Source organism: Nannobrachium achirus (assembly GCF_963921795.1).
Source record: "Nannobrachium achirus genome assembly, chromosome: 4".
NCBI lineage: Eukaryota > Metazoa > Chordata > Actinopteri > Myctophiformes > Myctophidae > Nannobrachium > Nannobrachium achirus.
The window spans coordinates 75,137,903-75,209,991 of NC_137813.1; the positions used below are offsets into that span (position 1 = coordinate 75,137,903).

Below are 72,089 nucleotides of genomic sequence, written 5' to 3' on the forward strand. Positions count from 1 at the left end.
GCCATCTGGGACCAGTTACTCAGATATGGAGACCCCTTCATGATAGTTATGTTATGTCAAAACATACCCATATATGGACATTACCAAATATGGGCATTCCCATATATGTCCTTAATATTGATAACATAATATCCTTAATAATTCCTTAATAATGTCCTTAATATTGACAATATAGGAATCTCCATATATGGGCATAAAACGTACGTAAGTAATGCCAAGCAGGGCCTTGGTGAGTTAGGGCCTTGGTTTGATGCCTGGATTTATGGGCATAAGGGGGTACCCTAACATTCTCATTTTCGGCCTGGGATTTATGACATCAGAAATCTTCATGTATGGGCATAAAAGTTCTTTTTTTCTTTTTCTGAGAATGACCATATATGGACTTTATACCCTGAGAAATATCGTAGCTTGTCTGACTGTCAGTACAGGAAGTGATGTCATGTGACATCCTTTTTATGCCCATATATGAGTCCTTCTGTACCACATCACTGTGACTCACTGACATCACGTGACATCACTACCTGTACTGACAATACCCCTCAGTGTGCTAGCGTTTTATTTCTTTTTTTGTACTGACAATACAGACAGTCAGACAAGCTACGAGGTTTTTCAGGGTATAATGCGACCTTCGGTCGCAATAACTGATAGATATGAATTATGTGAGACATAATTGTATGATTGGTGTATGAGGCTCATATGATCATATAAGGTTATATTATGAACTCCTATCTGAACTTACAGTATAGGAGACCATGTTTTGGTTTTGGTTATACTGTATGTCACTAGTGGAAAGTTACCAACACTCTACGTGTCTGTCTTCTTGTTATGATCTGGGAACGAATCACTGAGTCCCACGATCTTATACTGTCATATATTGTACTCTTTATATACAGTATGTTAACTTCCTTCTTGGAAGAGAGAGAATTACAAGGCTGCCACTAGGATGGTTATGCTCACTGTTTGTCTTCCTTGTCTGACTCTCTTCAATACAGCAATTTATTGATAATCCTTTGGCTTGTCTCTGTCTTATTTTGGTTATGGATTTATTCATATCCATATTTATTTAACGTAATAATTTATTTATTCTATCAATAACAATAATAATAACAATAATAATAAATAAACCTCGTTATAAAAGGGGGCGTTGGTTCCCTCCTTGGCGCTGCTCTGTTTCTTCTCCTCTCCGATCTCCAAGACCACGCTGGGGTCGATGTTCTCTCCAACCAGCTGCCTAGCCTCTGTGACGTTGATGGACACCTGTCAGTCACACAGACACACAGAATGTAGTGCAGCGTAGTTCAGGGACGTGCTGGGCCCCTGATTCAGCCCGGGAAAAAGAGTTGCAGAGGCCCTCATTGCGCGCTATGGGGAGAGATCTCTCTCTATAGCACTGCTGCTGCTACTCAAAGATTTGCCATTTCAGATCATGACAAGTGACAAGCCAGTGGGCCAATTACACAAGTTATCTTTCGTCGTTGTCGGGTGGAAAACTTGAAATCATCATTTTAAAAATGATTTATACTATTGAAAACAGCAGATCTGTCTAGATATACCCCAAACCCCCCCCCCCCCCCTCTTCATTCGCTAACAGCTAATTAATTCATAAGCCCTCGTTCATTCTTACTCCATTCTCATTGGCTACAAGCTACTTCACACGCCCTCATTGCTCAGTGTAGTCCTTATGAGCAGCCTCTGCTCACTGCTCATTCTACATGTTCAGCTGTCAAAGCAGGTTGTGTGATGTGTGTTAGAAAAATCCTCCACCTCCCCAGCCTCCTCCCTGTGACATTTAGCTTCAGTTGTAATGGATGCTCTGTGAAAGGATAACATGTGGATTGTACCATGGTTATTCCATGATTGTGGTATGATGAAATGTTGGGTTGGGGGGGGGGGGGGGTACCTGGAAGGTCTGATGTCTGCTCTCGCTGGGTTGGATGCAAGGTTTCAGCCTCGACCTGAAAACCAACACACACTGTGAATACATCCATCCTACATCCATCATCCTTCCAACCATCCATCCTACATGCATCCTACATCCAACCATCCATCCTACATCCATCCTACATCCAACCATCCATCCTACATCCATCCTACATCCAACCATCCATCCTACATCCATCCAACCATCCATCCTACACCCAGCCTACATCCATCCAACCATCCATCCTACATCCATCCTACATCCAACCATCCATCCTACATCCATCCTACATCCAACCATCCAAATCCATCCTACATCCAACCATCCATCCTACATTCATCCTACATCCATCCTACATCCAACCATCCATCCTACATCCATCCTACATCCATCCAACCATCCATCCTACATCCATCCTACATCCAACCATCCGTCCTACATCCATCCTACATCCAACCATCCATCCTACATCCATCCTACATCCAACCATCCAAATCCATCCTACATCCAACCATCCATCCTACATCCAACCATCCATCCTACATCCATCCTAATCCATCCTACATCCAACCATCCATCCTACATCCATCCTACATCCATCCTACATCCAACCATCCATCCTACATCCATCCTACATCCACCCTACATCCACCCTACATCCATCCAACCATCCATCCTACATCCAACCATCCATCCTACATCCAACCATCCAAATCCATCCTACATCCAACCATCCCTCCTACATCCAACTTACATCCAACCTACATCCAACCATCCATCCTACATCCATCCTACATCCAACCATCCAAATCCATCCTACATCCAACCATCCAAATCCATCCTACATCCAACCATCCATCCTACATCCATCCAACCATCCATCCTACATCCATCCTACATCCAACCTACATCCAACCATCCATCCTACATCCATCCTACATCCAACCTACATCCATCCAACCATCCATCCTACATCCATCCTACATCCATCCTACATCCAATCATCCAAATCCATCCTACATCCAACCATCCATCCTACATCCAACCATCCATCCTACATCCATCCTACATCCAACCATCCAAATCCATCCTACATCCAACCATCCATCCTACATCCAACCATCCATCCTACATCCAACCTACATCCAACCATCCATCCTACATCCATCCTACATCCATCCTACATCCAACCATCCATCCTACATCCAAGCATCCATCCTACGTCCATCCTACATCCAACAATCCATCCTACATCCAACCATCCATCCTACATCCAACCATCCATCCTACATCCATCCTACATCCACCCTACATCCATCCAACCATCCATCCTACATCCAACCATCCATCCTACATCCAACCATCCAAATCCATCCTACATCCAACCATCCCTCCTACATCCAACTTACATCCAACCTACATCCAACCATCCATCCTACATCCATCCTACATCCAACCATCCAAATCCATCCTACATCCAACCATCCATCCTACATCCAACCATCCATCCTACATCCATCCTACATCCAACCTACATCCAACCATCCATCCTACATCCATCCTACATCCAACCTACATCCATCCAACCATCCATCCTACATCCATCCTACATCCATCCTACATCCAATCATCCAAATCCATCCTACATCCAACCATCCATCCTACATCCAACCATCCATCCTACATCCATCCTACATCCATCCTACATCCAACCATCCAAATCCATCCTACATCCAACCATCCATCCTACATCCAACCATCCATCCTACATCCAACCATCCATCCTACATCCAACCTACATCCAACCATCCATCCTACATCCATCCTACATCCATCCTACATCCAACCATCCATCCTACATCCAAGCATCCATCCTACGTCCATCCTACATCCAACAATCCATCGTACATCCAACCATCCATCCTACGTCCATCCTACATCCAACCATCCATCCTACATCCAACCATCCATCCTACATCCATCCTACATCCATCCTATATCCATCCTTACATCCATCCTACATCCAACCATCCATCCTACATCCAACCATCCATCCTACATCCATCCTACATCCATCCAACCTTCATCCAACCATCCATCCATCCATGAACTCTGACCTCTTTTTGTTGCTCCATGTTGACCTCTTGAGCCCAGAAGGTCGTGCTTGGGGGTCAGGGGTCGCGACCTCCAGCAGAGACGAACTTTCTTCAGGGAGCTCGGTGTCACTGTCTGTGCACGCACAAGCACACACACACACATAAACACACACACACACACACGCACGCGCACGCACGCGCACACATGTGCACACACACACGCGCACACGTACACACGCACACACGCAAACGCGCACACGCACACACACACACACACACACACACACACACACACACATGCACACACACAATTTAGGTCCACCACGTTGCCAACGCGTCAATCTCTTTGATGTGTCTGTTCGCCCGTTGACGCGTTGTACAGTAAACTATACTGTACTGTAGCGACTGTACCAGGCTATCACCGTGACCAATTTCCCGAAATGCAGCGCGAGATCACGTGACCAGGAAGTGTGGTTCCCTAGTCTGGGATCACTTCACTTTTCGGGTTTTGATCCGGTCTGGAGCGGAAAACAACAACACGTCATGTTGTAGTCCTCAAAGGATTACAGTTTGCCGGAAAGATCAAACCGGATTCAGTTTTAACCCACAATATTCCCCTGCGCTCAAGGACATACTTTTAGGGCCTACCTAATAAACAAACTCCTTGATGCGAAGTAGTTTTGCTTTTAGTCCAACTCGTAGCGACTGGCAAGACTACACTAGGTTACTCCAGCATTTTAATAGGGATTGGGGAATAAAACGGGGGAACCAAATCAAAGCGACACCGCTTCTTCTAATGGTTTCCGCGCTTTAGGTGGAAACCAAACGGCCTGTTGTGAACGAACACCAGGCTTTCCCCCAGAAAGCCTGGTAGGCGAGGTTTACAGGCGGCAGCCATTCGCAAATGGTAATAACAAACTTAGCCCAGCCTCCCCTGACCCTTCTCTGTATTTACCTACTGTATATATATTTTTTGCACTGTTTATTTTATTTTTTATTTTATTTTGTTTTACTATATCTACTGCATAGTACTGTGTTCTATCCGTCTGTCATTCAATGTTATATGAGCTACTTCAATGGTTTCCTATGGAAATAAGCTTAGTCTTTTCTAGGATCTGCTTTTAGTAGACCTTGTACCAGTGAACTGTACCGTCATGAAACTGTACCTTTTACTATGCAAACTGACAATAAAGTCTTCAATCAATCAATGAATCAATGAATGTGTGTGTGTGTGTGTGTGTGTGTGTGTGTGTGTGTGTGTGTGTGTGTGTGTGTGTGTGTGTGTGTGTGTGTGTGTGTGTGTGTGAGCGAGCATGTCGCATTGTGGATTTGACAGCAAAAGAACTGCGCCGTGCCACAGGACAACAAACAATATTCCATATTAACAAAACTGTTCAAATTAACTGGTTTGCCTCATTTCAACTCAACAATACATTTAACAACACCGTGGAAAGCTTTCCCAATACTCCGGACATTGTCATGATCAATGAATCACCAAGTCAGTTCTCATCTTAGAAGTTGGATGCTCTTTTGACATGTACATACATGGACACCTGCTTTAGCTATAAATGGTTAAAATACCAGCCCCTTGCAAATGCCATCTCTGCTTGTGGTTATAATTGTAAAATTATATTTTTGGAGCTGTGTGAAGCACAGGCTCCCTATACGTGGCCGTGTGGGTCTGTCTGTGTGTCTGTGTGTGTGTCTGTATGTAGCCTGAACTTCCTAAACAGTTTTGCCACCACACACTCGTGCCATATGTCAAATCGACCGGCTTACTCAGGAATCGTGGGCTAGTAACTTGCTAAGAGAAAGGTTCAATAGTTTAATTGATATTAATTTATTAGTGAATTAATTTTCCCCATTGACTTATAATGGGAATCGCAAAAACTCACATTCAATTATTTGTCTCTCGCAAACCATAGGGGCTAGAGTTTCAAGACTTGGAGAGGAGGTTCATAATGATTTCAAGGATTAAATAAAAAATAATTGTGTCATTTGGCCGCATGGTGGCGCCATAACACCCCACTTTATGTTTTGGCCTGTAACTCTTGAACCGTAGGTCGGAAAATTAAAAATATTTTTTCCCTGGATTCCTTGGGTCATGACGCATCTCCCCATATAGGCCACGCCCATTTGCGCCATGATAGATTTTCCGCCATCTTGAATTTTCTCCAAAACACACTTTTTGCTCCTTTTCCTACATATTTTCTTCAAATGTCACAAAAATCGGTACACATGATCCACACACACACACACACACACACACACACACACACACACACACACACACACACACACACACACACAGCTCCACTTCACACGGGTGTGATTTTTTTATATTTGGTAGCCTATAGGACATGTTCATACAATGTGTGTGAGAGTCGCCAACTTGCAGGACTGGCAAAAAAAAAAGCAGCAAAACAATTGTCTAAGTTCTGCTCTGTGTCTGCCATCGTTGGCAGTCACTTCATTTGGAAAAGACGGTGCCATCTATAATATCCATAGTTTATGTGTGTCATGTCATGATCTGCCCTGCTGTATAGTGTGTGCCAACGGTGACGCAATTGTAGTCCTTAGCGGCCATATTTTGGGTCAAAACACAGGTGTTTCAATTGTTTGATTGCATAGAACTAATGCTCTACTCCAATCAGAACACCTGTGTAAGGCTGTGTTGACCCAAGAAATGGCCGCTCTTAGAACTACATTTGGCACACCCTATAGCCTAGGGAATTAAGGACATTTGTGAAAATGATCTTTACTGCATTGCCTCGTATTACTATTGGATTTTGATGATTTATGTCTCTAATCGTAATCCAATTAAGGAATTAAAATGTGTGTGTGTGTGTGTGTGTGTGTGTGTGTGTGTGTGTGTGTGTGTGTGTGTGTGTGTGTGCGCGTGCGTGCGTGCGTGCGTGCGTGCGTGCGTGCGTGCGTGCGTGCGTGCGTGCGTGTGTGCGTGCGTGCGTGCGTGTGTCCTCACCCACAGCTCCTTTGTTCTCCAGCACCAGATCAACTTCCTGCTGCTTCTTCTTTTTCTTCCCTTTGAGGCCGAACATCACCTTGGCTTTCCTGACATCACAATGACATCACACTATCACCATGACGTCACCGTGACATCACAATATCACCATGACATCACACAAAGTATCAATAATCTGTCCTGTGAGAATATAAAGTATAAAAGCGTTAAAATACTTTACCAAAAGTAAAAAGCATGCTCATTATGACGGATGAACAGAATGTGTCTTTTTGAAAATAGCAGATCTACAAGGTCATGTCGCGTTGTGAGCCAGGGACGTGCAGCTTTGGAGGTCGCATATTATTCTTCCGGTGCTTGATACCACACTGAACCATAAGCATAATCAAGTGAATAATAAATAATAACCAGTGTTGGGTAAGTTAATTTGAAAGCGTAACTTGTACAGTTACAAGTAACTCACCATGGCAGTAACTTGATCAAGTTAAAGTTATACCCCTGGAGGAATGTAACTTATAAAGTTTCAAGTTACATAGAAAAAGTAACTTGAGTAACTTTAGTTATTTATTTTTTTTTCTTCCAGCGTTAAATTGAGAATGTACATTTGGTGTACATGAAACAAAAATATCCTACAAAAAAAGTCACATGCGAGCAGAAATATCATATGACACTCAACTGAGTTTTATGTTTTATTTAAAAAAGGTTGACATTTTCTTTAGTAATCATCTGTGTTCCTAAAATAAAGTAAAAAAAAAAAAAGAGTAATATGATCTGTTGAGGATATTTGATCGTCAATCTTAACAAAATTTAAACGTAAAATTATAACTTCACTTGTAACTTCTTGTAACTTGTAACTTGAGCCAAAAATGACCCAAAAAGTATCTCAGTTATTTGATGAGTTACAGAAATATGAATGTAACTCAGTTACCAGCAAGTTACAGCAAAATGTAACTTAGTTACGTAACTCAGTCACACATGTAACTTTAACTTCCCCAGCACTGGAATTTCTACACAGAGAGGGACATTCTTTCAACATAAGATGCTGCGTTCAAGTTCAGGCAATTCTCTTGAACGCTGCCTTCAGGTATGTGGGGTTATGGGGTGACAAGAAACTATGGGTCGACCGATATGGCATTTTCATGTTCGATTTCGATATCGATAAGTCATGATCAAAGAGGCCGATAACCGATATTATGAACCGATATGCATTTTAAGTAAAAATACAAAAAAAGAAAAAATGTATCCCCCAATTTGAAATAGTGGTTAATTCATTTATATATATTTTTCCCATCCTAAATGTCTAGAGGCTCACATCTAGTTGCCAAATACTAGAATAGCGTTAAAAACGTATTCCGCAGCAGGAAATCGGTGAAAATCAGTAACCAAGATGCAATAAATAAATAAATAAATATTTATATCTAAAAAAAATATTAACTTATTCTTTTCGATATTTCGATCTTTTGCGATATTAATAAATGTTATGTATATCGACTTAGATTATCGGCCATTTCGATAATCGGTCTATCCCGTGGGTCAGCAACCCGCGGCTCTAGAGCCGCATGCGGCTCTTAAGCGCCACCCTAGTGGCTCCCTGGAGCTTTTTCAAAAATGTATTAAGGGAAAAAGATAGGGGGAAAAATATATATTTGGTTTTTAATAAGGTTTCTGTAGGAGACAAAGATGACACAAACATTCTTAATGCTTTCCAATGCTGTAAAAATGTGTAGAATAAATATTAAATGTAATGCTCATTATGTATTTGTAGCCTACTTAGTCATTTTGACAGTAGGCTGATATAGCTAATATAGACTTTTTATATATTGTCACTGTCAGCCAGGCAGAAACCTTGTATCTCCAAGTTTCAAATTTGTATGTTTTTTTCTCGCAAAGTTCACCCTGTTTCATCATACAAGACTGACGCACAGAAGTAGTGAAAACTGCAGATCTACAAGCACACAACGCCTCGCAATGCGAGGCGTTGTGTGCTTGAAGATCGGCTGTTTTCACTAGTTTAGTTCATTTTGTAAATGATGAATACAAAACAAAGTTTTGGACATACAAGGTTTCCACCTGACAACGACGATATATAAGGCTTTTATCACAGACCAGACAGATTTGTTTTTAGTTTATTTGGTCCAATATGGCTCTTTCAACATTTTGGGTTGCCGACCCCTGGTCTATCCCTACAAGAAACCCCTCCATTCCCATTGAAAAGCAGAATCCACCTTCATACGTATGTGATAAGGTCTTGCTGCTTGGTCATTATGGCTTATATGGACACGGCAGGCTGATAATTCCCCGAGGCGGACCCGAGGAGAATTATATTAAACTATATAAATATCATATTAGTGATAACTCCTACTATACATAAACTATATAAATATCATAACAGTGACAATCTGTGTTTCCAGAAGTTCTTTGTCTCGCCACTAGGGGGGCGAGAAGAACCTCTCGGCCAAAACTATGATATTCCTGGCCAGGAAGTTGTCCCAGGCTCAGAATCTGAGCCTGGACAATACCGGTATCGGGTCCATATCTGCGCGGGGTCCATATCTGCGCGCCAAGTTGTTAATATAAAAAAGGAGAAAAAAAGTTTCTATCACACCGAGATTTGGAGGACCCCCTGTAGTAACTCTGAGGACCCCCTTGGGGTCCCGGACCCCCTGTTGAAGACCGCTGATATAAACAATATAAATATGATAATATTATAAAATCCTATACAGTTATATAAACTATATAAATATCATATTAGTGATAACTAAGTATATATAAACTATATAAATATCATATTAATGATAACTCCTACTATATATAAACTATATAAATATGGTATTTAAACTCCTCTCTGATACAGTGTATATATCAGAGGTTCCCAAACTTCTTTTGTCTCAGGGCACCCCATAAATATTGTTTTAATCCGAGGCACCCCTACATTATAATTTTCACTCCCAGCACCTATATTTATAGCATATCGTCGTTGTCGGGTGAAAACCTTGTACGTCCAAAACCGTTAGTTTTGTATTTATCATCTATAAAATTTACTAAACTAGTGAAAACAGCAGATCTACAAGCACACAACGTCTCGCATCGCGAGGCGTTGTGTGCTTGTAGATCGGCTGTTTTCACTAGTTTTGTGCGACAGTCTTGTATGATGAAGCAGGGCTTTGCTTTACCAAAAGACGTACACATTTGAAACTTGGAGATACGAGGTTTCTGCCCGACAGTGACGATATTTTTATTGCGAGGAAAACGTTGAGATACAGCCATTTTGCTTAGAACTGACTGAAAATTTTGTACTTCAAGTTTAAAATGATACTAAATATTTCTTCAAGTGTCCAAATGAATTCCAAATATTATCAAATGCGTACCTGAGACGAATAACAGTCTAAGTCCATATTTTAAATTTTATTTACCAGACTGTAAAACACAAACTAGAAGTTTTTTATCTCCTTTTAAAGTCTTAAAGTACTCCCCTCTCATTTTGTTGAATTAGAGATTTTTACTTAACTCATATATATTAGGAGTTATAAGACATAATACTTATGGAAAGTGGAAAAACAGTATATCTCCAGCAGTTTGTGGAACAACAGTCTAAGTCCGTACAAGCAATATTCAGCAGACAAAGAGAGCAGATAACATTAAAACAGACAATTAAACAAAATGAGGGGGGAATTGCATTAACAATTTAACAGATTACTGAGATTAGAAATGACTAGTTTGTGGTTTACAGTCTGGTAAATCCAAAAATACATATATGGACTTATACTGTTATTCGTCACAGGTACTCAAATGATCTCGCGGCACCCCTGGACTGCCGTCGCGGCACCCCAGGGTGCCCCGTCACCCACTTTGAAAAAACCCTGATATACTGTATATTAACTATATAAATATGATATCAATGATAACTCCTACCTGCTACAGAGCAGCGCAGCCTTGCTGTTCACCTGAACACCAACTGAACGCTACACTGTATCAGAATGCCTCAGACTCCGCCCCCAAGCTGACCCCACCCACACCACAGATCTTCAATAGTGGGTCTGGGACCCCTAGGCTAGGGGGTCCTCAAAGTTACTACAGTGTGTGTGTGTGTGTGTGTGTGTGTGTGTGTGTGTGTGTGTGTGTGTGTGTGTGTGTGTGTGTGTGTGTGTGTGTGTGTGTGTGTGTGCGTGCGCACATGTGTCATATTCTGAGGGATATTTTATCATCGTGTGCTCAGCAAACTGTTAGGATTTACAAGACATTGAAAATCAACCAATTAAAACTGGCATTTTAGATCGCACTAAAAAGCATGATTTTACACGTTGGCTGTGTAAGTGATAATGAATGGCTCCGCAGTGAATGACGATTCCCCGAGGCGCCAGCCGAGTTGAGTTATCAGGCCGAAGGGATGTTATATAATGATAATTGATGTAAATATCACCAAGGAGCCATTCATTATCGAGGTTATTACACGGCTACTGAATAAAATTAATAATTTGACTCAAAACTAAAAACAAAACAAAGTATTTCCTTGTTTACAGACGGCTGGAAGTGTTCCACAAGTGTTGCGCTGGGCGTCCCCCCCAGCGTCGCCTTGGAAAACAAGGAAGTGCTGATTAGACAGAATCCATTTTCTGACACTGCGTCGTCTATTTCTCGCTTTAAAATATTTTTTAAAACATTCTTGAGAGCAACGTTAAGTTGTAAATGTTGCTGTGTGTTTGTTTACATGGCTGACATGTTGGATACAGCAAAAGATTCACGCAGTGTAGCCTGACTGCAGCAGGTGTTCTGAGTCTTTGATTAGGCAGTGGTCTGTTATAGGGAATATCAGACCTCTGATTTCAGCAACTGACCAATCAGAATCAAGCATTCAAACAAGCCGGGTTCCCAAATGGCAGACTCCCTCGGGGTGTTGCATCAAGTTCTGGGTACCAGTAAGACTCCCTAATCGGGAGATAAGCGACCGTCAGGTCGCAGCGTGATTTTAGGGCAAAATGTGTAGAAGCAGTGTCCAAAAATGTGTTTAAAAAAATTGGCCTGATGGTGGCGCTATATGTGATAGATCCATGTTGATGACATGAGTGTAGACATACTGTGTACAGATTTGCGTGATTTTAGGGCAACAATTGTAGGAGCATTGTCCATAAATGTGTTTTGCAAGAATCGGCCTCATGGTGGCGCTAGAAGAGGGTCATGTGAGAAGTGATGGGTTGTGGTTTGGCAGGCAAGGAGTGTGTGTGCAAAATTTGGCATGGATCGGGGCAACGGTTGCGGAGATATGAGCAGAGCAAAAGTGTGACGTGTGACGTGTGACAGACGGGACTGACGGACTGACGGACTGACTGACAGACGGACAGCTGGTCGAGGTTTTGATAGTAAGGGCGACCTGATGGTTGCAACCAGGATTCACTCACATGTTGTGCTTTAACTATTGAAAAATCACAAACGTTTGTGCAAGTCTTTGAATATTTCAAATCCTTCAAAGGTTTTTTTTTTTTGTAAAACCTATGTTTCTATGTCAGTGGTGCTCAAACCTTTTCATGTGAAGGACCCCCAAAATGATATGTATTTGGCCACGGACGCCCATCTCAAAATATCTAGTTCCAGGGACCCCACCAGAGATAAAATCTGAGTTACAAATGTTCGCTTAAAAAAATACATATACATTCAAAGATTTGCACACATTTTCATGCAGATCTACAAGCTCGCAGGCACGACTGTGCTGTGAGCTTGTAGATCTGCTACGTTTCAATAGCTAAAGTAGAAAATAATTCCAGGCTCCTCCACCACCTTGGGCCGTAGAAACTCAGATATCCTAACAGTTACTATCAAAACCTCCACCGGCTGTCAGTCAGTCGGTCACGTCACGTCACGTCACACTTTTCAACAAAGTTATGAGGAATCCCCTCATCTGACAACATGACCATCTTGTGTCTGATTGATAGCCTAGTGAAGTAAATACAAGGTCCCATTCTGCTTGCATTCATTCTGCAGGAGTCTGCTTTGTGGCCGTGTACAATAAAAGCAGCAGAATAAACATGCTTCTGTCTTACCGTTTTAGAGGTAGAGTTGCTGCATAATTCCATAGCATTTATAGATGCACAGCCACAGAAAATCACGTGCACGCGCGTCCAAGTAAAACAATTGCGGGGGGACGGACTTCGCTCAGGGCCCCGCATTTCTCCCAGTCGGCCCTGTCTACAGTCATGTCATCAACATGGATCTGTCCCATTTAGCGCCACCATCAGGCCACTTTTTACATGTGACCTGGCGGTCGCTTATCTCCCGATTAGGGAGTCTTTACTGTTTACTGGTATCCTGACAGTTTTTCCCACCAACAAACATCGGGTCACATTTCTCACCGTTGTGGTTTGGTCCCCTGCCGTTCCGTCGACGGTTCCATTCCCGCCTCGGCCAGTTCTCTGTACTCCATTTGCTCAAGGGTTCTGGAAGTGACAGGTGAGGAATAACATCTGGCTCAGCGATGATTCTGCAGTGATAACAGACTGACGGGTTGATACCAACCTGAAACGCTCTACTATCACTGATTCTCCAGTGATCACTGTGGGAGAGTGCAATCATTCACTGCTCCAAGCAACAAAGGTGAACACAAAAGAACAGTATTGCATGCCAGTCCATTTTGACCATTTTTGGAGGTGCGCTACCCACACGTTTGGCTGTGGTACTCATTCCACGAATGCCAGATCCTTACAAGCTGTACCTCGTTGTAAAGGTGACAAAACAACGATAACAACGATATACAAAAACAATACCATTTGGCATAATTAAAGGGGGGATACACGTAATGGACCGAATGTTGGCAAATTTTGGGTCGGCACTACCCAGACGTTTGGCTATGGTCATTCCACGAATGCCCGATGCTTACAAACTGTACCTCGTTGTAAAGGTGACGAATGAACGATAAAAATGACATTAAACACAATGCAATGTGTTATTATTAAAGGGGAAATATAATGCACCGAAGTCAAGTTTCCTTTCTTTTTGTGCTGAGTTTATTGCGACCGTCAGGTCACAGTTACTATCACCAATAGGACTCCCTAATCGGGAGATACGCGACCGTCAGGTCGCAGAGTGATTTTAGGGCAAAATGTGTAGGAGCAGTGTCCAAAAATGAAGATGGTGCTAAATGGGACAGATCCATGTTGATGACATGAGTGTAGAGCAAGTGTGAACCAATTTGCAAAAATGTGTTTTGCAAGAATCGGCCTCATGGTGGCCATGTGAGAATTGATGTGTGTGCAAAATTTGGCATGGATCGGGGCAACGGTTGCGGAGATATGAGCAGGGCAAAAGTTTGACGTGTGACGTGTGACAAACAGACGGACTGACTGACGGACTGACGGACAGCTGGTCGAGGTTTTGATAGTAACTGCGACCTGACGGTCGCAAAAACCTCAACCAGCTTCCCGTCAGTCTGTCTGTCCCACTTTTGCCCTGCTCATATCTCCACAACCGTTGCCCCGATCCATGCCAAATTTTGTACACATACTCCTTGCCTGCCAACCCACAACCTCCACCCATCATTTCTCAAATGGCCCTCTTCTAGCGCCACCGTGAGGCCGATTCTTGCAAAACACATTTTTGGACACTGCTCCTACAAATGTTGCCCTAAAATCACGCAAATCGTTACACACTTGGTCTATACTCAAGTCATCAACATGGATCTGTCCCATTTAGCGCCACCATCACGACGATTTTTTTAAACACATTTTTGGACACTACTCCTACACATTTTGCCCTAAAATCATACAAATCGGTACACAGTATGTCTAGAGTCATTTCATCAACATGGACCTGTCACATTTAGCACCACCATCAGGCTGATTTTTACATGCGACCTGACGGTTGCTTATCTCCCGATTAGGGAGTCTTACTGGTTCAATAGAATGATGTGTTAAGAATTTAACAGAATAAAAACTTCTAGTTTGTGCTTTACAGTCTGGTAAAAAAATAAAATGTGGATTTAGACTGTTATTCGTCTCAGGTACTCAATTAATTAATAAATATGGTAATAAATTAATGAATAAATGTGGTAATAAATTAATTAATAAATATGGTAATAAACTAATGAATAAATATGGTAATAAATTCATGAATAAATATGATAATAAATTAAGGAATCAATATGGCAATAAATTAATGAATAAATATGGTAATAAACTAATGAATAAATATGCTAATAAATTAATGAATAAATATGGTAATAAACTAATGAATAAATATCATAATAAACTAATACACAAATGACTTAATAAATTAATGAATAAATATGGTAATTCATTAATGAATAAATATGGTAATAAACTAATGAATAAATATGGTAATAAATTAATGAAAAAATATGGTAATAAATTAATGAATACATATGGTAATTCATTAATGAATAAATATGGTAATAAATTAATGAAAAAATATGGTAATAAATTAATGAATAAATATGGTAATAAATTAATGAATAAATATGGTAATAAACTAATGAATAAATATGGTAATTCATTAATGAATAAATATGGTAATTCATTAATGAATAAATATGGTAATTCATTAATGAATAAATATGGTAATAAACTTGCGTCTTTCTGACGATGCGTCTCCACTTCCTGTCCTCCGGAGATGTCCTGGCCGTGACCCCTCTGACCTCTGACCCTGAGAGCAACTGACTAATGAATGAATAAATTAATGAATAGAGTAATTAATGAATTAATTAATGTGAGAAGGAACGAAGGCTGTTTGAAGCAGCCAGTCTATAGCACTATCAGCTCAATGTCAAGTGTGTGTGTGTGTGTGTGTGTGTGTGTGTGTGTGTGTGTGTGTGTGTGTGTGTGTGTGTGTGTGTGTGTGTGTGTGTGTGTGTGTGTGTGCGTGCATGTGCGTGTGGTTTTATTGTTGACCATATGAGTCATGCCTAATGGACAGCTGCCAACGTGTCACATGACCACTAACAGCTCCATTAGTTCACTGGTTCTCAACCTGTGGGTCGGGACCCCCAAGGGGGGTCGCCAAATTATTTTGGGGGGGTCCCCCAGATGATTACCTTAATGTGAAACATTGTTTTCTCACTCAACTGTAAACAAAACAACATAAACGTTTAAGTGTATAGAGGGTATCTGCACATTTCTAAAGAACCAATTTAAGGACTTTTTAATACCTCTATGACAAATTAAACATCGGCCAAATTGTCAAATATTAGAGGCAGAAATTGTGAAAATAGCCGATCTACATGCTCAGGTGTTGTGAGCATGTAGATCTGATATTTTCACAATAGAACCGTGTTATACCAAATGTAATGACCCCCAAAATGACATGTATTTGGCCACGAACAAATATATCTCAAAATATTTAGTTCCAGGGACCCCCCACCCCCCACCAGACCTACAAGCTTGAGCTTGTAGATCTGCTATGTTTCAATAGCTAAAGCAGGGGTCTTCAACGTTTTCAGGTCAAGGACCCCTCAGCTGAGAGAGAGATGAAGCTGGGACCCCCACAACCTGCTCATAGATTCCAAAACACAAATTTACATGATTCCAAAATACTGTACACTGATGATTGTGCTGCCAAACAATGAAACTATATGGAATCTATGAACAGGTTGTGGGGGTCCCTGCTTCATCTCTCTCTCAACTAAGGGGTCCCTGCTTCATCTCTCTCTCTGCTAAGGGGTCCCTGCTTCATCTCTCTCTCAACTAAGGGGTCCCTGCTTCATCTCTCTCTCAACTAAGGGGTCCCTGCTTCATCTCTCTTTCAACTAAGGGGTCCCTGCTTCATCTCTCTCTCTCTCAGCTAAGGGGTCCCTGCTTGATCTCTCACAGCTAAGGGGTCCCTGCTTGATCTCTCACAGCTAAGGGGTCCCTGCTTCATCTCTCTCTCAATTAAGGGGTCCCTGCTTCATCTCTCACAGCTAAGGGGTCCCTGCTTCATCTCTCTCTCAACTAAGGGGTCCCTGCTTCATCTCTCTCTCTCAACTAAGGGGTCCCTGCTTCATCTCTCTCAACTAAGGGGTCCCTGCTTCATCTCTCACAGCTAAGGGGTCCCTGCTTCATCTCTCTCAGCTACGGGGTCCCTGCTTCATCTCTCTCAGCTAAGGGGTCCCTGCTTCATCTCTCTCTCAGCTAAGGGGTCCCTGCTTCATCTCTCTCTCAGCTAAGGGGTCCCTGCTTCATCTCTCTCTCAGCTAAGGGGTCCCTGCTTCATCTCTCTCAGCTAAGGGGTCCCTGCTTCATCTCTCTCTCAGCTAAGGGGTCCCTGCTTCATCTCTCTCTCAGCTAAGGGGTCCCTACAAGTAATATAATCACATTTCACCTGACATAATTAACCCATTATCACCTGGAACCATTTCATGCTTTAACTATTGAAAAGATAGCAGATCTACAAGCTCACAGTGTGAGCTTGTAGATCTCTGGGGTGTGGGAGGGTCTGGAGCCACATGTTGAGCAGTGCTCAGTCAGGTGAGACCATGTGACCAGGATGTGTGTTGTGTACATTTACACACACACACACACCCATGGTAAACACACACACACGCACCCACACACACACCCATGGTAAACACACGCACGCACGCACGCACGCACGCACGCACGCACGCACGCACCCGCACGCACGCACGCACCCGCACGCACGCACGCACGCACACACACACACACACACACACACACACACACACACACACACACACACACACACACACACACACACACACACACACACACACACACACACAGCTGACCTTAGTGTCTGTCTGTCTTGTTTTGTTTTTTTACAACAAGGGTTCATTTTTTAGAGAAGAGCATCCAGGATGTTAACATCAACTAAACCCGACGTGGGGTTTAAAGTCTCAACCTTCCAAATATGAGGCGGCACTAAGCTTGAATGAGAAGAGGGCGGGGCTGACATGTGTGTGTGTGTGTGTGTGTGTGTGTGTGTGTGTGTGTGTGTGTGTGTGTGTGTGTGTGTGTGTGTGTGTGTGTGTGCGCGTGCGCGTGTGCGTGTGCGTGTGTGTGTGTGCAAGAGAGAAGTTGGCATTGTTTAATTCCTGCAAGTTATGATATTGATACAGTATGTTACAATGCACACAGAAATGCTATAACACATCGATGCCAGAAATGTAGAAGGTAAAGTATGGGCTACATACTCTACATACAGTATCGAAAATGCCTGCCTGCCTGCCTGCCTGCCTGCCTGCCTGCCTACAACATCAGTCAACTGTTTCCCTTTGTTAAAATACTTCCACATTTGTCCTAGTCTAACCTATTTATATATTATTTATTTAGGGTTAGGGACTTTGGGCTTTTGTAAATATTGGCATTTGTGTTCATTTGGGCTTCCTTCCTAATGTTGTTTAACTTAGTGTCTCTCAAACATTAACTAGTGGCTCTCAAAAGTCTGTGTTCGGGTATTAAGAAACGACCAGAGCCTGTGTCCTGACTGTTTATATCTTATACAGGTTAGTAAAATGGAATATAACAATCTGAATAATAATGATATAAATGTTAAGCATCAATGTTGTAAAGGGTGTTGCGCAATACTGGTTTGTTCTGTGCTACTGTCTATAGCCAGTGGACGTACGTGCCCCATGCTTTCCTGTTAGCATGTTGTCACATGAAGGGACAAACACTAAAGCAGTGTTTCTCAACCTTTTTCCTGCATGGGCACACTTTTCATGTCACAAGAATCCATAGGCACACGAACATAATACAGGGGTGTAAATATTGTCACTGTCAGGAAGAAACCTTGTATCTCCAAGTTTCACATTTGTACGTTTCTTCGCAAAGTAAAGCCCTCCTTCATCATACAATGCTGCCGCAGAACAGTAGTGAAAACAGCAGATCTACAAGCACACAACGCCTCGCACCGCGAGGCGTTGTGTGCTTGTACATCGGCTGTTTTCACTAGTTTAAATCATTTTTAAAATGATAAATACAATACTGTCTTTCAAGCAATTTCAAGGGGCACACTTGACCCTTCTCAGGGGCACACCAAAGGTCCCCAGGCACAGTGGTTGAGATACACTGCACTAAAGCACATGTGATGAAACATCATTCTGGATGCAGTCAGAAACGTGTGAAATTCGTGGAGAATTCTGGGAGGAATAGCATTGATGTAATAGTTGGTGGAATGTAATTCTGACAAGTTAAGCTTACAGTATATCTTATACAGGTAACCCGACATCTGACCCCTATGGAGGCGGCTAGCATGCGACTTATTTTGTAGGATATTATATTTTGTTTCATGTACACCAAATGTACATTCTCAATTTATTTGATATAACAAATAGTAATGGTCATTTTGTACTTGTGAATACTTGAGTATATACACTTTGTCCAGCAGACTTCTTCACACTGGGAAGATGATGTGTGTCTGGATTCTGCTTCTGATCTGTCTGGATGGACAGACGGACGCAGGTAAGATACAGTTACCAGTAAGACGCCTAAGGGTGAAAAGCACCATCTGTCTTGGCCATATATAGATTCTGTTAGTGTGGTTCCCCTAACAGGGCATCCTCTGGGAATACCCATATATGGACTTTTATTTTATCCTTTATTAATATATATATATATATATATGTGTGTGTGTAACGGAAGTGATCCAAACCTCCCCACCCGGCTTCGAACCCGGGTCTCCCGCGTGAAAGTCCAATATCTTAACCATCACTCCAAAGGGACATCCCTATGGAATGAAAGCAGATACTAGACTTTTGAGGCTTCAGGCTGGGGCTGCGACTCTCTCCGCCACACGATCTGGGTGATGTAGAGTTGATGATGTCAGTGTTGGTCAGCTCCATATATGGAGGTCCATGGCATCATATGGGCAGGTCAGCCTCCATATATGGGCAGGTCAGCCACAGGCATTGAGGTCAGCTAATAGACATTGAGGTGTTACGGACCGACTGACAGGATGTGCCAGTTTACATACTTAACTGCGACCTTCGGTGGCAATACTCATTAGACCAGTGGTCTTCAACAGTCCAGGTGTTGGACATTTTCTTTTGAATTTAGACCTTTACATACCGTACATCATACATGGGCAACTGGCGGCCCGGGGGCCACATGCGGCCCCCACCTTCACTTAACGTGGCCAGCAGGTTAATTGCGACCGTTAGGTCGCAGTTTAGTATCAAAACCTCCACCGCCGTCCGTCCGTCCGTCGGTCGGTCACACGTCACACCTTTGCCCTGCTCATATCTCCGCATCAGTATGACATCACACTGCTGACATCAGTATGACATCACACCGTACACAAATGACCCTTATATAAGACCGGCATTATCTACCATTAGATTAGTAACAAGATGTCAAAATCGTTGAAGGTTGAATCTCCAGATATGGAGATAACCAACACATCCCTCCATATATGGAGATAACCGACGAATCTCACTAAGTCTGACCTCACAAGCCCCATATTTGGACACGAACAACATATAACTCCATATAGAGACATAGCTGCTGACATCAGTATGACATCACACTGCTGACATCAGTATGACATCACACCGTACACAAATGACCCTGAGGGCACACACCAATGTGGGACAGGAAACACACGACGAGCGACGCCGCCGCCTCGCCAGGGAGCGGCAGCAACGACACCGCCAACGTCTCAGGGAGGGACACGCCTCCGCGCAGCAGCAGCCTCTCCGGGAGGAAAATGAGCCCCACCAGAGTGCTGCAAAACGCCCTCGCCAACACGCCAGAGAACGGCAGCAGCATCATTGCCAGCCTCTCACGGAGGCACCCACCTCCACACAGCACCAGCCTCTTCGGGAGCAAACTGCAGTCGCCCAGACTGTCGCCCAGCACGACATGCCGTCTCGCAGGGTGGGAGACGCCACAGGTGGATGAAGGCAGCCGACGTCTGCACACGCACCCAAATCCCTCTTTGTCTGGCCTTCGCTGTCACCATTCACAAGAGCCAAGGTTGGACTCGCGACAAAGTGCGCCTTGACATCGGAACCTCTGAGCACTCCTTGGGTATCACTTACGTTGGCTGTTCCAGAGTTACCTCCCTGCAAGGCTTGTGCCTCTATCCAGCTGATTTTCACGCAAACGAGTGGGCGCGCTTCCAGAGGATCAACAACAACAAAAAGCAGCAAGAACGCAAAGCCATTGACAAGGCCCTGCAGAAAATGCATGACACGCTGCTGCGCCACACTCAGCACCCCTAAAAACCAGTACTTGGGATTTGTTGATGTAAATGTTCACATAGAGTGTAATAATTGGTAAAACAAACTTTTGGCCTATTTGTGGAGATAACGGTCGCTTATCTCCCGATTAGGGAGTCTTACTGGTATAGGAATACTGATATATTATTGATTTCAGCTGTTTCAAACATGCAAACATGACCCGCTTTAATTACTCACTTTCTATAATAGTGGCTTAATTGAGCCGAAGGTGAATGAAAAGCCTGGGCTCCCAAGGCTAGTAGCTTAATGACTAGAACTTTTTTTATGTCCAATGTATTTGTATTTAAGTTCATAAAGTTAACAGAATAACATAAAAGTTTTACTTTTCAGGATAAGTAAAAACAAATCAGGCTTCTAATTAAAAAATAGCAGATCTACAAGCTAAAAACGCGTCGCACTGCGATGCGTTTTGAGCTTGTAGATCGGCTATTTTTGCCTGCACGCATTGTGACCCTCTGGAGTGAGTGTGAAAATATAGTGGCCCTCGATCTCCATCATCAAAGTTGCCCACCCCTGCTGTATATGATCATGACTGATGGCGATAATGATGCGGATGATAATAATAATAATAAAACTAATAATTAGTCAATCCAGTGACAGTCCCACAACTGTAGATGGTCATATCCCAATTTTGAATCGTATGTTGAGGGTTGTGTACTCAATAAATCATGGTGTTGCTTTTAGGATGCTGTGCGGGGCAGGACCATCCCGACGGACAAGTTTACGCAACCTTTGGGGAGTCTTACACCTTCAAGCCCGCTGTGGAACCCGAGGAAGGATTGTTGTTCATAGACTGGTCGTTTAAGTCCGAAGACGAACTCATACGAATTGTTTCCGTGGTGGTCCCCAATCTGGAGATTATCGGCGATGATTACAAGGGACGTGTGACCGTCAATAAGACCAACGGCATCCTGACATTGGGCCCACTGAAGAGCACAGACAGTGGAGATTATGCAGTGTCTATGGTAAGCAAGAAAGGAGTCAAGCTGGCAGAAGAAACCCATCTGCGAGTTCTGGGTGAGTGTTCCTCAGACCCCTTTTATTTCAAGTTGAAAAGGCTTAGCTACATTTCATTTTAGATTTTGTGTTTATAAAAAATAAGAAAAAATGAAATTGCTATTTGTAGGAAGGTATCAAGAAAAATGCACATTTTTTTTTTAAACAATATGTTTATTTTATTTTATTTTTTTACATTCAAAACAACCACACACGAAAAATGCACATTTACAATTATACTGCGTAGTCATAGAAAACGGAAAGCAAATGAAAAATTAAATGTGTACTCAAAATGGACATAACCTACATTAAACAACATATTGAGCATTCAGGTAGGCAGATGCTCTTCATGGTGTGGCCCTATACAGTACCCCTGTAACCAGGCCTAGAATTTCGTCAGTTTAGGGGCAAGGCCAATTGGCCTTTAGTGTTGTCAAATTTTTGAGGGCACAAAGGCCAAGTGCCAGGGCAGGAAGGCCATCATTAAAACAATGATTTTAAGTCCACGCCACAGTCATAATTAATTTAGCTTAAACGTTAAGGTTTAATGTAATACCTTTCAATTAAATAAATATCAAGAACCTGTTTATTTCTGTTTTGCCATGTGCAGTGGTGTAAAGTAACTAAGTACATTTACTTAAGTATTGTACTTAATTGTTTATTGTAATGTTGAGTATTTCTAACACTTACTTCTACTCCACTACATCTCGGATCCAAATATTGTACTTTTACTCCACTACAATTATTTGAAATCTTTAGTTACCAGTTACTTTGCATATATAAATTATAATATTATTAAACATACATGAACCACTTTAGCCCTATTTAGCTTTAGCTTGATTATTTGAAAATAATCAAGCTTGTAGAAAAAATAGCAGATCTACAAGCTCAAGATGTGTCACATAACTATGCGTTGTGAGCTTGTAGATCTGCTATTTTCAAAAATGTTGTACTTTTACTTTTGGTACTTTAAGTACATTTTGATACCAATACTTTTGTACTTTTACTCAAGTATATTTTGAATTCGAGGACTTTACTTGCAACGGAAGTATTTCTACATTGCAGTAGGCTATTGATACTTAAGTATAAACATTTGAGTAGTTGTTCCACCACTGGCCATGTGCACGCACGCACACACGCACACAAACTCCTCCCTCCCGTTCGCGGAGTGATCCCTTTCTCAACAATAATTTACTTTCTGACAGCTCAGCCTCTTGGGGAAAGAATAGCTTTTGGTTCCCTTGTGCTGCATTTTGGTTGTTGTCCTGAGCTCAGCAGAGCTCCGTTTGAAGGCATTCGTTCGCACATTCGGATTTATTCAACAGGCTGCGTTAGATAAAACTCCCGTTTAGCCCGGTGATGTTTTTGTGTTGTAACTTGTAAAACACTGTGTCGCGGGACTCCGGCGGCTCCACTATGCGGCGGCTGCTATGCTGCTACTACGAGCGTAAATGGAATCTACTACTGGTCATGTGTGCAGCTCAACCAACCACGCACTGCTGTTACCGTAATGACTGGAAAATCGCGCAGAGGAAAAAACGGTAAAAAGCAGTTAATGGACTGCTGTGGGCGCCAGGGCACCGCGGCCACTGTGGCCGTTTGGGCATGTCATTTTTCGAGGGGCACACGGCCAAAGAGAGGGGCAACGACGGCCATGGCCGTCGTGGCCGCCGTGAATTTCCTGCCCTGCCTGTAACGATCAGATTTTGTGTGTGCGCATTGAATAGAGATTATGTTTTTGAATGAACGAGAGCCACCTTTGTCGCCAGGGTCAATATTATGGGCCCCGCCTGGGCCTGAGAACCCCCCCTTCCCCCCTCAACCTCATGCATGCCGGAGCCACAGTCAGAACCAGCCTACATAAACAATTATCCACCTGTTTCCGTGGGAATTTACTGTAGAATTATGTGTGTGGGACACACACATAATTGGGGAATGACGGTTGGGATTACGATTGCGTCACACTCAGCTCGGCCGGCTCGGCTCGCCTGTGACGTAGATGCGAGTCGGAACTGCTGCCCACCTATTGCGCAATGCACGTTGGGACGGTGGAAACTTAGAAAGTAATATTCTTAAATTATATAACTAATAATAGTTGAGTAGATAGCACCTCTTACAGGATTTAAAAAATCCATTCATGTCATCCACGCACCGTCCAATCATGCTCAGGTCCGTTGGTTTGAATGCGAACGAACCCCAACGAATCCTATCAGGGGAGCGTTGCAATGTGAATTAACCCATGAATGACCCTGGCTGCATATCAATGGTCCAGGTGTGTTACCGTACCTGTTTTGTAGGCTACTGAGCTACTACTATATTGTTCAACCAGAGTCGAGACATCAGCAGAATGTGAGTTTGAGTCAGAGCCACGCACAAGACCACACTCTGGCTTTACTTCCATGTTGTTTGCGCCTTATTATTGTCACGCCATAGCTGTTGGAGCCATTCTGAATGGTTAGTGAATGGATAGTGAGCACTCTGTCGAGGTGCCAACTTGCGCCTCACGCTCAAGCAGGTCACACATGGTCTACTTGTGCGCAAGCAGAGCACGCCACGAGGTGTGCCCTGCTGGCATCATGTCCCTAATGTCTTCACCTGTTAATGAAGACATTACCAAGAGCGCTCTTATATACCAAACTCTGCTGACATCATCACCAGGAAGGCTCGTCCCTCATTGGCTGTAGGTGTCACATACATACATACTACAACCAACCAGCTGTTACACTGAAGCTCTTTTTTTATGTTTCTCCTCAGCTCTCCAGGCTGAACCAACTCACAACATAACAGGTAAGTAAGTCTGTCTGTCTGTCTGTCTGTCTGTCTGTCTGTCTGTCTGTCTGTCTGTCTGTCTGTCTGTCTGTCTGAGGGAGAGAGAGAGAGAGAGATCTATTTGTCACACACTCATACATGTATGATATGAGGTGAAATATTCGAATGAGATAGTCTTGCTTTGCAGCGTATGTGGGTTTTTTACAAATCGACCAAAACACGAAATGTGGGAGGAAAATCCGAGATACATTCTTTTTTTTTCTAAATTTCAATACACTGAGTCAGACGGAAAGGGTGATTTTTTTACAGTTGCATCATGGGAATTGTAGTCCTTGGATCACTCGGTGCAGCCTGCACAGAGTGATCCAAGGACATCCCCCGCACCGTGGGGGATGTCCTTGGATCGGGGGATGTCCTTGGATCGGGGGATAGCGGAATCTATGTTAAACCATCGGAAAAGCCGTTTGACGTATTAACGTCCATGGCGGTGAAAGAATGTGTAAATGTAAACCAAATCAAATGTAATTCCTCACTTTCCCCAGAGGTGGAGCCCTTCCTCATCACTGCCTCCCACAACAACCTGATGAAGATCAACGTGGACGGCTCCAGTTCCACAGTGCTCAAAAAGGTGAAAACCATTGGACATCACATAACACATACTATGTAATCCTATACAATATTCTACACACACTGCTTTTGGCACGCTGGAATGTATTCCTGTCTGAGATTAACACAACTGCTGTGGTGTGACAGGACTTGAACACTGTGACGGCTCTGGATTTTGACTTTCATCAGAATACGATCTACTGGATAGAACGGCACCCAGACAGGATCAGACGCATGCACATCAGTGGCAGTGACGTCCAGGTCAGTGTTGTCACGATCTGAGTCAGAGGTGCAGGACCCAAGCACAGTACAGATACAGAGGATGAGGCAGACACTGGGCAGCTCACATGCAAAAACAGAAGAACAGGGAAATACAGGAACACAAATAGACTGGGAAAAACTACAGGACTAAATACACACCTATACAAACTGACAATCAACACTGGGATAGGCTGGGGGACTAAGTGGACACAGGTGGAGGAAACTAACAATCACAGAGAAGCGAGACAGGACAGGAAACAAATATTAGGCAAAGACAGGAAATACTAGGATTAATACAACAAAATAAGATCTAGGCAAGTAAAGCAAAACCCAACAAGGAAACAAGGAATGCAACATTACTTCAGAATAATAGTAACCAGGGCAGGAATTTCATGGAGGCCATGAAGGCCATGGCCGCCGTTGCCCCTCAGTTTGGCCATGTGCCCCTCAAACCAATGGCATGACCTGAGACTACAGTGGCCTTTATGCCCCAGCTGTACCACTTTCTCCTCTGACTCTGTCTTTTCAATATGTAGACTGTAGACACTGGTGGTCTCTTTCTTTTCATGTAGACACCAGTGTTTTTTGTTGAGATTCTGACATCTTAACTCCCCTGTGTCCTCATCTTTGAACCAATCCTGTGATTTTGATTGGTGCAGGGCTGAGCATGGATCAGATTATAGATACCATAATCTATCTATTTCACTGCATCCATTAGGTTATCATTGTTAACCCTTAAATTCCCTTAAAATACCCTAACCCTAACCCTAACCCTAACCCTGAAAGTAACACGACAGAAAGGCAGCTGTCTCAGAATATCTGTCAACAGAATCATATTCAATACACTCAATAGTGTAAGAATAAACTAAAGGAACACAACAGAAAGGCAGCTGGCTCAGACCATTATGTCAACAGAATCGTATTCCATACATTCAACAGTCTTATCAGAATACAGGACTACAGAAGTAATAGTAACAATAATACACAAGATAAAGTCCAAAAACCAATAAACACTGACAAAGTCACAGTCCTTAGGAGCGAACCGTGACAAGTGTGACAATGACAACAACAAGAATGAATGACAGGGAAGGGAAACCAAATGAACAATGCTTATAATATTTGTAATCTAAAGGCATTTGATATCAGTTAAATATCAAAACAATAGATCAGAGGGTACGTGGTCACTTAGTGCAGTGTTTCCCAAACAGTGGATCGAGACTAATTTGTGGGGTGCAGATCTAAAAAAAGATATACATTATAAATAATACATGTACAATACAATATGATATTCAGATTGCATATGTGGTTCATTGACAGGTCCTTCACAACACGTCACTCAGCAGTCCAGTAGGACTAGCTGTTGACTGGGTGGGAGGAAACCTGTACTGGAGTGACAGAGGCAGGGACACCATAGAGGTGTCCAAACTAAATGGGTCACACCGAACAGTGCTGGTCGACACCGGCCTGGACATGCCGGTCTCCATGGCTGTGGATGTACGCTATGGGTAAGAGCACTGTGGTGACATCATGAACCTCACACTGGATTTGAAACGACACCAATTTGACAGCAAAAGTTGATTGAGTTTAGTCATAGGGGTTTAGGGGTTTAGGGTTTAGCATGGACGAAAATAGGGCCCATTGTCTTTTGAATAAGTTGACATTTAGTTTTAGTCATATTTTAGTCATCTGAAAAGTTTTAGTTTTAGACTAAATATTGTCAGATCTTAGTCGACTGAATTACAGTTGTTTTTGGCGATAGATATGTATTTTTGGCAGGCCTTTATGGTGTCGGTAATGGCTGATTTAAAACTTAGGTCCAAGCTGAAAATAGAAGATATGCAAGCTTGTACATTTGCTATTTACACACAGTCTCAGTTGGTTATCATATTTGTAAATCTTTTTTCTTCTTTTTGAATCCTAGTTTTCGTTATTTCATTAGTTTTAGCTAACTATAACAACCCTTTGTATGAACTTGTAATCATACTGTCCACTAGTGCAGTACAGTACTGTACGTGCGTTGTGCGATTAGTTGTGAATAGTGACCCTGACACAGTGTCTCCCTGACAGATACTTGTACTGGTCAGACATAAGTAACAAAAAACCCCACATAGGGAGGATAGGGATGGATGGCACCAACAGGAGCATCATTGTGGATAAGATCATCAAGCCCTACGGCCTGACATTGGACTACGTCAATGATCACATCTACTGGACCAACGAGGGGAAATACATTGAGTTTGCAAACCTGGATGGAACCAACAGGCAAACAGGTGCACACACGCACGCATGCACGCACACACACACACACACACACACACACACGCACACACACACACACACACACACACACACACAAAAGCAGCTAGGACAGTATTTACTTATATACTATTTTATACTTATGCATTTCAACTTATGCAATAATATTCTTTATGTTTTGTCGATTCATTTTATAATATTGTGACTCTTTTGGTTTTGTGTGTCCATAGTTGTGAGTCAGGACAACATTGCGTTTCTCACTCTGTTTGAGGATCACATCTACTGGACAGACATGGAGACCAGCTCCATCTACAGAGCCAACAAGACTCAGGGAACCAACAAGATCAGACTCATCAGCAACCTGTATCCAAGTGACATCCACATGTACCACCCCTATCGACAGCCTATGGGTCTGTTATTTTATCTGTAACAATGCTATATAACGTTATACAGGTGTGCTGTGTTCTCTTTGTCATTACACGCATGTTTTCTCCACCCTGCAGTGTCTGGTCATCCATGTCAGACCAACAATGGAGGCTGCAGTCACCTGTGTCTGCTCTCACCTGGAGGAGGCTACAAGTGTGCCTGTCCCACCTACTTCTACTTAACAGCTGACAACAAGCAGTGCATTTCCAGCTGCACTGCCAGCCAGGTGATTCATCTCGGCTTCACTTACAGTATGTTACGTCTGATGTCTAATTTTGATACATTACTGATTCTAAACATAATCCTCTGTCTCCCCCATCAGTTTGCTTGTAAGAACTACAAGTGCATTCCATTTTCCTGGAAATGTGATACAGTAGATGACTGTGGGGACTGGTCAGATGAACCCAGAGATTGCTGTGAGTAGACTGAAAAATGTCCTCATTAGTCATGCTGTAGAAGTGTAGGGGGCGTAACAAACACAAGGTGGTATAACCCAAACACTAAGGACGACCTCACTAACCTGATTAATAAACCAGACCGCACAACACCACCCGTGGTGTAGTGTGGTCTGGAGCCTCACAATTGAGAATCCATTTCCACCAGCCACCAGAAAGGGTTAGCCAATCAGGGCTGTAGGCTGTGTGGACACAAAAACATTCCCCCCTCCCCCTTCCCTCTATGACACGCATCAAACAAGTAGTTGTCTTTGATGTTTCATTGATTAGAGAGAACACTAACGAGGTCACAGGCATCAAACAGGTAGTTGTCTTAAATGCTTTCATTGACACTAACGAGGTCTTGACACTTGTATGGCCCAATCAATTACCTTAGTGTGCAACCCCTTTGAAGTTCAAAAGGAGCAATTAAGAGCTCACCAGGCTTTAGCCCGACACCCAGAAATGGTCTACTCAGTCTGTGCCAACATTAAACGTAATCTTTGGTGCCGCACTATATTATGTTTTTCTTAAATTAACTTCTTTTTTACTTTAAATGTTTATCCCACAACGTTGTAACCCGTTGTTCACCCAGTGTCAATGATCAAATTAATCCTGGGCACTACACTCCTTCTGCTGTCTTACCCTTTAAAGTGGTCGCGGTGTGTCCATTGTGCACAATGGTGCACGGATGTGCAGTTCGTGGCCGATGACAAAAGACATCACTCGAATCGAAAGTATTTTATTTTTGCATATGTATTGTGCATTGTTATGTCAGTATTGTTGATGTTTGATGTTGGGGACTACGGACGAAAATGTGCCTCTTGCTATAGCTTATCCTGTGTATTTACATTGCTTAATGTAGTGTTCATTAATATGCATTGTCCCATCAAAATAAATTAAATTAAATTAAATTAAATTAATCCATCATACGGTTCCAGAGATACAAGCTAACTAGTTAACAATGAAGATGCCAGGCAGGATCAGGAAACAGAGAAATATGGGCGTTTTGCTTCTAAATGTAACGTGAGAGCATAGTTGTTTTTGATGTCCGGTTTGCAAACCGGATGCGCTAGCTTTTCGAGCAGAACGGCACCATTTACTAAAGCTCTTTTTTTTTTATGTTTCTCCTCAGCTGTCCAGGCTGAACAAACACACACCACAACAGGTAATTCTGTACAGCAGCTTCACTGTGTCAGAGGCGTGTTTGTCAACATACTCATACATGTATGAACTGCTAAACATTGTAATGAGATAGTCTTGCTTTGCAGGGTACCTGTATGTGGATTTGTTTTTGGGCTTTTTATGCCTTTATTGATAGGACAGTAGACTGACAGGAATTGGGGAGAGAAATGGGGAATGACATGTGGCAAAGGTCGTCCGGATCGGGAATCTAACCGGCGACGCCAGCAGGCATCATAGCCTAGTGTGTGGTATGCGCCTTGACCATCAGGCCAGCGGGCGCCCCCGTATGTGGATTTTTAAATGTAAACCAACTTTATTTGTCTCACTTTCCCCAGAGGTGGAGCCCTTCCTCATCGTAGCCACCCGCTACGACCTGATGAAGATCAACTTGAACGGCTCCAGCTCCACAGTGCTCAAACTGCACTTGAAGTACGCAGTGGCTCTGGACTTTGACTATCAGCACCAGATGATCTACTGGATAGAATGGAACCCCTCCACGATCAGTCGCATGCACATCAGTGGCAGTGACGTCCAGGTCAGTGTGACAATGACCATAAGGAGGATGAATGACAGGGAAGGGAAACCGAATGAACAATACTTAGACTATATTTCTAACGAAAATACTTATCAGTGTTAAATATCAAAAAAGAGAACAGGCTGCCTGGTGACTCAGTCACTTAGTGCATTGTTTCCCAAACAGTGGGTCAGGAACCCGTTTTTAGGTTCCTGACCTTTTTTTTAGAGGGCACGGTGGCATAGTCATTAGTGCTGTTGCCTCACAGCTAGAAGGTCCTTGGTTCGATTCCGCCAGGGACGCTGTGGGCTCTGGGGGCGTGTTCTCTCCTCCGCGTCATAGCCTAGGTGGGGTTGGCAAAAGGGCCTTTCTGTGTGGATTTTGCATGTTCTCCCCGTGTCTCCTCACAAAAACATGCAGTAATCCTGGTCTCCATAATGCCTCCCCCTGGCCGGCTGGGGCGCCTGATGGAGAGGAAAGGAATTGTTTGGAATAACGTGTTCCTTCCACGAGCTACGTCCAGCTGGGGAAACTAACCCCTTTCAGGTGAAAAGAAGCAACTTGGGCTCATGCATAGATGGAAGCATGAGGTCAGTCCGTTGTCTTCCCAGGTTGGCAGAGGGAGTGTAGCGCCCAGGATTACATTAGATAATTGACACCGGGTGAAAAATGGGTTACAAAATCGTGGGATAAAGATTTTCTAAAAAAGAAAAAAAAATGTTTTTGGTCCATTTTCATGGGTCATGTGTAAATAAATATATATATTTTTTTGTTTTGTTTACACAATGCAACACATTATGAAAAAATACAAATAAACCATGGGGATTATATTCAGAGTATGGTTCATTGACAGGTCCTTCACAACACTTCACTCAGCGGTCCAGTAGGGCTAGCTGTTGACTGGGTGGGAGGAAACCTGTACTGGTGTAACAGAGGCAGGGCCACCATAGAGGTGTCCAAACTAAACGGGTCACACCGAACAGTGCTGGTCGACACCGGTCTAGGCGAGCCACGCTCCATGGCTGTGGATGTACGCTACGGGTAAGAGCACTGTGGTATGATCATTGATTTTATTTTTTACACTGAATTTTCTCAATTATCCTGTGTAACACCACAGATACCTGATCTAAACATATAAACAAACAAAACTGGAGACATTGCATCATATGCTGCACCTCTTGCAGATCTAAGTTTAAGAAGTCACTAATAAGAATAAAATACGTAGTTTAAAGTGCACGAGACAACTTTGACATGACAACTAGTATCATGTAAGTTGTCAGTGACTCACTAAAAAGTGCACTAAATTGAGTGTACTTTCTAGTGATTGGCTGTGCTTTCCGGAGCTTGTAGATCTTTTTTCCCCCCTCAGTATTGTCTAAAGAAAACTATTGTCTAACAAAGATTAAAACTAAGAACATAATTTGATTTAGTTTATTAAACAAAAATACAGTTTCAGCTAGGTGTTATTTCATTAGTGACCGTGACACAGTGTCTTCCTGACAGATACTTGTACTGGTCAGACAACAGTGACAACAACCCCCACATAGGGAGGATAGGGATGGACGGCACCAGCAGGAGCATCATTGTGAAGGATAAGATCTCCAAGCCCAACGGCCTGACGTTGGACTACCTCAATGATCACATCTACTGGACCAATGAGAGGAAATACATTGAGTTTGCCAACCTGGATGGAACCAATAGATACACAAGTAACACACACACACACACACACACACACATACACACACACACACACACACACACACACACACACACACACACACACACACACACACACAAATGTGGAATCCTATCGATTATTCCTTCAGCAGAGCACTGGTTGTCTGTTATGAGCTGCTGTAGTACACTAAGCATGTGATACCACACACACACACACGCTGAGGACATTTTAACTTGTGCTATAATATATATGTTTTAATACTTTGTTGTACTGTGCACTGTGACTCTTTTGGTTTTGTGTGTCCATAGTTGTGAGTCAGTACAGCATTGGTTATATCACTCTGTTTGAGGATCACATCTACTGGACAGACATGGAGACCAGGTCCATCTACAGAGCCAACAAGACTCAGGGGACCAACAAGATCAGACTCATCAGCAAGCTGCATACACTTGACATCCACGTGTACCACCCCCATCGACAGCCTGAGGGTCTGTGTTTTTCTTCCATCGCGAAAAGTGCAAACAACCTGGCATCACTATATCCTTGACATTAAACTTTTTATTTAGCGTATCTTTGCCCCCTACAAATTAAAGAAGATTTGCGAAAATAGCTATTAACTCAATAGCTGCCGGGCGCCGCTAGGTGCCGCTAGAGTGCCAGCCATTCTCCCGTAGGCATTCACTATCACATCCGGGTCGCCAGCCTGAACTGGCTTGGCTTTTCACTCGAATGAGTGCTATGCTAGCGAGCCGGAGGAAGTTAGCTATCAGTTAGCAATCGACTATATAATTTTTTAGAAGAGCGATCTAAAGTTATTCAGCCGCCAAAATAACTTGTCTGCTGGCCTCGGAACACAATCCGGAGAAAATCCGCTGTAAAGATGTGTTTTTCTATTGGAGTGGGCGGCGTGCTGCGGCCTTTTCTTCCCATTACGTGCCGTGTAAACAGAATCGCGGCCTTGTGCTAGGATGCTAAATTAGACCGGGGCTTCGTTGATGCTTCCGATTATTTAATTAATTTTACTAAAGGAACCGAATAATGTCGGTTCTTGTAATCCTTAATACGTCTTGCTGAAACAGCGTTTTTTTGGGGGGGCTCTAAACTTTTTTCTAAACCATTTTCAATGGAATAAATCATCGGGACAAGTAGAATGGCTCGCTGGGAAGCGGTGGAGGAGCCAGGACCACCCACGTCGCTACTAGCAGCTCAGGGTAAGCGAAATAGATTAAAAAATTAGTATTGGAATGGAAAAAAGAACCGAGATTATTCGGTTTTCGCACAGAAAGAGTTAAAGCTATAATCTGTAACTTTTCCAATAAACAAATCTTAAAATTGTCCTAAATATTAAATCGATAAAGTTTTAGCATACCCACTCCATGAATTTCAGCCCCTAAAGCCTTCTTTAAATATGTTTTCTATGATCCTGGCCGGGGACCGGATTTCACGGCAAAATTACGTCATCTGCATCTTTCCGTATACACTACCGGCCAATCACAGCGCGGATCATACACTACCGGCCAATCACAGCACGGATCATACACTACCGACCAATCACAGCGCGTCTTGCCGTCTTTTCAGGAAGTAGCTTGCCTCAGCAACAGTGTTTACGCTGGTGTAGTAGTCTAGTTACTCCCGTTACTGATCGCAGAGGGACGCGAGACCCCTCTATGGATGCGTCTCCGCGAGATGCAGGCGTCGCGGTGGTCCGCAGCCCCGCTCCGGTGGTCCACGGCGACCCGGGGCGAAAAACGGCCAAAAAAAGCAATACCGCTACTGACCAGTAGTTGAGCAACTTCCAGAGTATAGCTTAAATACAGGTGTGCCTTAACATTTTTACTTTGACACGGTTGTAACATGTAGGTGTGTTTTCTCATATTCATTACATGTATGTATGTTTTCTCCACCCTGTAGTGTTTGGTCATCCATGTCAGACCAACAATGGAGGCTGCAGTCACCTGTGTCTGCTCTCACCTGGAGGAGGCTACAAGTGTTCCTCTCCACCGACTTCTACTTGACAGCTGACAACAAGCAGTGCATGTCCAGCTGCACTGCCAGCCAGGTGATTCACCTCGGCTTCACTTGTGCTCATGTCTGATTTTGATGCATTACTGATTCTAAACATAATCCTCTGTCTCCCCCTTCAGTTTGTTTGTCTGAATGATAGTGGTCAGATGAACCTGCTGAATGCTATGTGTAGAGACTGGAACATGAGCTCAATATGCATGTTGTATTAGTTTTACAGTGATTGCAGTTATTGCTGTGTACTCCACAACACAGCATAATATAACCAGTAAGACTCCCTAATCGGGAGATAAGCGACCGTTGGTCGCTTATCTCCACAAATAGGCCAAAAGTTTGTTTTACCAATTATCAAGACATACGGGCAGTTGACAGTTTGCCATGGTTACTCATTGAAGTTGAATCTCCATATATGGAGATAACCTACGCATCACACTAAGTCTGACCTCACCAGCCCATATTTGGGCATGAGCAACTTATGTCTCCATATATGGAGATATGATGACATCACACAGTCCTCAGCCGATGATGTGGCGTGATGTCATACAATACACAAACGAGCCCTACAGTATAAAGGGGCAATTCTTGCCAGGAAAGAAGCATTTCTTCGACTCAGACCTTATCGCCAGGGTTGGCTTATAGCAGCTGTCGGTAGGACCATATATGGATTCTGTTAGTGTGGATCTCCTAACAGGGCATCATCTGTGATACAATCCCTTTTATGCCCATATATGGAGATCCCTAACAGAATCCCTTTCATGCCCATATATGGAGATCCCTAACAGAATCCCTTTTATGCCCATATATGGAGATCCCTAACAGCATCCCTTTTATGCCCATATATGGAGATCACTAACAGCTAACAGAATCCCTTTTATGCCCATATATGGAGATCCCTAACAGAATCCCTTTTATGCCCATATATGGAGATCCCTAACAGAATCCCTTTTATGCCCATATATGGAGATCCCTAACAGAATCCCTTTTATGCCCATATATGGAGATCCCTAACAGAATCCCTTGTATGCCCATATATGGAGATCCCTAACAGAATCCCTTTTATGCCCATATATGGAGATCCCTAACAGAATCCCTTTTATGCCCATATATTATGGAGAAATCCCTGCTCTGAGTATCTGACATCAGTGTGATGTCACCTGTTTATGCCCATATATGGAGATCCCTGCTCTGCGTATCTGGTTGCTATGGTAAACAGTTGGTTGCTAGGGTAAAAAACATGGTTGCTATGGTAAACAGTTGGTTGCTAGGGTAAACAGTTGGTTGCTAGGGTAAAACCATGGTTGCTAAGGTGGTTGCTAACGTACACTAACAGACCAGCAACAACAGACTGTTGCCACAGCAACGTACACAAAGGTTTGTGTACACATGTGGTGTGATGTCATACTGATGCGGAGATATGAGCAGGGCAAAGGTGTGACGTGTGACGGACGGACGGACGGACGGACGGACGGACGGACGGCCGGTGGAGGTTTTCATAGTAAACTGCTCCCTGACGGTCGCAATAACATATATATTTTTTAATGATTTATAATTTGTATTTCATTTTTTCTTTTTACAATATAATAGTAACCAGGACAGGAATTGTAATGGATGCCGTGAAGGCCATGGCCGCCGTTGTCCCTCAGTTCATCCTTGTGCCCCTCAAACCAATGGCATGACCTGAGGCCACAGTGGCCTTAATGCCCCAGCCACAGGCGATTCTAGCCTCTTCTATCAGGGGTGCAAGACAGACCGAGTACTTCTATTACCTCATGCACGGTATTGCACGTGCGCGTGCCGTTTTGTCCTGTTGTTTTAACGGGTTTCTGCAGTTTATTTTTTACCCAAATGTAACACAATATAAACAAAAAAAGTGCAAAACAGGTGCTTCTTTTTCTAGACACCATGAGCAAATTCATTTACTTATATTTTGCAGGCAGAGGCAGCACAGGACATATAAATCCAAACATCAAGTTAATCATCAAGCAATCAAGCAATCATCCTTATTACACAATGAACTGCAGCCTCCGGTTTTTGGCACTTGCATACTGATCAATTATTTGCTGCAGTTTAATTTAGTGTTCTTTCTCAATCTGTAAAATGCCTATATGGTGTTAATCTCACAGACCACCCATAGTGCCTGCCAAGTTAACAACAGAAATACTTGCCCCTCCTCTCTTTTTGCGCACATTTTACAAACCACAATCACTGTTTTATTTAATAATTATACCAGTAAGACTCCCTAATCGGGAGATAAGCGACCGTTGGTCGCTTATCTCCTGTCACACTGCTGACATCAGTATGACATCACACCGTACACAAATGACCCTTATATAAGACCGGCATTATCTACCGACAGATTAGTAACAAGATGTCAAAATCATTGAAGGTTTACCCTACTAACCAACTGTTTACCATAGCAACCATGTTTTTTACCTTAGCAACCAACTGTTTACCCTAGCAACCAACTTTTTACCACAGCAACCATGTTTTTTTTACCCTAGCAACCAACTGTTTACCCTAGCAACCAATTGTTTACCATAGCAACCATGTTTTCTTACCCTAGCAACCAACTGTTTACCCTAGCAACCAACTGTTTACCATAGCAACCATGTTTTTTACAGGGCCTGGGATTGATGACATCAGAAATCTCCATATATGGGCATGAAAGGGATTTTGTTTCTGGAAATATGTCTGTGGGGTGCCACATTTGGAATAAAACACTTACATCACACATCTGGATATCCATACAGCCCATCTAGTTTGCCTGTGTCCATTTATGCCCATATATCTGATGACATTGGGACAATGATCTCCATATATGGGCATAAAACTTATGTTAATTAGTAAAGCCTGGGGATCTCCATATATGGGCATGAGGGGTACCCTAAAAGGGCATCATCTGGGAATAGCAAATATAGTTATCCTAGAAAGTGAAAATCTTACATCAAAGGCCATAACTACCTACCTACCACCATACTGCATTCCTCATTAAACTACCTACCAGTAAGATGCCTAAGGGAGAAAAGCAAAGGGCGAGGTTGCACCATTTCTTGGTCTTCTGGCCAGTGATGTATATCGGACCATTTAACCATATATGGAGACATCTGGTACCCAAAGATATTCACAGATATGGGCTTAATATTGATGACATAAGGGATCTCCATATATGGGCGTAAAAGGGATTTGGTTCCCCTGGCATCACAGGGATCTCCATATATGGGCATAAAATGGATTTGGTTACCCTGGCAACACGGGGATCTCCATATCTCCATATATGGGCATAAAAGGGATTTGGTTCCCCTGGCATCACAGGGATCTCCATATATGGGCATAAAAGGGATTTGGTTCCCCTGACATTACAGTGATGTCAGTGGCTGGTTCTACAGAGGGGATCTCCATTTATGGGCATAAAAGGGAATGTATGTATGATGATGTCAGATATCATAGACGTCATAGGACTTTCACATAACGAATAACTGAGTAAGCATGTAAACCCGTAAAATCTATATTTGGGCATGGCTGATTTATGACCTCATCATGATGACACGAGCAAACACAGCTGAATTGTATAAATGATCAGTGCAGAAACCAACAGAAGTATTTGACCAAGACTCTTCGATTTAAACATCAACAAAGGTGTGACGTTTGTTGATGGTCACGTGTGACGTGTGACGGACGGACGGACGGACGGACGGACGGACGGACGGACGGACGGCCGGTGGAGGTTTTCATAGTAAACTGCTCCCTGACGGTCGCAAAAATAAAGTTACACCAGTAAGACTCCCTAATTGGGAGATAAGCGACCGTTGGTCGCTTATCTCCACAAATAGGCCAAAAGTTTGTTTTACCAATTATTACACTCTATGTGAACATTTACATCAACAAATCCCAAGTACTATGCAGAACGACCCATTTCAAGTTTTTAATGTACAACAATATTTAGAAAATAGGTCTACAAGCTGACAGTCCTCGTCCCTTATATTCCCATAGGTTATATGGAGATCTCAGTGTTTGTCAGTCCTTGTTCATTTATGCCCATATATGGACATCTCTATATCTACTGTAACAGTCCTTGTCCCTTTATGCCCATATATGGAGATCTCTTAACTGTAAGTCCTTGTCCCTTTTATGCCCATATATGGATATTCCTGATGTCATCAGTATATGAACATATATGGGCTTTCTGATATGCCCATATATGGAGATCTCTTAACTGTAAGCCCTTGTCCCTTTTATGCCCATATATGGATATCCCTGATGTCATCCGTATATGCCCATATATGGGCTTTCTAATATGCCCATATATGGAGATCTCTGTATCTCCATATATGGGTATAAAAGGATACTTCAGGTCTGACATCAGGTTTGTTTATATTGGGTTGCTAGGTTTGACATCACAAACTCTATGGGCCATCTGACCTAGAAATCTATATTTGGGCATAGATGACTCATCGTGACCTCATCACACGTCGACCGCACGTGTGACGTGCGGTCGACCGCACGTGTGACCGACGGACGGCCGGTGGAGGTTTTCATACTAAACTGCGACCTTACGGTCGCAATCAACAAAGGTGTGACGTTTGTTGATGGTCACAAAGGTGTGACGGACGGACGGACGGACGGACGGACGGACGGACGGCCTGTGGGGGTTTTCATAGTAAACTGCTCCCTGACGGTCGCAATTACAAAAAAAAGTTTGGCCACCGCCTGGTGGCCAGGGGGTGCAAGTGCACCCAAGGACGGGTGATATTGAAACGTAACGGCAATGGCGCAAGCCACGCCCCTGCCTGCTCTTGATCACGCCCATACCTTCCTCTGATTGGGCAGAGTCCGTTCCCATGTGAACTGCCTTGAAAACAAGATGGCGGCCCCCTGTCTTTAGCTATTTGCGGCGCTACACGCTAATATTCAGTCTTTTAAATGAGTAAACCGTTGTTTAAACTATGAGTGCTTGCTTAGCATCACACCAATGAAGGTTTAATAGAAACCTCTGCTGCTCGTCCACCTCCCCATTGTAACCAAGGCATTTTCACTCACTGCCGCTGGTAAATAGACTAATTAAATCACGTTTTTTTCCTGCAATAAGCTGCTTTGCATTAACCAGTGCAGCTAAACGTTACATTTACCTCTCAAATGAATGCAGTTATTTGTGTGATGTGAGTTCATGAAATCATGAAAGTCACTCAGTGATTCTCAACTCGCATTTTAATGTCAAGGACCCCCAAATAAATTGCCACATATCAGCCCACGGACCCCCTCCATTTGAAAAGATAAGCCAAGGACCCCCCATAAGAGAAGATTTCTTAAGGCTCTACACGCTAATTATTTATTGTTTTTATGTATTCACACAACATTATATAGCCTAACTTATGGTTATGGGTATGTAACTCAGAGTGTAGATGTTTACAACATTGATTTTACAATATAGATTTGGGTCTCAGAGATAGAAATGCCATTAAATGGGGGTCCGTAGCCGAATGCATGCTGCTAGAGCCTTAAGAAATCTTCTCTTATGGGGGGTCCCTGGCTTATCTTTTCAAATGGAGGGGGTCCGTGGGCTGATATGTGGCAATTTATTTGGGGGTCCTTGACATTAAAATGCGAGTTGAGAATCACTGAGTGACTTTCATGATTTCATGAACTCACATCACACCAATAACTGCATTCATTTGAGAGGTAAATGTAACGTTTAGCTGCACTGGTTAATGCAAAGCAGCTTATTGCAGGAAAAAAAACGTGATTTAATTAGTCTATTTACCAGCGGCAGTGAGTGAAAATGCCTTGGTTACAATGGGGAGGTGGACGAGCAGCAGAGGTTTCTATTAAACCTTCATTGGTGTGATGCTAAGCAAGCACTTATAGTTTAAACGTCGGTTTACTCATTTAAAAGACTGAATATTCGCGTGTAGCGCCGCAAATAGCTAAAGACAGAGGGCCGCCATCTTGTTTTCAAGGCAGTTCACATGGCAACGGACTCTGCCCAATCAGAGGAAGGTATGGGCGTGATCAAGAGCAGGCAGGGGCGTGGCTTGCGCCATTGCCGTTACGTTTCAATATCACGCCCCAAGGACACCCCTTAAAATCGCCTATGACCCAGCTGACTGTACCGCTTTCTCCTCTCTCTTTCTGGTCAATATGTAGACACTAGACAGTAGACACCGGTGTCTTTTTCTTGTCATGTAAACACCAGTGTCTTTTGTTGAGATTCTGAAATCTTAACTCCCCCGAGTTCCCAGCTTTAAACCAATCCAGTGACTTTGATTGGTGCAGGGCTGAGCATGGATTCATCAGATTGTAAATACCATTATGTATCTATTTAGATGCAGATTAGGTTATCATCCCTAACCCTTAGATTCAACACATTCTTTAAATGGACTAAAATCTTGTTTTATTTGATGGACTTCCTGCCCTGGCATTTGACATTTGTGCCCTCAAAAAATAGGCAACACAAAAGGCCAAGTGGCCTTGCCCCTAAAATGACGAAATGCCATGCCTGATACACATCATGAAGCGTTTCATATGGTATGAGTATTCATTATAATAATAATGATTATGTGTTGCTTAGAATGCTTTACAGTCAAGCGTTATAATTACATGCAGTATACTGTTGGCACTGGGTGAAAAATGGGTTACAAAATCGTGGGATAAAATGTAAGAAAAAACAATAAAAAGGAGTATAATACTTCATTATCACTGGAGAAACTTTTATTATGTTGTTCAGTATCACAGTGTAATTCTCATAGTTCTATACATTATACTAATTAAAATGCATATCACTGTTATAATGAGTTATAGTGTGATTAAGCCACTTTGCTTTACTCCACTGGACTATTTTAATTTACACACACACACACACACACACACACACACACACGCACACGCACACGCACACGCACACGCACACACACAATGAAAACACTCAGCAAAAAAATATTACAATAAATGCCTAAAATCTCTGTACGTCCGTCTCTGGTTCGCGTATCTCAGCCTACCGAATTCAAACTCGGCAACGCCACTCCCGGCGGGGGCATTGAATTGGTCAGATAGGCGTCCAGAACCGCCGATCTTACCGATACGGCCATATATAGGCATATGTGTAGAGCCAGTTGTCCAGAACTACAGAGTTGGCCGCTATGCCCATATTATGGTCATACTGAGGACATCGTGGAATGTCCATTAATGGCCATTAAAGGGACAAGGACAGACATCAGTGGTGTAAAGTAACTGAGTACATTTACTTAAGTACTGTACTTATGTACACTTTTGAAGTATCTGTACTTTACTTTCCAATACTTTTAGTTCTACTCTACTACATCTCGGATCCAAATATTGTACTTTTACTCCACTACAATTATTTGAAAACTTTAGTTACTAGTTACTTTGCAGACATACATATAACATTATAAAAACATACTTAAACCACTTTAGCTCTATTTCATACCTAGGCTGTTTGAAAATAGCCGATCTACAAGCTTGTAGATCGGCTATTTTCAAACATTTCGTACTTTTACGTGAGTTACTTTAAATATATTTTGATGCCAATACTTTCATACTTTTACTCAAGTACATTTTGAATTCTGGACTTTTGCTTGTAACAGAGTACATCTATTGTGCAGTATTTATACTTTTACTTAAGTACAACATGCGAGTACTTTTTCCACCTCTGATAGACAGATAACAAGATCTCCAGACAGTGACTGACAGGTAAAAACGTTGTTACTCTGACAACGGGTACATGAGGTTTGCATAAGCGGGTGTGATATGCATTTCTAATTTGCCCAGGGGGCGTTCACACCAGGGTTATTTGGTCCGCTTAAAAGGGACCATGGTCCTCTTTCTCCTTTGGTCCGCTGGTGTGAACGTGCAAAGGGACCATGGTCCCTTTGTTTGGTCCGGACCATGGTCCTCTTGAAAAGGCAGGACTCGGTCCCCTTCCAAACGGACCATGGTCCGGTCCTCTGCTGGTGTGAACGGAGCCGGACTTTATAGAGGACCAAACTTATGTCTGATCAGCCTACTACATTCTGCATTGTGTGTTGTTCATTGAAAAACAATATGGAAAAAATTATAAACGACTACTCGTGAAGCAATTGTAACTTCGGCTACAAGAGACTACACTCATCAATTGTTAATTGCAGTTGTGAAGCTGGATTAATAATTAGTTCTAAAAGCATGAATTTCTTACGGGAATCATTATTGATATGACCCGACCGCTGATATGTCTTCATGACCTGCAGTAGGCTACACGTTAATAATTGTATCATCTCCTCTCCCTGTGAGCAGGCGCTGCGGTGTCGTTAGCTACATGGAAACTGGTGACCCATCGTGTGCGGTGACTCCAGGGGTCGCTCTCCGAACACGGTGATCATTGTTTGTTTTGACACAAATACAGTCACAAATAAAAGTAAGGTCACCATCTTGTGTATAACACAGGAGGAGGAGGCGGCGCGGCGGGCGCGCTGCGCGCACAACCTCCATCCAAACGACCACAACACAGAATAAAGTCAAACTTGGCTTTTCTTTCGAGGCATTAGGATTTTCGCTATCTTTTCGCTCTCTCGCTGTTCCCTGAGGACAGGCGTGCACGAGTCAAACTCTTCACGTTGTTGCTGGGACGGCAGTATGTCCATGTCATCGGGTGCGGCGCACAAAAATAAAGGATTTAAAAGCTTACAACACTGTCCGAGTGTCCGATGCACGGCTGTTATGTTTCATGGCTATTAATCATGTGGTTAAAAAGAACAGATCTGCAAGCCAGCATCCCGTTACATTAATATGTTCTTTTTAAGCATGCGCCACCGCATATAAAGTTATGGCTCACACGCATATAGATTCAACATTTGGGATTATACATTATTTTATTGTTTTTATTTAGGTTATTTATTCATTTAGCTTCACATTTCCAACCTGATAAGGATAGGAAATATCATTATGGACCCGTTGCTTCACTTGCTTGTAAAGAAAGAAAGAGACAGACAGAGAGAGATTTGATGTGGAAACGGGGATGCTTATTATGTTCTCGCGTTCTTGCGCTATTTATTGTTAAATGAATCAAGGAGAAGGCTTTATACAGGCTATGTTTTGAGAGAGAGAGAGAGAGAGAGAGAGAGAGAGAAAAAGAGAGAGAAAGAGAGAAAGAGAGAGAGATTCCTCCACCCATCCATCGCTAATTACTGCCTGAAATGCGTGAGTTTCGCTTCTTTTAAAAAAAGAGATATAGGAAGCGGCTGTGATTAATAACACAAAATTAATTGGAATAGGCAGTGAAGTAATTTTCCATAGGAATAGCCTATTCTGTCAATAGATCAACAGCCGCCTGTATGACCACGTGTCAGTTGTTTACATATTTGGTTCTTTTAACAAAAGTCCCTTGTGAACGCTAACCGGACCAAATTCAAAATGCAACAATGTAAACATTTGGTCCCTGATCCGGACCTTCTAAGCGGACTTTGGGTGAGAACGCCCCCTAAGTGGGCACCAGTCCAGGCTTTCAAAATGGCCTACTGTACTGGGAGAATCGGTGAGTTTCACGGCAGTCAGATACTCTGTTCATTACTGTCACCTCCAGCAAATTTTGGAACTAAAGGAAATGTGGACATTAATTTCTACAAATGCCTTCTAAATCAGCAGCTCTCACACTTTCAAGATTTTACAGAAATTCCAGGTGTAGCCTACATACAAGCTTGCAGGGCGGCACAAAGTGATGCGATGTGATCTTGTACATCTGCTATCTTTGAATAGCCAAAGCTGAAACCTGAAATGACACAGATGCTTTCCCGGTTTTAATGGGCTAACGAGTGACTAGAGAAAAGAGTCTGCACATCAAATTGCTGGTCAGGCATGTGCACACATACAATCAAAGGGGGCTTTTATCCGTCTGTAAAAAGTGCCCTCTCCAGACCATGACTGCAGTTTTTATTATGGCAAAAGAAACGCTAAAAGCCCCTCTTTCCATGCCATACCTGAAGGCAGCATTTAGAATTGCCTTGTCCAAACTCTCCTGATCTTGAATGCAGCATTTTATGTTGAAAGAATTACCCTCCCTGAATAGAAATCCAAGCCGTTACACCACATCTCCAATAATGTAGTTGTGCACTTGTGCTCAACGCAAGTTCAGGAGTGGAGACCACCCACTGCGATCTCCGTCACCACTCGCCTCAGCCATCCACATAGCCTCTGCGCTCCGCAGCCACTCACGTTCTTATCTCCTTATTAACTACAGTACACCCGTGTTCTCCCCATCGGCCAATCGCACAGCAATCACACAGTATAAATTCTCCTCAGATCATGTCTCTTACCTGTTTGACTCTGCTCACATAGAACACAAATCCCCACCCCCTCCCCAGTCACCACCTTCATTCAAATCGTTTTGCCATGCTAACTCCGTTTCTCGTTTCATCACACTAACTTTCGTTTCTCTATTTCCTAGGAGCACCGAGGGGGGCAGTGCAGGAGCAGAGATGACAGTTGGCTCACGGACCGAGCAAACCGGGTCGTCTCGCTCCCGAGGCTGCTTCCCCATCCTGAGCCTCGCCCTACCTCGGGCTCCTCAGCAACGCACACACACTCGCAGTCTTGCATGCATACCGTACATCTCACTTGTTCAATAAACGCTGTTAACCTGAGCAGAGGTGTGGTCTCTTACTAGTGAATTGACTTGATTATGCTTAGTTCAGTGTGGTGTCAAGCACCGAAAATAGCCGACCTCCAAGCTCACAACACGTCACAGCACAACGTGTTGTGAGTGTTTTGAGGAACAAATGCCACCCTTTTCACTTTGGCCACCAGCAGGTCGACTTTTGCAAAACACATTTTTGAAACAAAATCATGCATGCAGTGTCCGATTGTTGTGAAAGGCCGAAGAAGACATGGCACCCTTTTCACATTGGACTATTATGCGTGTTTCCTCAACCCACCAGGATTGAGTTAAGACCCGCCTTGCGGAAACGCCCCGCTCAATAATCTTAAGTATGAAAGTGACTATGAACGTTAGTGCTGCTCGCTCAAGTGCAAAGCAATACTGTACCTACGCCCTACCGATCCATTACAATAATACATGCATCATAATACGCCCAAAGCCATATCCAAACTATACCAATGTAGCTGATAATCAGAAAGAGTTTTTATTTTGAGCACAGTAGTGACAAATTAATAGCTTTCTCAGTACGTTTTTCACTTTAGCAAAGTTACAAAGTTTAGCTTTTTCTGAACTGACGCCACTGCCCAAACTGTCTACCAAATGTCATGCTTTTATGAAAAAGTGAACGAATTTCATCTCAATCCACTACTATTGTTGTTTTTTTTACTTCTGCTGACACCTGTCCAGGTCAGGCCTCAAACATGCCTCCTCAGGAGACTTATGGTTAAGAGATTTGAACTCATCTGATTTGGCGCTGGGAACCCTTTGCAACCAAAGTGCGGTTTTGCACGCTGGCATTAGGGCAATAAGGCCTCAGGAACATCTGGGAGATTTCATCTTTCTTACCGTTTGCCAGTAATTGGCTTCAAAAACAATGACAGCACTATCCAATCAACCCCAAATTAAAACATGTTAATGGACTTCTATAGAACAATCACTTTACCTTCTGCCCATTTCTACAGTATGTTGTATACTGTACATGCTATTTGCTTATTCCTTATGATTGTCTGTCCTGCAGTGCAGGCTACAGCCTACGCCTGACACAGCCACGTGTAGGCAACCCAGCCTGGAAAGGACTGGGTTAAGTGCATTTTCTTTCTCATATGGTGGTCATTTTCAAATTCTAAAAAAGTATCTTCCTCAGATAATTCTTCAGAACATTCAAGTTTACAATAACGGCAACATCTCAATATTCCAAGGTTCTGTTGTTTCAAGGTCCCAGTAGTCCGGTTTAATAATTAATACTCGCCTTCAGTTCCAATGTATAATTTTTATTATTATCTATTAATTAGCAGAATGAAGAATTAATCGACTCCACACATTGATTGATCGATTGATTGCATACTTTATTAGAAGTTTGCATAGAAATAGTACAGGACAGTACAGTTCAGAAACAAGGTCTACTTAACCCTTAAGTGCTGTTCGGGTCACTTTGACCCGTTTTACATTTTCATTTGGGAAAAAAAGGTAGAAGTTTAATTTTTTTCCACCTGAAACTCACTGGCCTTAAAGATTCTTCTGAGATGAACACGTAAAAAATTTTTTTTTGCACTACACCCATGCTACACCCCCCTCATATTTTTTGAACCTTTAGTGCTGTTCGGGTCATTTTGACCCGGAAGCACAGATGCACAGAAATACACAGTATTATGCCAAAACACAGACACAAAGTCACCCCCACTTCTAACACCCCCCTCCCGAAGCCCCATTCCGAACCCTCCCCCCGCTCCCCACACCTAACCCCCCCTCCCCTGATGCACAGAAATACAAGGAATCATGTACAAACACAGATACACAATCACCACCTAACCCCTTCCACCCCTCCCCCCTCCAACCCCCTTCACCTCACCCTTACCCCCTCCCCTCCAAACCCCCCAACCCAACCCAACCTGCACCTCCCTCCCACCCACCCCCCACCCGCCACCCCAGATGCACAGAAATAAAAGCAAGCATGTATACTAACACAGACACAGTCACCTCCTCCCCCCTCCTATCGCCCTTACCCCCCACACCCTTCACCCCCCTCACCCCCTCCCCTCCTCCTTAATGGGCATGTTGAAAAAAGTTCATAAAAATATTGTCTGATTTTCATTTTTTCCTATAAGCATGAGCAATATTGCCCAGTATTAAATAAAGTAGTTTTTTTACATGAATTTCAGCTAAATCAGTAAAAACGCCTAGCTCTTTCAGTGTTTAATGTGATATAGCAAAGCAGAAATGCAAACATTTACCATATATATCATATTAATTGTTTGGTATTGAGTCAAAGTCAATGTATCATGATGATTTGTTAAGTTAAAATTTATATTAGTGTTGTTTTTTTTAAACCAAATATCCCCCGGGTCAAAATGACCCGAACAGAACGAAGGTGTAGTGAATCTGAACAGAACTTAAGGGTTAAAGCATTTAGACCACAAGAAAGCACAATGTCGTGTTTGCATTGGGGTCCATTTAACACTTTAACACTTTAATGTTATTTATTTACCTCCAGGCAACACAAGCATCTATGAAGTAATCAGGCCATCTACTGATATGAGCATGGTACAATTACATGTTCTTAGGTCAAATTCCTGTTGAGAGTTCTTCATATTTTAGTAAGCAGAGATAATATATTAATATGTGATTTATTAACCCATTATGACCTGAGGCCGATTCTACAAATGCCTTTTAAATCCTAAAATCTTTAGGAAAAAACTATGTTCTGAAAAACCTATGTTGCTAGCAATCGTTGCTGTCTATGAAAATAGCAGATCTATAAGCAACAAAAAGCTGAACAATCTTCTATCAGCTCATTTTACAACATGGCAAGATAGAAAACAAGTTGCACCATGCAGGGTTGGGCAGCACTGCATGGCCTGGAATGCATTAAAGCTGGGATACGCGACCAAAAAAACACCGACCGTCCGACCATAATTAACTCATAAGAGGTCCACGACGTGTCAACAAGCCAATCTCTTTGATGTCTCCCTGTGCCCATTGACGCGTTTGACGCGTTGTACAGTAAACTATATTAAGCTACTGTACAATTATACTGTACAAGTCTCCCCCATTCACATCAGTGTAACGCTGCTGCACAAATATGCATTTTTCTCCTAATCTAACTTTTAATCACCTTAATGTTTAAAACGTTGCCTTCTCTACCAGCCGTTACAAAAGCACTGTGGCCCGCGATTGTGAGAAAAATGTCCTGAGTGAAAGAATACTATCGTAAAAATAAACAGGAGAAACTCGGATTACATTTACACGTATCACTTTTTTTGCCAGCCCATCAAAAGACGCTAAAATGGCGGGTTGCCATGGGCACCTGCCGATTAAATGTTGAATAATCCTGGGAACCCTATGTGTTAATGGTCCGATGTGGATTCGGGTCGGACATATTGTTGATATAGCCTCCCTATGACATGCATCATGCACTGATGATGCGCACTGCAGATACTCCTGGTGTGTATGGCACTGTGTGTGTGCTCGCGCTAATGCAGCAGACATGGGAAAATCGCGCTCTTTCGAACGACCATCATTTCGACCGGAGGGTTAGTGACTCACTCCACAGAGGTTAGGGTTAGGGTGAGGGTTAGAGTCGGGTGTCGAAAAAATTTGCAGATCGGCTATTTTCCAGACTCGGAAACTTGCAGGATTACCTTCACAATAAAAGTGTCAGTCGGGCCGCGGTGCGGGCCGGACGGACGGACGGACGGACGGACGGACGCATAATAATAATTAATGGTTGGACATCGATTCGGGTCGGACAGAAATCTGACGGTAGGAATGTACAGTATATGTTGCTTGATCGTGCTTTAACATTCATTTTCCGGCTGAATTTGTCACATTTTCGTTGGGCTTCGGGCCGGTCTCAAACAGTACATTTATAGGCTACTACATTTACAACCCTAGGACATTAGGACCCAGGAGCAACTGGAGGGCAGCTGCCGTCAGTGTGCAGTCAGCTAAGGCCAGGGCTCCACCGAAAAGAGGCGTCGTGCCGGCGTCAAAAAGTTTACCAGGGCAAATTTGGGCGACCGATATCAACGTCGGCAGTGGAGCACCGTTTATTGATTAAAAAGGGAGCGTTCCCAGCGTTTACGCTAACAAGTTGGCTCCGGTGGAGCCGGGGGGTTAGCAGACAGACAGACAGACAGGCAGACAGACAGTGTTGGAGCTAAACAGTAAATAAAGTGAACAGCCTTTGTCAACAGTCTTCCGGGATCCTAAATGTTTTCTATACTGCTGTGTGGATTCCCATGTGTCTGTATCAACTACGATTTCAGACCAAAGTCTTAGTTCTTAAACGAAGATGAATGAAACTTGTTTTGATATAAATTTTATATGAATGTTGAAAGTAAACTTTAATATTACATTTTTTGACAGAGTATACTTTGCACATTCCAAATGAATGTCAACATCCAATCGATAACTGCCGAGTGGGACAGTCACTTTGAAAAACAGAATGAGTGCAACTGCTAGTTGTGAAAAGGTAGAATTGTTAATGTTTAATGAGGGGGAAAAAGGACTGCTGCAAAAAAAAGCCAGGCTCTCGGCCTGATTAAACTATTTCATGGGTCCAAAGAAAATTCACAACGGGCATCATGCTCTTTCTGCTTTTGTCGCAGGACCACTTTGAGTGAAGAATCGAATCCCAGCAAGGAGGATTGACAGAGCGATGGCTCAATGTTGTGGAATTTCCCGTTTCCGTTACTCAAGAAGAACACAAACTTTTCGGCAATGCTGTCAATCTTTTCTGGAACGCGGTCCTACAGAATGACAGGGGAATGAGGAAGATTGCATATACAAATAGGTTGTTTCAGTCTTAAAGACGTCATGATTCGAGAAAGCAAAACATGTTATGCGAGGACAAGGGGAGTACAGCGTCACAAAGAAAATTGCAGCACAACTGATTAAGGCACTGGTCGAAACATTTGAATGTCAGTCTCTGTGGGGGGTATTTATATGCAAATATCGTGGCCAATGGCATTGTAATACTAAACAATAGGATCCAATGGTGATGTTAATGTGAAAAAAGAATACAATTAAAAAAAGTGACAGTGGGCCTTGCAATAGGTGGTGCCATAGTTGTTCTGTTTTGTATGTGTCTATGGAGTTGACATTACTCTAATAGACCACCGGGTGGGGTTAACGTAAATCACCAATTAATCGCCCGGTGGCAAACTGCCGCCGGGTCTCATATATCCGCCGGGGGTCCGACCCCATTTTGCGCAATAAACGCCTGTCTCAAATAAGCGCCAGGTTCGTATAAGCGCCTGGGCCGTTATTTGCAATTAATATTATCCTTATTAGGTTTTATGTAAGAGCCTGGGCTATTATTTGCCATTTATTTTATCTTTGTTTGGTTGTTTGGTATTACTTGCTATTTATTTAACTTAACTGGTCATTTATGTCGCATGGCAGTGGTGCGCTGAAAACAGCAAATCTACAAGCTCTCAGCAGTGCTGTGACAGCACGTTGCAACGCACCGCACTCGCTGTGCGTTGCTATGGGTCATATGTTGCATGACGGTAGTGCGCCGAAAACAGCAAATCTACAAGCTCACAGCCCTGTGGACAGACACTTCTAAGCTAAATGTATATGGTGCCCAGCCCAGCCCAGTGCTGCGCTACCATGACGTGCAGGACGCACTGGGGAACAGATTGCCAAAGGACACCAAAAAAAGAGAGAGGAAAAAAAAGAAAAGGAGTCTGCTGCTCTCTGCGCACTGAGCATCATTCATTACTGTCTAAAACGTTGCTACAATGCAAAGTTTGGCAAAACGTTGTGATGGAGAAAGACTGGCCAATAAAGACCAGCTGGATCAGAATAACTCATTACCTACTGTTGCTGCCTCTTGTTATCCAGCCGCATTTTGAAGAATTAATCCATTATTTTGAGTTTCAAGGGGAATGCAGAAGGCTTAATCATAATGCAATACCATAATGGTTTAATGTCAGGATAGTGGAGCTGTTCAGTGGTCACGTCAGCAAGTCCAGTCAGAACAGCACTAGCTGCAGGACTTCTGCGCTAATTGGGTCGTTGACTCGTTGACCAAGATGCGTCTCTGCTGGCATGCGGTAATTGATTATTTTGGAGAAAGATTCCCTTAGTATAAATATAGTATAGGGGCGGGCATTTGCTCTACGCAGACTATGCAACTGCGTAGAGCCCCTAGGCAGAGGGGGCCCCCTGCTGGGCTCATTATTCTGAGCATTTAGGGGAAAAAAGTAAGTCTCTTCCTGTCAAATGTTATGATTTTTTAAAGAATTGACCAACTGCTCCCTGGAGTCAAGAGACCAGCTGGCGACAATTGAGTTGATTGATTGGAATGTTAAGTGATCAGCTCTCTCTCTTGTCTCTCTATGAATTTCCTGTACATACGTGCAATATCCAAACTGTACTCAAAGATTACACATATTAGGCTTGAAAAATAATGATGTTAAGAAAATGAATTATTTTATCTAAATTATGAAAAATAATAATTAAAAAGAAATTGTAAAAATATAAATTTTAAAGTATTATTATTCACTGATATTCCCTTATTGTTATTTAAATAATTATCGTCCTGCATCAAATATGTCCTGTATTAAAAATATACATATAGGCCTACTCTATATACCTTTGATTACCTTACTTACCTTACTGTACTCTTCTTAAATTAATCAAATAGATCCAAAATGATTGTGTTTAGGTATTTAAAAGCAACCATAATGACAACAAATAGGCTTCCTCTGCATCTGCATTGTCTTGTCAAGTTCATTGTCTTGTCATGCTAAATCATCACTTTTTCAGAATAGGTATTGAGTTGGAGGGTGGCATTTTTAATTCCTGCGCTTCGCGTGCGCATACTGTTTTTCGCGCATACCTATTTTTCACGCGCGCTCATGGGGGGGGCCTCTTTTACTACCTTTGTGGGGAGCCCCCAGTTTATAAAAACCGCCCCTGATAAAGGCTTTCATACACTCTTGATATTTTTAAATGAGGTTTGGTCTAATAGATTGCAATGTGCTATTTTCTGGGTGTTCATAACAATTAAAATAATAATAATTATAACATTTATTATAACATTTTGATTATTATTATTATATAGTTTGAGAAAGAAAAATTAACCAAATAATGGCCCAGTGCTGGCCAGTGCCAAAATAAATAAAAGCCTGTTACCAGCCGCCTGGCCTCTTTAAAGCGCCCGGGGTCCGACCCCATTTTGCGAAATAAACGCCCGGGCTACTAATTGGTAATTTACGGTATGTGCAAATTTGCCTTCCCTGTGTATTTTTGGATACTTCCTGAAAGCTGAAGGCCTCGAGTCAAAAGGCCCAGTTGAATGCGCTCCCTAGTGGAGGACCACTGCCACTGCAGCGCATATAAAATGGCACAACTCGGGCTAGGAGCGGCCAGGAGAGCCGGGGCTGGTACCCACGCATCCGCTTCGGCGCCCCGTAGCTGGCCGCACGTAGAGCGCCGCCTAGTGGCGCACCCCCACCACTGCAGCACGCATAAAATGGCATAACTCTCGCTAGGAGCAGCCGGGAGAGCCGGGGGTGGCACCCACGCGTCGGCCTCAGCGCCCCGGAGCATGCTGTGCGTAGAGTGCCACCTAGTGGCGGGGGTCTGCCACTGCAGCCAGCTAAAAAGGCTGTAACTGGGACCCCGAGCGACCGGGAGGGACGGGGATGGTACCCAGGGGGTCCCCGGGAAAAAAATATGGAAAAATAGCCAAAAGTAGCCGATCTACAAGCCAATGATCCACTCCACGGGCCATGGCCCGGCCGGGGAGGGAGTCCGCCCATGGAGCGCCGAAGCCCCACCACGCCGTTCGCAGGCCCCTGGAGAAAATGTAAAAAATTCAAAACGTGGGAAAATTTGCCAAAGTGTAGCGGATGAACACGCTCCGAGCTCAAGGCTTTCTCCGGCCGCAGCTCCACTACTCGAGCCAGGCGCCCACGTGACCGGCTCGCCGCCCCGGACCCGGCCGGGGGCTCCGCGGACCCCCGGGGACCACCAAGGCCGACCCCAGGCCCCAAAACGCCCCACCAAGAGCGCACTCTGGCCGGCTGCCGGCGCGCCACTCGGCCGCTGCTCCTCCAGGGGGGCCCTCCAGTGGTCCCTAGCCGACCACTGAGCGCCGGGGCCCGGCCAGGCCTTCCAGGGACCTCCTGGGGGAACCAGGCGCCCCAGCTGGTCCCAAGTACCCACTCTAGCTGTATTGATGAATAGCTATAAAAAAGTATTTTATTCAATCAATATATATTGAATAATGGTGTGGGTGGGGGGTTGGGGAGACTGGTGTGTTTGTGTGTGTTGTCAGAATGTATGTCATTCTGCATACCCAAAGAGGTTGATTGATTGAAGACTATTAGAAGTTTGCATAGGAAAAGGTACAGTTTCATGACAGTTCACTCACTGGTACAAGGTCAACTAAAAGGAGTGTGTGTGTGTGTGTGTGTGTGTGTGTGTGTGTGTGTGTGTGTGTGTGTGTGTGTGTGTGTGTGTGTGTGTGTGTGTGTGTGCCTGTGTGTGTGTGTGTGTGTGTGTGTGTGTGTGTGTGTGTGTGTGTGTGTGTGTACTGTTGGCCTAAATGGATGGCAATTCTAATTATAGTTTAATCCAATAGTTGGAGACCATAGGCCTATACAACTTATGCATATTAATCAATATTTATTAGATAATGGATTAAAATTCAAAGGTCTAGATTGGGGCTAAAAATAGACCGAATCAGATGTCTAAATGTGGTCTAAACGACGTCTGGATATAAACTCTACTGTATATCGATCAATGGCAATTCTAGTTAGTTTAATACAATAGTTGGAGATCATATATATAATTTACAGTTGTTTTATTAATCAATATTTATTAAATAATGGATCAAAATTCAAAGGTCTAGATTGGGTCTAGAAATAGACTGACTCTAGACGTCTAAATGTGGTCTAAAATTAGGTGTCTAAACAACGTCTAAATATAAACTCTACTGTATATGGATCAATGGTTGTTCTAATTAGTTTAATCCAATAGCTGGAGATCATATGTAACGTATAGTTGTTTTATGGATCAATATTTATTGAATGATGGATTAAAATCCAAATGTCTCGATTCAGTCTAAAAATAGACCGATTCTAGCCGGGCTAATTTAGGTCTAAATTTAGACTAGCCGGCTATTAGACGACTATTGCTCAGTGGGGATGCTTCAAAACGAGCCTATAGAAACCTATAGTTTTAGACACAGTGCAACACTCACCCAGGACTCCACACGAACTGGCTTATCATCACCACCACAACACACCACTTTGCATTTGCCAGGTTCTTCAACAGACAGTATCACTGCCCTCCCATGGATCCCGTTACGCACACCTCCTTCGTAGAAGTGGATGGAGAATTTACGTTCTAAACAAGAAATGAGAAGGAAACATAACATGAATTATAAGCACCATTTTTGTTTTGTCATACTGGTCTGTGTTTGCACTACTATGTAACTGCTTTAATTTCACTTCATGGTACATCTTACAACTATATTGTATTTATTCTGTGTACTCTGCACAGCTTGTTTGAGATGTTTGATGTCAATAGCTGTATGTTAACCCGAAAAGAAAGTGTATAGGGTAAAAACCCTATACACTTTAGACATCATGTATGGAGTGTGGATAATGGAGTTTTATCCCAGATTCTTACCCCAGACAAAGTTGAGATTTACCAAGTGATCATACAGCCAATTTAGTATACATTTGATTCCAGCTTTGATAAATGTGACGGCTGAAATCAATCTGACAAGCCCTGAAATATTCTCGAAACGCCCAGATTTTATGACATGAACAACTGGAATATGACCAAACAAAGCATGGAAAGCCAATAAGCAGGGACGTGCTGGCCATTGGGAAAAGCGGGCCAACTCCCGAACGGCCGGTTCATTCCAGGCCAGTCCAGGTCTTAGGAAAAAATAAAAAATAAAATGTCGGCCTTCATTCCATTTTGGGGACTGGGCGGCCAACAAAGTAAATCGGGCAGAAACCTCGTATCTCCAAGTTTCAAATTTGTACATTTTTTCGCAAAGCAAAGCCTTGCATCATCATACAAGGCCGTCGCACAAAAGTAGTGAAAACAGCAGATCTACAAGCACATAATGCCTTGCGTTGCGAGGCATTGTGTGCTTGTAGATCGGCTGTTTTCACTCGTTTAAATCATTTTTAAAATGATAAATACAAAACAAACTGTTTTGGACCCGACAAGGTTTCCACCCGACACCAACAAAATATAACTCATGTAATTGGCCCACTGGCTTGTCACTTGTCATGATCTGAAATGGCAAATCTTTGAGTAGCAGCAGCGGTATAGAGAGAGATCTCTCCCCCTAGCGCTCAATTAGGGCCTCTCCAACTCTTTTTCGCAGGCTGAATCAGGGGCCCAGCATGTCCCTGCCAATAAGATCACCTCACTGCCCTGTCACATGTCCACGTCTGACTACACACACACACACACACACACACACACACACACACACACACACACACACACACGGATGGATGGTATGTGTATGCCTTCAGATTATGAATGTGCAATTTTGTGCAAGTTCTGGAATCTCACCAGATTCAAGCCCCCGTTGGCTCAAGGTTTCACACTGTAACTGATCTTCATCCCTAACAAGCACAAAGTAGTTGTTGTTGTTCTTGATCCACCTGTTGACACTACGTAACCTTGTAAAAGAGTCGGCCTCCAAACCTGAGCATGTGGGATAGTAGAACAACATAAACAATATCATTTATACATTGCAGTAGTGTTGTCAAAAATATCGCTATATCGATAAATATCGATACTGAAAAAATCCATTCGGTACAATACGACTTTTCCGTAGTATCGGTAGTATCGATACTACGTTTTACAGTTCAGTACGGCCATGAAAGCTGGAGCGTTCCCGAGCTGTGGCAGCTTATTTTCTTTCTTTTATTTAACTCTCGACAACAACAGGTCCGCTCGCTCAAATAAATTACTCCATCTCATTACAGTTCATCTGAACAAAAACAACGATGCGAGCTGAACGGGGCTATAGTGTTCCGTCTATCTCTCTCGCTCTCTCTCTCCCCGTCCGTCCGTCCGTCCCTCCCTCCCTCCCTCGTCCCTGCACACACACTCTGACTCTCACACAACGAACAGCAGCTAGTGGTGGCTGCGTGAGTTTAGTCGAAAACAGCTAATCTACAAGGCATACAAACTCACATCATGCTAAAGAATGGTCAGATTAATGCACACGCTTTACGTGCTGAAGGACAGGGCACCATGCTATTCCTGCAAAAGTGCTGAAATCTATAGCAAAGGCTGCTGAAGAAGCGCTAAAAATGTCCGTGAAGCGTCTATTTTATTTTCCGTGCTTAGCGTCTATTTTCCGTGTCATCAACAGTGCTTTTCTGATGTTTCCTCCCTGTTGGTAGCCAGCCACACATATCCACTATATTGCACTACATAAATGCATGTAATCATGAGCAGCATGTGTGTCCACTGCAGCCTGCTTGTTTAGCGTCCTGTGCTAAGCTAAACACATCTCTGAATCTGATCGCCCAATGTTGCCAGGTTTTGTTTTTGAGAGAGAAACAAGCAACCAGGGGGGTTGCTTGTTGATACTGATGACAGAAAGGATTGCCAAGCCAATTTCACCAACAATAATAAGGGTAATAATAATAGTTAAATAATAATAATAATACATATTATAACAATAATATATTAATTCATTCATTCATATATTCATATATTTTTTTATAATTTTTTGGGGACGGATTACATTCATTTGGGGACGGTTAAATTTGAAGTTTGGGACGGTCCTGGGACGTTGGTGAAAAAAGTTAGTCTGGACTCTGGAGCCCTGGCCTTTACAGTGTGACAATCTGAGGCTTTTGAATATGCACACTACCTCAATATTTACTTTACAATTGCAATGCATGCCATGCACTCACTGTTACTGTGAAAGAAAAATATTACTGTGAAAGAAAGTGTAGTTATTTCTTCCAGACAGTTGATAGTTCATTTTTTTATTTGTGTATTTTTCTTTAAATAAAGATATTTTTTTTGCACTAAATTCTCCGTGGTTGCGTGGTATCGAAAATGGTATCGAGTATCGAACTTTTTCAAAATATCGTATCGAAGTTGAAAATCCAGTATCGTGACAACACTACATTGCACTACGTTGGTGCCGGGTCTCAAAAGTAGGCGTAAAAAGCTCTGCACAACACTTTGCATTGTGACGTGTTGTGAGCTTTTAGATCAACAAAAGCAGGGGTTTTCAAAGTGGGTGACATGACGGCAGTCCAGGGGTGCCGCGAGATAATTTGATAATATTTGAATTTATTTTTTGGACATTTAAAAACATATTTAGTATCATTTTAAACTTGAAGTTGAAGTTCAGTCAGTTCTAACCAAAATGGCTATTATCTTATGTTCCTCGCAACGTAATCGCTAAAATATGCTATAAATATAAGGTGCTGGGAGTGAAAATTAGGAATATAATAGGGGTGCCTCGGATGAAAAGAATATTTATAGGGGTGCAACACCGCGTATACAGCTACAACATATTATAACCATAATGCAACAACCACAAATAGTGTACAATCTTAACTGATGTTGTGTATTCATAAAAAATACATAATCTAAATGTAATTACCATCGTCATCCGCCACTGTTCACCGAGGATGATCCAGTGGAGTTGCAAAAGAAATGCATTCCATTAGTTTCTCAAAAAGCATAATCAGGTTTAATAATCTAATATAATCTATAATGATGATCTCAGATGGCTAATGGGACAACATGGAATCATATTTATATTTACCTTGAAAATACAATGAGTCATCATGGCTTATGCCAGAAAACATCACATCAGTGCAGGCACAGTCCATGGACAGATTGGACGCTGTAGGTTGACTTAAAGACTTGTCCATCTCGCTCTGCTCTCCACTTTCCCACCTACACACCCAACATCAAATTCATATTTTACACAGAGATTGTACACTGTTAGACTATAGCTAGTAGCAGTCGTAGTACTGGACAGGATCAGCTACTGTATAGGGATGGGACGATAATAGTTATTATCATTTATCGTGATGAAAAACACACAATAATCGTATTGAAGAAATTTCAATTTATCGTGAAATTATTCGTCGGACATTATTCGTCATGCACCAGGGATCAATTACGTTTTATTTGCTGAGCTGCATATCTGGTACCATTTAAACCCTTTATAATTGGTAAAACAGACCTGGATACAGTCTTTTTTTTTTTACTCTACCAAATCTCTTTTTCAAAGAAATTGCCGATCTGCAAGCTCACAACGTGTCGCGACGATTATTTTGACCAATTTCTTTGGTCCCAATAATCATTACATGACATTTTCATATTGTCCCATCCCACAACCTAATTAGAATCGCCCCAAAAAATAGTGTGTATGCTGGTTGGTCCGACCGTCCATCTGTAACTCCACGTTCAGCAGTTGCTCAATTGTCTAAAAAACACAATACAAAAATCAATAACGCATGTACCTTGCCCAACATCAACTTTATCACCTTCAGATGTGTCTCTACTTCTCATAATCCCCAAATGTTTAAAATATTTTCCCAAATTTTGGCCTGTAGGCGGCTGTCCTGTGATGCGATTTACATCACAAATGGGCGTCAACAAGCAGGGCACTCCCAGTCCGGGGGCAGTTCCAGAGAGAGCAACATCACAGTCTGTCTGCTTCACACCAAGGGGGATCAACAGGCACACACACAAAGGGGCCAGGCCCCCGCAGGGGGCTGTAGGCTAGTCTCTTCTAATACAGTACAGTACGTGACAGAAACCGTCTAATGCAGTTCTTCATCTGCTAATGCAGTGGTTGTCACAGTAAGGACCCCCAGGACTTCTTGCTGGAATTCCGAGGGGGTCCCCCATAATCAGTCTAGCCACTTTAACCCTCGGCCAACGGCTATTGGAAATCAGTCGATCTACAAGCTGTCAATAACTGCGTTTCTGTGAAGCCTTTTTTTGTCTGGTCCGCAGCCAAACACATATCATGTAGTGCCTCAGTAAACTAGGATCACAGGCAAACCAAGAACATAGCATCTGTCTACATAATATACTATCAACAGTGTATATGTTTATGTTGCTGGGTCAGAGGTCAACAGGACAGGCTCTGTTTACGTTGATCGTTTCACTGCTGGATTTATTCTCAGTAACTTGAGATATCAAAATGACATGGCTCCGGGGGTCCTTGGAGGTTGTAGTTTGGCAGGCAAGGAGTGTGTGTGTAAAATGTGGCATGGATCGGGTCAACGGCTGCGGAGATATAAGCAGGGAAAAAGTGTGACGTGTGATGTGTGAGCACATTTGGTCATTTTTTTCATCTGGGGGTCCCCCAGGGACCTGGGGGTCCCTGGGGCTCCGGGGGTCCTTGGAGGTTGTAGTTTGGCAGTCAAGGAGTGTGTGTGCAAAATTTGGCATGGATGGGGGCAACGGTTGTGGAGATATGAGCAGGGCAAAAGTGTGACGGACTCACTCACTCACTCACTCACTCACTGACAGACAGACAGCCTGTGGAGGTTTTGGTAGTAAATGCGACTTACGGTCGCAACCATATAACTCTGAACCATAACAGTCACTTCATATATTAATTTACTTATAAAATAATGTCTTGGCATGGCCTCTTCGTCTCTTAACACATAACTACAGTAGAGTAAATATTAAACCAAAAATATACCAAAAACATACAGTACAATACTTTTATATTATAGTATAAAAGTTAGTTTCAGTGTCTCCACTTGAATGGTCCTTACAGCATTACTTTGTTTTTTATACAAACCAAACATTCCCCTGTTCTCTCAAAAGGAACACGTTTGCCCAACTGATCATTACACACATTTGCCTTAACTCATTCATTAATTCATTAAATTCCACCTACCATTACATCAATAATATTCCTTCTAGAATTTGGCAGAATAATATTTCACCATCTGTGCTTTTAGTGTAGAACAGAAAAACAAGCCCAAAGACATACTGTAGCAACACTCACTGACTGAACCCAGTGCACTTACACTACAGCCTAAAGGCTCTCTTAAGGCCCTCTTACATCTAACAACTTTGAAAAGATTTTGGACAGATTTGGAAAGATTTCTAAAAGACTACCCTCTCACACTATAAGATTTGAAAAAGACTTTCCAAAAACGTAATGATGATTAAGTTAAGAGGAGATCAAGGGGGCTAGAGGAGGAGTTCAGAGGACACTATAGTGGTGAGATCATCTAAAGCATACATGGGCAACTGGCGGCCCTCACCTTCACTTAATGCGGCGCACATACCTGAATACTGATATATTATTGATTTCAGCTGTTACAATTCCAAACATGACCTGCTTTAATTCTGTCAGTATATAGGCTATTAGTAGCTTAATGACTATTATAGTAGTATTCAAATGTATTTTTTATGTCCAATGTATTTGTATTTAGGTTCATAAAGTTAACATGAGTATATAACTAAATGCGTTTGAAATTAAATCAAAATGTTACATTTCAGGATTCCAATTAAAAAATAACAAAAAATTATTCCAGGATTCCAATTAAAAAAAATAGCCGATCTACAAGCTCAAAACGCATCGTGCTGCGATGCTTCTTTTGTATGAGATACTAGAGTGACAAAGCTGGACGTAGCGATATGCAATGTGGCCCTCTGGAGTGAAGGTGGAAATATAGTGGCCCTCGCCATCATCAAAGTTGCCTGAAAGAGAGTGAAAAACTGCTCAGGAAGACTTGAGTGGAGTGATGGAGGGGAGGGGAGAGGAGAAGGGGAGGGAGTGATGTTTGTCAAAACATTAGCAACCTTGGTGAAAAAAAAAATGCAGGAAATGGTTACAGTCCTCATTTGACAGCACAGGTACAGAGGGTGGAGGGGGGCTAACAAGATTTAAATAATACTCTGGGGTTATGCCTGCTAGAAGAGAGGAAGTTGCTAAAATAAGCAGCCCTAGCACGCTCTACTGCAGCATTGAAATCAGCCCTCAAATCTTTGAGGTAGAGGCGATGAACCTCTAGCTGTGTAGCTTTCCATCTCCTCTCTGTTCTGCGGCAAAATTACGTCTAAGCTCGCAGATGTCTTTGTCAAGCCAGGGGGAAAGGTTCACAGGACGGACGTTACGGGTGACCAAGGGCGCTACGTCATCTAAAATGGACGCACAGCACACGTTGAAACAGTCTACCAAACAACTGACGTAATCACCAGGGGACACCAAAACAACTGTGCTGTTTATGATGCGAGAGCTTTTAATGCACTTCTCTGGCACAAAATCATTATCGAAAGACACATTGAACAAGATGCATTTGTGGTCAGACACCGATGGCTCCTCCATGCAAACATTACTGACTTTTAACCCAATCGTGAACACAAGGTCCAGCGTGTTACCCTTTACGTGGTTCGGACCAGAAAAATGCTGGGTAAAATGGAACGAATCCGTAACATTTAAAAAAGTCAGTGGCAAAAGCGTCTGTACTCTTTTTTACATGGATATTAAAGTCCCCGAGCTGTTTTTTCCCAGGCGGTCGATAAACCAAAACACAATAGAAGTGTTACGTCCTGGCCCTCACTTGGCACTGTGGCACCCTCTCGTGGCACAGTACGTCACAGCAGACCTCTGAGTCCCAGACATCTGCACACCTGTCTCCCGTTGCCAATCTTCTCACCTGGTCGCCATCTGCAATCATCTCCTCCAGAGCCTACAAGAGCCTGGCCTGTTTGCAGCTCGGCGCCAGTTCCTCACCAGTCCATGGTTGGTAAAGTAAAGACGGCCATTATTAGCTTTCCCAGTTTAGTAGAGATAGCCAGTTTTTTCTCCTCGTAGCTGCTGTGCACTGCTATTCTTTGTGGATTATTCTGACTCTGCCTTTTTCTCTCCTCCTCAGTTTCCCGGGTTCCGTGCTGAGCTGGAGCAGTTGCAGAGCCCCTTTTTGCCCTTTTTGCCCCCCTTGTGCATTTAACTCTGAGTTCCATTGTTAATAAACACGCCCGGGTGGGCTTCAACCTTCTACTGCCTCCTCCTTGCTGTGCGTTTGGGTCAACTCACACCAGTCGTAACAAGAAGGGATTTGAACGCCCGATTTTGTTCATGAGTACCTCGAAGAATGAATATGCTCCAGAACTCACCGTCCGTGACGTGAAACAGTTCCTATGGACTATACAGCCAGCCCACCCCCACGACCCGAAGACCTCGGGGCAGGGGTACTGGAGTAGGCGCAGTTTTGCGGGCAGAGTTCGTTGAGGGAGGCAAAAACACCTACTTTCTGCCAAGTCTCAGAGATCAGCATGTAATCCAAGTCCTTGGAAACGAAGAAATCATTCAAAAATAATGATTTGTTGGCTATGGATCTAGCGTTGAGTTAGCCTTGCATGGCCATCCCGAACTACGTCATCGGTCTGGGGTCCCTCCCATCGAGTCTCTTTATGAGAACTTATGTTCTAATTTCCAATCAAATGGCTGCTTTTGGAGCGACCCGCCTCACACGGCTCCTGATTGGTCGAGCGGCTGCAGCAGCTCTCACATTTTGAAAACAAACATGGCGGCCCCCATACCCGACACGAGATTACAAATCGCAAATAAAAGCTGTATTAAGCGAAGTTTTATCTGAAATCAACACCATCTCAGAACTTAAAAAAGAACAACAGTTTGGAATTTATGTCTGGAAAAGATGTATTTGCTGTTCTGCCGACGATGTTTTGATGCGCTGATGACTATACAGACTGGACCTGTCTAGTCAAAGTGAGTAACTACGTCATCATAAAGCGTTGTCTATGGAGGACTCCCAGAGTCTGGCTGTTGCGAGGCTAGCGTTGAGTAGGCCAAAGCTGATGGAGTCGGATCCAGTTCTTCCAAGCGATGAAGACCGGGGTAGAGACTGCAGGTACGCGGGTCGACTCCCAGGACACCGTCGGTGGAACACAGGAACAATCGCAGCGAGGGGGACACCGGGAGGATCGGCCGAGGGCAAGACAGACCCACGCCGGGGTCGGAGGTCGTAATTGGCCCACTGGCTTGTCACTTGTCATGATCTGAAATGGCAAATCTTTGAGTAGCAGCAGCACTATGGAGAGAGATCTCTCTCTATAGCGCGCAATGAGGGCCTCTCCAACTCTTTTTCCCGGGCTGAATCAGGGGCCCAGCATGTCCCTGCCCACATCTCCTAGCCCGCCTGGTCCTAGGACAGCAGCAGGAAGACGCCCAGATGTTTCCGGGGATTTCGAGGCGTAGGGCCCGGTGAGAGCTCCATTGCTCAGGTCGATGGGACAGGCAGCAAGTCACCGTGTCACAGATGTTCAGCATGGTATGTCGATCATACACAGCCACTGAATTCGCACTGTTCACACATAACACGGAACATACAAACAAGACAAACCAAACGAAAATCCAGCTAAGATGGCCAGCTGCCAGCATAGGAGCGACTCGACAGAGCGTCTCTCTGTGTCAACAGCTCTGAGAGTGTACCAATGGAACAGAATGGTTATATCTGTATACTCCCAGAGTTACTTACAGACCTGTAAGGGTCCATTTGGAACCATTGTTGCTGTTACAACTACAGTTAAGGGTTTTAAAAATAAAGACTTTATGCTTACCTCCCAACTGTCACACTGCTTGTGTTGTGAGTGTGAGAGTGTAAATGAAAAAGCATTTCCTTATGCAGCCGACCACAAGCGGATGTTGTCAGTATTGCCATGGCAACACTACTTTTTCTACCAGACTTTTTTAGCACCTCTGATGACAAGTGAGACGCCCTAATTTTAAGAACTGACTGCATCAACCAACACACACACACACACACACACACACACACACACACACACACACACACACACACACACACACACACACACACACACACACTGTGGGAAACTGTTGTAAACTGATCACTAAATAAAAAACATCCAGATTCAGATCTGGATGTTAGTTATTATCAAAATCACAAAGGACAGGTCAAGATCACGGCATGTAATACTTCGGTCCGGTCTTCGAGTCTCTCTGGAGACTTGGCTGTTTTTTTTATATGATGGTGCTGCTATCCTATGGCAATGGATCAAGGAAGGATGAGTGGCTAGTTATTTAATTGTGTATGAATGTTTGATTTGTTTTTTATAAATGAGCTATTTCAGAACAGCATGACAATGTGGGCTGCTTTGAGAAGTCGTTAGATAGATAGATAGATAGATAGATAGATAGATAGATAGATAGATAGATACCTTTATTATCCCAAGGGGGAAATTCAGTTGTCCAGTTGTAGCATAGCAGTATACAGTTATTTACAAAGTTACAGAGAAGTAAGAAAAAAGATAGATAAGAGGAAAAAAAAGAGCAGTACAGTACCAATAAAGAGAAGGTGCATCAATAGAGGGGGCGAATCATATATACACTCTTAAAATTGTTGGGTCAAAAACAACCCAAGTTGGTTATTTATGTAACCCAACACGTAACACTGTTTTGGACCAGCCCAACATGGGTTATTGCAGACCAACAGGGTTGGGTTAAGGCTGTGACCCAGCATGTTGGGTTGGGATTGTACAACCAAGTAATGGGTTAAAAGTGACTTTGCTGTTGGGTTAATGTGATACTGCTGATGGGTTGGAATCTAACACCCAAAAATGGCTTAAAAGTGACCTTGTTGTTGGGATTGAACGCTCATTCACATTAAATCTATTCATTTTTTTTACAACATTTTCTTTTTTTACAACATTTTCTTCAATGACATTTTTCATGCTTAATCTACTCAAGGAAGAATGCATGCGGGGTAAATTAAGCATTTAGTCGTGGCAATATATCACAACTTTGAACACAACACATTATGTGGTGCTTCACATTAACAGAACAGCAAACCTGTTTGTATGTGTCAGTCTGGACCATCTTAGTCATGGTTTCTGTTTCTGTAAGCAACTATGTTTTTTTATATATTTTTTAATTATGGATTATGACTGGGCTACATCCACTGCGATCATCTACAATACAATGTTGTTTTCTCTATCTAAAACCATAAAATAATGGAAAAGTTTGTAAAAAATATCTGTATGGGAGCACAGTTGCATGCTGGGTAACTGCCCACCCACTTAGTTTAACCCAATAGTGGTGCAATTCACAAACCAATGTGTTGATAGACAGAGAGGGCGGGTCTATTTTAACCCAAGTTGGTGCAATGCAGTGAACCATGTGTTGGGTAAACTCGAATTCAAAAGCCTATACCAACACTTGGGTTATGAACTCAATGCATTTTATCTGATGATGTGGGCGGGCCATCCATAGCCCAACAGATGGTTTCCTAATTTTAAGTATTTTTAATCCAATGTTTGGTCAAACTGACCCAACCTTTGACCCAACAGTGTCAACCCAGCAAAAGGGTTGAACATTTGACCCAACATTTTTAAGAGTGTAAGTATATATACATAAAGTGTCTTACAAAAAGAGACCGTAACAGTCAATGCTAGTTAGTGCAACAAGTATCTCACTGACATTGTTAAACAAAGCAGAATACTCAGAAACTACCAACACAACCTAATAGTGCCAAGTCAAAAATCAGTGCGAAAAAACAAACGAATAAGCAGCTCAGAGAAGATGAAACTCGGGAGCGTGTCACCGCAAGACGCACATGAGCACTGAAGGTCCTTAGGGGTCAAAGTCAATACAGCAATAGTTCCGTCAGTCTAAGTTAGGAAGGAAGTCCTTTTCAATCGTCCGTTATGTGTCTCGTTGTACAGCTTAAGGGCGACCGGTACAAAAGATTTTCCTAGTCTCTCACATCTCCGTCCTGGGTAGGCAAAGCGGTCGTTTCCTCTCTTACTCCAGTAACTGGTGATCTCCAGATGGAGGGGGTGAGAGGAGTTCTCCAAAATGGAATCTAGCTTCCTCGCTGTTCGCACCCTGGTTACTTCCTCCACCCCCTGCAGAGAGGACCCAGCGACAGAGCCTGCTTTCCTCACCAGTCTGTTTAGTTGCATACGGCTGTGCATACGGCTGTGTTTTGATGGAGACGACGAGAAGTATGAGCTTTGGGGGACAAGTTTTTGGAACATTTGTTACGACAGACATATTTTTGGTACATGCATAGAACCCTGCGAGTTCCTCTGCCAACACTCACAAACATGTAATGCCATAATGCCATAATATTGTGAGCTTGTAGATCTGCTACTTTTGGTGGCCGCCGCCGAGCGAAGTAGGCCTATTGCACAACCAGCTGATGCATAAATGGCCCAAAAATATCAAATATACAAACTAACGACATGCAGTGATGCGAAGCATTGTGTAAGCTTATAGATATTTTCCCTAATGTGTCTCTTTAAAGTTGATAAGCTTAATAAACTTGACCTTGACCTTAAATGCATCTCTAACTTAAATGATCGATGCAAAATGCCAATGATCAGAAAGTGTCTTGTCACCAGTATTCACCTTATTTAGATAGACCTATACTTTAAATGTATTGTCACTCTCCAAACTTGATAGGGATTTAATTTGGGTTCATAGAACTGCTGCAGATACTTTTTAATCAACGTAAATACTAGGGATGTCCTGATACCACTCTTTTGCTGACCAAGTACATGTACGAGTACTTAATTTGAGTACTTGCCGATACTGAATACGGATACTGTAAGTTAAGTTTCTGTACAAGTGCTTGAATAGTGAGTGGAATATTTGCCCGGGTAGCTCAGTTGGTAGAGTTCTTGCGTTTTTACCGCAAGGTCATGGGTTCGATTCCGGGCACCGCCAACTCAGCGTATCCCTAGTCAATACTAATGCCAATGACAAGCAATTTGTTACTTTTAGATTATATACATATTTTTCAAGATGCACATTTGCATAAAGAAAAATGTGACACATCAAAGTGTATGAAATGTCATCTCTTTTGTATGTCTTTACCCCTTGCTCGCCAGCAGAGGGTGGTGTTCGTCTAAATTGGGGACTGAATATAAAAACCTAAAATAAAATGCTATCTAGCTTTCATGTATGGTCATTGGGGGTAGGCGAGTGCTACAGTAAGTGCTATATAGGTGGAGTCTGAAGAGCTGAGTCTTCAGTCCATGGCAGAAGCTAGGGAGTGAGTCTTGTTCTAAGTGCGGCAGGGAGTCGCACAGTTTGGGGGCCAGGAGGGTGAATTGTCTAGGACGTCTGGATTTTTGTCCTGGGGTTTTTAGCGAGGGTTCTGACATCATCCCTGTGTTCTGAGTGAATGGGTGGGGTTGTAGGGGTCAGGCTTTGGAGGTGGAGTAGAAGTAAAAGTATTAGAAATTGAACATACTCAAGTAAAGTACAAATACCTCAAGATTATACTTAAGTACAGTACTTTTCACCTCCTTTAAGTCAATGGGGGAAATTAATTCACAATAAATGAATGGCCATATATGGAGATCTCTGTGTCATTCCTTGTCCCTTTTTCTGAAAAACCTATGTTGCTAGCTATCGTTGCTGTCTATGATAATTACAGATCTACAAGCTACAAGCTGAAGAATCTATCAGCTGGTTTTGGCAAGATAGAAAACAAGTAGCACCAGGGTTGTGCAGCACTGGGCTGGAATGCACGTCAGGAATGTACAGTATGTTGCTTGATCGTGCTTTAAGATTCATTTCGGGCTGAATTTGTCACATTTTTGTTGGGCTTCGGGCCGGTGTCGGTACCATTTTGGCTCGCCTACCATTTTGGCAGGGACATCCGGCGCTTGCGACTGACGTCACACAATATGGCTTTTGGCTTTTAATTCCTCTTCAAACCTTTATTGAACACGGAAACTAACAATCCCAAAAAATAAAACGTTTCTAAATAATGAAAAATAACTGTTAATAATAATTAACCCTGCAAGACCCGAATTAATTTCTACTGGCCCAAAAAAATAAAAAATAAAAAATCAGATGGTGTTGTAGGAGTCCTAATCACAGGAAAATGTAATGTTAAAAAATTAAAAATGTTTTTGTAAGGTTTTATAGCCATGAATCATAAATCATAAATCATGCTCTAATTTGCATTTTGGGGATATTTTTCACAATAATAACATGTGTACATGTTCTAGACATTCTAATGATCACGAAAAACAATATTACAGGCATTTTACTTATGTTTTAGTGAGGAATAGCTTCAGTTAAAAAGTGAGATGTTGTTCGTCCAGACGCTGGAATTTCAACTTCTCTGGGAGGTGTGAATGTCATTCTCTGTGGGGGGTATTTATATGCAAATATCGTGGCCAATGGCATTGTAATACTAAACAATAGGATTTAATGGTGATGTTAATGTGAAAAAAGAACAGGAAAACTAATTATAACATTTTTTTTAAAATGATTTAAAAAATGTTGCCAAAAAGCAACGCTGGGCCTTGCAGGGTTAAAAAAAAATTACAGCGGCGAGGGACTCCTGCAGACAGACAGACAGACAGACAGACAGACAGACAGACAGACAGACAGACACTGAGAGGGACACTGAGACAGAGACAGTGTTGGAGATAAACCTAAATTAAGGTGAACAACCTTTAATTTGTCAACAGTCTTCCGGAATCCTAAATGTTTTCTATACTGCTGTGTGGATTCCCATGTGTCTGTATCAACGATTTCAGACCAAAGCCTTTGATCATAAACGAAAATGAATGAAACTTGTTTTGATGTTAGCCTAATAATTGCATTTCATTGCGGCTGTTGAAAGTAAACGTTAATATTACATTTTTTGACTAAAGTAAATGCAATGCAGCAATGTCACTAATCAGCGCACATCCTCACATCAAAGACATTGCACATTCCAAATGAATTTCAAATCCAATCGATAACTGCAGAGTGGGACAGTCACTTAAAAAAACAGAATGAGCGCAACAGACTGTAGAACTGTTCTTCGTGAATAGCCAATAATATTTAATGAAGAGAGAAAAAAAAGGCTGCTGCTGCAGTTCATATAAATGCCGGGCTTCGGGCCGGGATCCCCTGATTAAAGCTCTAATTGGTGGGTGGTGTTGGTGGGTCCTCCGTATAAATCTCACAATGGGCATCAACTTCATTTTCCGGCTTTTGACGCACGACCAGTTCGAAAGAATCGTCTTCATCAACATATTTGAATCCCAGCAAGGAGGACCGATAGAGTGATGGCTCCATGTTGTGGAGGTTAGTGCATCCTTTGACATCACTCAAGTAGAACACAAACTTGCTGGCTGTGGCTTCAATCTTTTCTGGAACGCTGTCCTACAGAATGACAGGGGAATGAGGAAAATTGCATACGAAAAGGATGATAGATGATTCAAGAAAGCATGTTATACAGCGCCACAAAGAAAATTGCGGCACAACAGATTAAGGCACTGGTCGAAACATTTGTTTTGCACAGTAAAATATTTTTTTCAAAGCCTTTAACCCTCTAAGACCCACTGTTGTAATATTACAACAATTGTATTTTATCCAAAAAAAGGTTTAAATCATTTTATTTTTATTTCCTCTGATTAGGACTCCTACTACACCATCTGATCTTTTTCATTTTTTTCCCAAGTATTTCTATTTTGGGGTCTTAGAGGGTTAAAGAGGTGGTTCCAAATTTTTTCTGTTTTGTATGTGTCTATGGAGTTAACTTTACTCTAATAGTACACCGGGTGGGGTTAGAATGTGCAAATTTGCCTTCCCTGTGTATTTTTGGTTACTTCCTGAAACAAAAGGCCCAGTTGAAAAACACTGATTTAATTACATCATAAAAGCATCCCCTCCCCTTTTACCATACACCTAACACTGTGGGTGTGGCTAACTTCGGCTGGGTCACCACCCACAGGACAACCAGGCATACTTAATGAACTGGTGGGTGTGGCCACATAGACATAATTTTAACACTTTCTGTACACTTTTTTCGAAAAGATTTTCCTCCTAGTATAATCATAATACCTGATCATCATGGTTTTTTTTTTGGTTTTTTTGTTTTTTTTGTTTTATTTTTGGGGGGGGGGATCTTGAATAGGATTGAATAGGATTTATTTTTTTGTATCAAATTTCTTTATTGTGAATGTATACAATAAGAGAGTATAAAAAGGATCTAATGATGTATACAGTTGTTTTCCTCTGTATTCACAAAACATAACTTTTTGCTGAAACATTTATGTTTTAAACCTAGATCACAAACATTCATTCACCATAAAGGACTGTGGCATTTCTACCTAATAGACCCCATGGACGCCTGATTATGGATCCCACTGGGAAAGATGGATGGAAACGGCATAGAGCGCTCGTTTTCACAGTTATTGTCCACGACATTGCAAGCGGCGCGAAGGCCAGTGGACCTTGGTCCTGCTCTTCGCGCCCGAGCGCCGCAGGCGCGAGTGCCCGCGAAGAGAGTTACGCAGCCGTGGTGAATGCAATCGTTACGGCCTGGGCAAGCGCACGATAAACGCAATGATAATTGGGTTTTGGTGCACCTCGTCCTCGCGCGGTCCAAGTGACTACAACGGAGCGCTCCCTACGTCCGGTTCAGCCAATCACAAGCTTCAAAAATGAGTCCGGGGCGTGGTTATCCATCTTTCCCAGTGGGATCCATAATCACGCCCCATGGACAGTCATTTGGGATCAATATAGTAGGAAAATGAGCCTAGATGTTATTTAGTGCAGAGTTGTCCTTTAAAGTCAATTTAAAATCATCATAATATGCATTTACTAAATTATGGACAAAGTAGGATATGTTTCTAGGCTTTCTACTGTTTCTACTGAGTGAATACCCGCCCTCGCTGCACTTGGAACCGATAGCATTAATTTCTGGTAGCATTTCGGACTGGATCTAGAACGATGGTGAATTTGAAATCGCTAAAAAACAGGCTTCAAAACGAGCCTGTATAAACCAGTCTATGTTTTAGACACAGTGCAACACTCACCAAGGACTCCACACAAACTTGCTTATCATCACCACAACACACCACTTTGCATTTGCCATGTTTTTCAACGGACAGTATCACTGCCCTCCCATGGATCGGATGCTCCCCTTGGATCTGATGCTTTCCTTCACATTTGCACTCACCTACATTGTAGGTGTGGATGCTGAATTTACATCCTAAACAAGAAATGAGAAGGAAACATAACATTAATAATTACAAGCACCATGTTTGTTTTGTCATACTGGTCTGTATTTGCACTACCATGTTACTGCTATAATTTCACTTCATGGTACATCTTACAACTATATTGTATTTATTCTCTGTATTTACTATGCAAAGCTTGTTTGAGATGTTTGATGTCAATAGCTGTATGTGGTATTTGGGTAAAACCCTTTAGACATCATTTAAAGGAGTGTGGAGTGTGGATAATGGAGTTTTATCCCAGATTCTTACCCCAGACAAAGCTGAGATTTACCAAATGATCCTACAGCCAATCCTAGTGTACATTTGATCACAGCTTTGATAAATGTGACGGCTGAAATCAATCTGACATGCCCTGAAATATTCTCGAAACACCCAGATTTTATGACATGAAAAACTGGAATACAACCAAACAATGCATGCAAAGAGAAAGACAATAAGAATAGTTTCCCAATCCTCACTGCCCCATTATATGACCATGTCTGACCACACTCACCAGTATCACCAGATGAAAGCCGCTTTTTGCACAAGGTTTCACACTGTAACTGATCTCCATACCCAACAAGCACAAAGTAGTTGTCCTTGTTCTTGATGCACTTGTTGACACTATTTGACCTTTGAAAACAGTCCGTCTCCAAATCTGAGCATGTGGGATAGAACAACAAAAACGGCATTGTTGTATGTTGGTGTCGTGTCCCAAAAATATAGCCGATATAAAAGCTCTGCGCAAAACTTTGCATTGTGACGTGTTGTGAGCATTTAGATCAGCTAAAGCGAGCAACAACAGTATATAGGTACAACATATTATAAATCGGGAGATAAGCGACCGTCAGGTCGCATACACAAACTTTAGAAGACAATGGTAGCCAATCAGGAGGGAGTATGGGAAATGGGACAGAGCCATGTTGATGACATGACTTTGGAGATGTTGTATACCGCTTTGCGTGATTTTAGGGCAAAATCTGTAGGAGCAGTGACCAAAAATATGTTTTGCAAAAATTGGCCTGATGGTGGCGCTAGATGGGACCGATGCATGTTGATGACATGACTGTAGAGATACTGTGTAGCGATATGCGTGATTTTAGGGCAAAAACACATTATA

The 72,089-nt window shown here is 42.7% G+C and overlaps 1 protein-coding gene across 2 annotated transcripts; it reads left to right on the forward strand.

Moving 5' to 3' along the window:
* The first annotated feature begins 18,352 nt into the window (after positions 1–18,352).
* LOC308283604 (low-density lipoprotein receptor-related protein 6-like) lies at positions 18,353–44,957 on the forward strand. Of its 2 annotated transcripts, none has more exons than XM_080724062.1 (18): positions 18,353–18,443; positions 19,328–19,401; positions 21,864–22,196; positions 24,930–24,962; positions 25,487–25,572; positions 25,698–25,811; positions 27,129–27,316; positions 27,879–28,081; positions 28,298–28,477; positions 28,571–28,719; positions 28,816–28,909; positions 30,063–30,095; positions 30,448–30,647; positions 31,480–31,667; positions 32,130–32,335; positions 32,616–32,795; positions 34,219–34,366; positions 44,759–44,957. In XM_080724062.1, exons 2-17 carry the CDS (start codon positions 19,347–19,349, stop codon positions 34,320–34,322), a joined length of 2,346 nt encoding a protein of 781 aa, XP_080580188.1. In that variant the 5' UTR covers positions 18,353–18,443; positions 19,328–19,346; the 3' UTR covers positions 34,323–34,366; positions 44,759–44,957. The 2 variants fall into 2 exon arrangements, with proteins under 2 accessions (XP_080580188.1, XP_080580189.1); XM_080724063.1 differs by having other exon boundaries at positions 18,392–18,443; positions 19,325–19,401.
* Positions 44,958–72,089: the final 27,132 nt, after the last annotated feature.

Excerpts from the sequence above, each read along its gene's own strand:
- LOC308283604 (XM_080724062.1), top strand. The coding sequence starts at position 19,347 with ATGATGTGTGTCTGGATTCTGCTTCTGATCTGTCTGGATGGACAGACG. Across the intron at positions 22,197-24,929 it reads AACCCATCTGCGAGTTCTGG|CTCTCCAGGCTGAACCAACT; the intron begins GTGAGTGTTCCT and ends GTTTCTCCTCAG. Across the intron at positions 28,478-28,570 it reads CCCCTATCGACAGCCTATGG|TGTCTGGTCATCCATGTCAG; the intron begins GTCTGTTATTTT and ends TCCACCCTGCAG.